The 60,948-nt window shown below is 42.0% G+C and overlaps 1 protein-coding gene across 1 annotated transcript; it reads left to right on the top strand.

The window, feature by feature from the left end:
- Positions 1–855: 855 nt before the first annotated feature.
- LOC132380879 (acidic mammalian chitinase-like) lies at positions 856–56,293 on the top strand. The gene is made up of 12 exons (XM_059949797.1): positions 856–871; positions 2,211–2,341; positions 4,890–5,004; positions 5,784–5,816; positions 6,143–6,347; positions 34,169–34,225; positions 46,108–46,273; positions 47,646–47,770; positions 52,508–52,631; positions 53,547–53,654; positions 54,980–55,285; positions 56,060–56,293. Exons 3-12 carry the CDS (start codon positions 4,980–4,982, stop codon positions 56,291–56,293), a joined length of 1,383 nt encoding a protein of 460 aa, XP_059805780.1. The 5' UTR covers positions 856–871; positions 2,211–2,341; positions 4,890–4,979.
- Positions 56,294–60,948: the final 4,655 nt, after the last annotated feature.

The following is a 60,948-nucleotide window of genomic DNA, read 5'->3' as shown; positions in this document are numbered from 1 at the left end:
CAGGACTCACAGGTTCAGGAACTGTTATTGCCCCTCAATCATAAGGCTCCTGAACTCGCCCCTTCACTGAACTGTTCCCACAGCCTATGCACTCTTCATGTCATATTCTTGATATTTATTGCTTATTTGTTTATATTCTTCCTTCTTTTTGTATTGCTGTTGGTTGTCTTTTGCAAACTGGTTGTACTCCCAGTCGGTGCAGTCTTTCATTAATTCTATTATGGTTATTGGATTTGAGTATGGCCGTAAGAAAATGAAGCTTGGGGTTGTATATGGTGATATATCTACTTTGATAATAAATTTACTTTGAATTTTGAAACGCACGCCACATCTGCAGCAAGGTAGATGAACTAACAGTCCAATTTGCAGCCATTATAGACATGCTTGCGGGGTGACCAAAGTTGTATTATACATGCTTCTGAGAAGGGTGTCATAAAGGGCGCTGTTAGTGAGAGGTAACATCTGTACAACAGTCACAGAGGTTAATGAGGCGGCACTGTGAGCGAGGGGTGGCATCTGTCCAATAGTTAGAGAAGGTAAAGAGGTGAGGTGCCACTCTCAGTGAGGGGGTGACACCTACAGAATGAGAGAGGGACTATGCACAGAACCGCCATCAGCAGCCATGGAGCTTCGCCAAAGGCTCTCGGGAAACTGGACATCTAAAAGGAAGGGAGCCCGAAAGAGCATCACAACCACACTGTTTTCTCCTGCCCCGCTGTAGCTCCCGGTCCCGGAAGGCAGGAGGGCGGCATGACAACCCGCAACGCCGGTGCAGCCCTCGCCCTGATTGGCCGCGATGCGGTCACGTGTCCGTGCTCTCGGCACTGCGCAGGCGCTATGTTTTGGCGGGAGGTGGTTGTCCGCTCACTGGGTGGGTGCTCGTTAGTGGCTGGCGTAGAGTGAGTTGCGAAAGCGCCCGGGAGGCTTGCTGTATCTAGCAGATTAAATAGTGATATTCATTAGAAAACCCAAATTTTCACATCACGGAGCCAAAGGGGCAGGGGTTAGGATCGGCGAAAAGCCACCGCGTGATGCTGGGCCTGTGTCGTTGCTTCAGTTCTAAAAGATGTCAGGCAGTGATGAGTCCTCTCCCAGGAGTCGCATGGGTTGTTGGAGGTTCTCGACCTGTAAATGTACCGCAGAACCAAGGGTCCAAAACAATTGTGAAAATATAAGGCAAACACGAGGAAATCTGCAAATTCTGAAAATTCAAACAACACACACACAAAATGCTGGTGGAACACAGGCCAGGCAGCATCTCAAAGGAGAAGCACTGTCGACGTTTTGGGCCGAGACCCTTCGTCAGGATCCTTATAGATGCTGCCTGGCCTGCTGTGTTCCACCAGCATTTTGTGTGTGTTGTGGAAATAAAAGGACATAGTTTGTCAAGAAACAGCCTTAGTGTCGTTAGCGAGCCTGAAGACTGACGAAACCTTTATTCTAAATTAGAAGCAGTTTTATTATAATTGACACACGACGTGCAATTTCTTGTTTTGCGGTATCGGTACAATACAAATACATACATTACCATGAGTTGGAATTTTTTTTTAAAATAGTGAGGTATTGTATATCTGATGGGGGAGGGGAAGAAATGCTTTTTAAAACATTTGAGTTTCAAATGTGGGTCTTCAGGCTCCTGTACCTTCTCCCTGATGGTAGTAATGAGAAGAGGGCATAGCCCAGATGGTGAAGGTCTTTGGTGATGTGATGCATCAAAAATGGTCACCCTCTTGGAGAAGGTTCAAGATGGCAGGAGGGTGATGATTGCATTAGAGAGGAAAATTAAGAGAGGCATGTTTCTGTGGAGCAGGAACAATATGTAAAATTAGCTTTATATGTCACATAGTAATAACAAAACACACAGCGAACTGCAGTGTTTGTATCAATGACCAACACAGTCCCAGGGTGTGCTGGGGGCAGCCGGCAAATGTCATGCATCTGGTGCCAATCACAACTTAGAAATCCTAGCCATTGTCTTTGGGAGGAAACCCACTTGATCACAGGGAGAATGTACAAACTCCTTACAGACAGTGGTGGGAATTGAACCCCGATCATTGGCATAAATCACACCCTACTTGCAATGCAACATACTATTGCAATGTGCTGTCGTAATGATCTGTATGAATGGTATGTGTGAGTTTTCCACTTGGCACATGTGACAGTGATAAACCAATGTACCTATTTCTTTTTGGGTATTTATTTATCTTTAGGCATTTTGGAAAGCCAAATCAAGATAGAATTTTCACATTGAATGGTTGGACCCTGGAGAGGTTTGTAGAACCAACGGACCTTTGGAGTTCAGATACCTGGTTTCATGAAAGTGCAGTCACAGGTAAAATTGGTGAGTAAGGCTTTTGGCATGCTGGCTTTCAGTGTTAAGGGTATAAAGTATAAAACTTGCGATGTTGTGTTCTACAAGATGTTGATGAGGCTGCACTTGGAGTATTCAAAATTAACCCTGGACAGTGACCCCAGTAACAAATGCAAGGCCATCATCTCCTGCACTGTTGCAGTTCTCAGGAGAGATCTCCCCTCCATAGCCTCCTGTCTGATAAGAGCCTCAATCCCACACTTTCCACTTACCCAAGGTCCACAACAGGGCTGTTCTGGTTAGGCCCATTGTTTCCGCCTGCTCTTGCCCTACTAAATTGGTCTTCTCATACCTCAACTCTATCCTGCCAGCCTGCCTCTCCTTGTCCAGTCCCTTCCCTCTTCCACATATGCCATATGACCAGCTGGGTTCCCCAGCATGCTCTTATAGGAAAGATGTTATTAAACTGGAAAGAGTGTAGAAAAGATTTTCAAGGTTGTTGGCAGAACTCAAAAGGACTGAAATATTGTCAGAGGTTGAACAGGCTAGAGCAGGGGTTCCCAACCTTTTTTATACCATGGACCAATACCAATATCAAGCAAAGGGTCTGTGGACTCCAGGTTAGGAACCCCTGGGATAAAACACTTTTCCTTTGGAATGTAGAAAACTTAAGCAATCTTACATAAGTGTATAATAATCCCATGGGGGGCATAGATAGGGTTTATATGCTTGGGGAATTAAAGTGAGAGGGGAGAGAATTAATAGGAAATTGCGGGGGTTTTTTACACAGTGGGTGGTCCATATGTGGAATGAGCTTCCCAAGGAAGATGCTGAAGGAGCTTTAATAATTTTAAAATACAGTTAGACAGGTATGTGGATAGGAAAGGTTTTGAAAGTTAGAGGCCAAATGTTGGTAAATGGGATTAGATTGGATAGGCATCTTGGTTGGCAATGGACAATTGACCCAAAAGGTCTTTTTCGTTGCTGTATGAATCTGGCCTGATAATGGGCATCCCAGAGCTATGAAAGACACAAGAGACTGCAGAGAGAGAGTCAAAGAGCAGTGCAGCATGGAATTAGATCTTTTAATCCAACTCATCCATGTCATTCAAGTTATCCATTTAATCTAGTCCTGTTTGGCCTAAATCCCTTTAAGCCTTTCCTGTATATGTACCTGTCAAACTATTAAATATTGTTATACAAATTAACAAATTAAATATTGTTGTTATACCTGCTTCAACCACTTCCTCTGGGAGCTCATTCCATACATGCATCACTCTGTACATGAGGAAATTACTCCTTGGGTCACTTTTAAATCTTTCACTTTTCAGCTTTATCCTATGCTCTCTAGTTTTTGATTCTCTTCTCTGGGAAAAGACTGCCCCTGATAATTTTAATGCTTTCTATAAAACCACCCGCTGGATTTCTTCATTCCAAGGAATAAAGTCCTAACCTGCCCAACTTGTTCCTGTAACTCAGTAGCTTGTTTACCTCAAAAAGTGTGACCTAAATTCTTGCAGCCACTGTAAAGGATCAGTGCACATGAATAACATCCTAATTATGCCTGATGCAAATATGTTTCATTTGCACAAGGGATACATGATTGGCAGTCACCTATTCAATATTTGAGGTGCAATTTGATCAGGAAATCATAGTGACTGTGTCATCCTCGAATCCTAGGGTTCCTACGTGTGCTATTGGAAAATAATAGTCAACAAATTTCTTAACTTCGGCCCTTTTTAAACCAGGTGTTTAATATCTAGTTCAATGTTTCATTAAATGATCTGAATTAATAACCTGATTGGAGCTTGGATCACTTGGCATATTTTGAGGAGGCTTTTTGTTTAGACATAATGCTGGAAATTGAAGACATTCCCTGAAACAAGAGAGTGCACTAGGATTTTCACATTGGATCTTTAGAGAGCCGATGCATAGAGTTTGATTGTTAAACAGCAGGACGTTGAGTTAGTAAGGAGCAGTAAAATAGTTGAGAGATATGTAGAACAGGGTAACGTGAGCAGAAGGAAACTGAATGCAATCAGATGTTCAGAAGGGGAGCTGCTAAGAATTCAAAACTTAATGTATAGAGATAAAATTTTAATAGTTATTATTGGTTCTGATTATATACAAGTGCTGCAAATATCAATTACAAGCAGCTAATCTTATAACCATACCATTTTTAAATTTTATAACAATTGTGGTTATGCTTTATTAGTGCTGGAAGCGTGGTGACACTCAAGGGCCACTGAGCACAATTGATGCAACACATTTCACTATGCTTTGATGTACGTGTGACAAATCACACATATAAACATATCATTTTGGGTATTTTAATAACATTTCATTTGTGACTTTTCACTTTTCTTCTGTGATAAATTTATATCTGTTCCTAGATATTTGAATCAATTATTACTGGTCAGATAAGGTTAATTGAGAATAGGCTTCACTTTAAAGTAAAACACCAAGCAGTTATGCAAAGGATTTAAACAAACTAATAATACTCCCTGCACCTTGACTATGGGAAATAAAACACAGAGTTCTTATATGAAACTAATAAGCATATCACTATATATTGTAGGTAATGTGGAAGCATTGCAAAGTTCCATCAGCACTACAAAAACACCCTCAATTACTTGAAGCATAAAGCTACAGAGACACTAAACAAAGTATGGAAATGATACTTAAACTTTTTGGTAAGTATAAGTTTTAACAATTTATTCAAAAACTGTTCAACAATACATAGGCAGACTGTCTGAACAAATCCATAAAGCATCTGTGTAAGAAGTAATTAATGTTTTAGAACCAGGACCCTTCAAAATTGACAAATAGAGAAAAATCTAGATTTCATTTGTAGAGTAGACTGGGGAGAGATTTGTAAAACTGATAAATTAGCATCCAATCTTTTGGAAATCCATAGAGATTTCTAAAACCAATAATCTTTATGATTCCTTTTACTAAAAGTAATTTTGTTTTCAAGATTGTTTTAAGTAAACTCCCACAGTAAGATTAGAACTCAAATTCTGTTCATTATTAGTCAAGGCCTCTAGAAGCTCGTCCAGTTACATATCCATATAGGCTTAATGTTATTCTACAAAATAGTCGGATGCCTGGGCCCCTTCCTACAGCTATTTAGCCTTCCATTTTTGACAGAATTTTATGTACATTTATCTTGACCATAATTTATTTTTGTGTTTGACTTTGCTATAAGTATCCATTTACTTTTCTGTATTTGTCTCAATTATTATTTATCAGAATGGATTGACTGTACGAATCATTATGCTTTAAGATCAAAGATAAGAACAACAGTGTGTGATTTATAGAAGAACTCTCAACTATTTTTCTTTACTGGATAGAATATAGTCTTGGAAAATGGTGCATTTATGAAATATTAAAGGCAATGTACAAATAAGATGCATGTCTAATATTAGAAGAAGTCAAAACAATAAAATAAGTGTTTGACTTTTTTTCCCAGCAGGGATCTTTATATTGTCCCAACTGCAGTTGGGTAAGTCACATTATTGTTAAATGCAAAAGCAACAGCTAGTTATCATATCTCAGCAATCTTTTTGTTAATGATAACTTATTAAACAAATAGCATAATAGAAACTATGCTGTAAGTATGTTTGTAGATTTCTTGAAATTGAATATTTTAACTACTTCAAAAATGTTAATTTCGATGACAAACATAAGTGGTATTTAGTAAAGTTTTAATTCATTGCTGCTATAAAATGTATATCACTTTTAGTAAAACAGAAAGGATTACATTTAATCATTAAATATTACATCAATTACTTGTTTTATTATAAGATGCTTTATTTTTTTATTTTATAGGTAGTACTTACATACTTTCGTGTTATTTCACAAACTGGGCACAATACAGATCTGGATTTGCTCGGTATTTACCGGAGGATATTAATCCTTTTGCGTGCACCCATTTGATTTATGCATTTGCTGCCATTGATGAAGAAAATAAAGTTGTTGCTACTGAGAAGAATGATGTAGATTTTTATAAAACTTTTAACGGTCACAAGAAAAGGTACAAAAAAGTGGGGATATGTTCATCAGCAGTTCAGTACTTTCTTAATCTATAGTCATTTACTGACTATAGTGTTTTCATTTGCATAAATCCTTGGAAGCAGCTGGATTTGTTGAGAGAGCCATGAGTGAACCCTATGGAACCCTAGACTTGTATAAGTAAAAATGTAGTATGAAAGCGGAAGGGATACAATTTTCTTAGGCCTTTGACTATCCACCATGGAATATTACTCCCAGTATTGATCACCACAGTTTAGAAAGAAATATGTATGTCCAAAAGAGTGTTTCAAAAATCACCATATTATTATGATAAAATTAAAATAGTTTTACTAAAAGAAAATCATATTTAAACTAAGAAAAGTTATAGAACTATACAGCACAGACATAGGCCCTTCGGCCAAACCGATCTGTGCTGACCAAATTGACTAATTGATGTAGTTCCATATGTCTATGTGTGGGTCATATCCCTCCAGACCTTTCCAATTCATGTAACTGTCTAAATGCCTTTTAAAGGGTTCTGGAGAAGTTTTCTTTGAGTTCGGTAGACACTGGAAAACTAGTGAGTGTAATGTATTTAGACTAATTATAGTCTGTATTAAGACGAAGGGACAAGTATTTCTATGGAAATTTGCTAACAATAAAACGTAAAGAAAAGAGAGGGTTGATAAAATCCTGTAAATCTACTTTCTATTAGTTGCCTCTGAGGTGTCTTCCTTTTTCCTGAGCTGTGGCTTACTCTGTACTGTAGTTGTCTGAACCCATGACTATTACCAACACCTGTCTCTTATCATAAGACATAGGAACAGAATTTGGCCATTTGGCTCATCGAGTGTTCCTTTTGGACAGAACAAAATTGGATTTTTCCCTGGTGTTCACCTTCTACCTCACCAGACTCCACAATCATCCTGTACAATTTCAGCCACCCTTAACAAGATTCAACCAGTAGACACATCTTTCCTATCTCTTCCTTTTCAACAGTTTGAAAGAACCATTTATAACAGGTCCTATCAACTACTCCCTTTCTTGCAGCTCTTTCCCATGGACTGCAAGAGATTCAACATTGGTCTTTTTTACTTTTGTCCTTCCCATCATCAAGAACTGAAACGTTCCTTATGAGTAAAGCAGAGATGCATTCCTTCAGCCTAGTTTTGTGTATTTGGTATTCAGAATGTGATTTCCTCGATGTTGGAGAAACGATGTGTAGAGAGACTTTGAGAATCCTGTTGCCTGCAAGTTTATCTGTCCATCCTGCTCCGACCCTGACCAACTGTCTGTGACTATATAACTAAACCAACTACAGGCTTAAGAAGCAGCACCTCAACTGGTCACATTTCAACCTCATAAACTCCGTACCAAATACTACAACTTCAGCTTTTTTCTTTATATCGGTATCAAAATTCTTGTTTATGTAGGAGGTATTTTTTTCTCTTATCAATAACATTTACCATGTCCAATATCCCTGCATTTTGAACATTTGAAGCTTTTTTTATGTTTTAGTACTCACTCAGCTCCCCTATTAACTCATCAGCCTCATCTAATCCTAAAGCAATCCTGGTTTCATCCTACCACAGATATTTCCTTTGGTACATTTGTCCTTTACCAAAATACTTGGCAACTTAAATCTTTTCTTGGTTTTCTCTCTTTCTCAGTTCTGATGAAGAATCTTTGACTTCAAATGTTCACTTTTCCTGCACTGATACTGCCTCTGCTGCTGAATGTTTCCAGCATTTTCTGTTTTTTTATATAATATTTTCAGCATCTGTAGCTCTTTGATTTTCATATAGGTTGGAAAGAAAGCTGTGATAGAGGGTGTACAATGTGAAGAAATTATACCCATATTGATAAGAATGAAACACCAAAACATAATTGTTTGAGTTTATTAAATGCTTGTGTATTTATGCAAGAAACGAAATTACAGTGCAGCTATAACAAGTATGTAGGAAGGCAAAATTAAGAGTTTCATCCTGAAATGTCAATTATTTACTCTTTTCTAATAATATTGCCTGGCCTGCTGAATTCCTCCAGCATTTCGTGTGTGTTGCAAAAGAAAGGCCTTTTCACCACATCGTGCAGGATGCTAATGAGGCCACACCTATGCAGGTTGGACTGCCAAATTTAAGGGATATATTTGCCTTGGAGGCAGGACAAAAAAGATACCTGCATTAATTCCTGAATGACACGATTATTTTATGAAGAAATATTAAACAGATTGTGTGTTGATCTCTTGAGGTTTTGTTTTAAAATGAAATGATGTATTGGAAACATATAAAGAAAATTACAAACATGAGGAAATCTGCAGATGCTGGAAATTGAAGCAACACGCACAAAATGCTGGTGGAACACAGCAGGCCAGACAGCATCTATAAGGAGAAGCACTGTCGACACTTTGGGCCTGATGCACCATCAATAACTCACTCTGAGACGTAAAGGCGAGATATCGGCTTTTATTGACTGGAAAAAGGAACAAGCAGTGAGTGACCACCATACTACATCCTGGAGACTGAGGGGCTGGGCTCAGGCCTCAATCGCCTTTATACAGGGGTCTGTGGGAGGAGCCACAGGAGCAGTCAGCAGGGGGCGTGTCCAGACAGGTATATGTAGTTCACCACAGGGCCGAGACCCTTCGTCAGGACTAACTGAAATAAAAGATAGTAAGAGATAAAAGATCTATCTTTAAGAGATTTTAAGAGAATTATTCCTAACGAAGGGTCTCGGCCCGAAACGTCAACAGTGCTTCTTCCTATAGATGCTGCCTGGCCTGCTGCGTTCCACCAGCATTTTGTGTGTGTTGCGTAAAGAAAACTACAGAGGCTTTGCAGAGGGGGCAGAGGAAATTTACTAAAATAACGACTGGGCAGAAAAATGGTTCAGCACAACTGTTTCTATGCTGTAATGTTCTATAGTTCTAACTCCATATAGTTGTGAATAGAACAGGGAATTGAGGATTTTTCTTGAAGCAAGAGGTTGTGAGGGGATATGAGAGAGGTATTTAAAATCATACACGTTGTAGGTAGAGATTATTGCTGAAGGTGTAAAGAATTGCAAGTCATTAAATGTGATGGACAACAGAAAACTTAAGATGAGGAAAATATTTGCAACAAGTCACTAGGATTTGTAATGCACTGTCAGTGAAAGTAGTGGAGCAGAATCAACTGTGGTTTTCAGAGAATTGAATAGGTACCTGTAAGGAGTGAATGTGCAACAAAATGGGAGATGTGAGAATAGGAGGACTCATCTTACCTACAGCTGGAAATTGGTGTTGGATCTTGATGCTTTTGCGATCCGAAGGTTCTTCCGTAAGTCAAAAATGAGGCTTAAAACTTGTTGCTGCTTATGACTGTTTTATTAAGTGTTACAGGAGCAAAGATGAGGGAGGAAGGAAGAAAAAAACATGGTGAGAGATAAAGAGAGACTAGAGTAAAGTTGTCTTCTCATACCAGACTACTGATTACAGAAAATTTATTGATAACTATTAACCAAGATGATAGCCAGATTCAAGTAATGTAACACTCGCCACTGAAACTAAGAATTTCCCAGAAAAATACTGAGGCAACGGCTCCGTAATTTTGCGAGAAATTTCTGTGAGCAATTACATGTGATGTATGTAAAAACAAAAACATGCATAAGAAAGTTAAATTACAAGAATGATAACACTGTGCAAAGCATTCTGCAATCGTGAGGGGGCTTGACAGGTAGATGTTGAGAGAATGTTTCTAATAGTGTGGAAATAGAAAACCAGGAGGGATCTTCTCAAGATAAGTGGTAACACATTTCAGTCTGATGTGAGTAAGAATTTCTTCCTTCAGATAGTGAATCTTTAGATTTCTCTCATCCAGATGGAATCCTGTGTCTAATATCAGCAAAAATTTATTTCTGTGATAGTAGGATAATGACTGCTAAAAAAAAACTAAATTGGAGCAAGAACAGACTCCAAGGGAAGTCTTTTGAGTATTTGCTGAAAGTATTTGCCTGTGGCTCAAATGTTGAGTACTCAGAATTCTCAGAATGGTGTACCTGATGACTATGATAGAAATGTCTTTATTAATGTAAAGATTGTTATTAAAGAAAGTGTCAATAGACAATAGGTGCAGAAGTAGACCATTCGGCCCCTCGAGTCTGCACCGCCATTCTGAGATCATGGCTGATCATTCACTATCAATACCCAGTCCCTGCCTTGTCCCCATATCCCTTGATTCCCCTATCCATCAGATATCTATCTAGCTCCTTCTTGAAAGCATCCAGAGGATTGGCCTCCACCGTCTTCCAAGGCAGTGCATTCCACACCTCCACAACTCTCTGGGAGAAGAAGCTCTTCCTCAACTCTGTTTTAAATAACTGACCTCTTATTCTCAATCCATGCCTTCTGGTACTGGACTCTCCCAACATCTGGAACATATTTCCTGCCTCAATCCTATCAAATCCTTTAATTATCTTAAACGTTTCAATCAGATCCCCTCTCAATCTCCTCAATTCCAGCGTGTACAAGACCAATCTCTCCAATCTCTCTGCGTAAGACAGCCCTGCCATCCCAGGAATCAACCTAGTGAATCTACGCTGCACTTCCTCAATTGCCAGATTGTCTTTCCTTAAACCTGGAGACCAAAACTGTACACAATATTCCAGGTGTGGTCTCACCAGGGCCCTGTACAAATGCAAAAGGACATCCTTGCTCTTGTACTTAATTCCCCTTGTAACAAAGGCCAACATTCCATTTGCCCTCTTCACTGCCTGTTGCACTTGCTCATTCACCTTCATTGACTGGTGAACTAGGACTCCTAGGTCTCTTTGCATTTCTCCCTTACCTAACTCTACACCGTTCAGACAATACTCCGCCCTCTTGTTCCTGCTTCCAAAGTGGATAACTTCACATTTATTCACATTGAATGACATCTGCCAAGTATCTGCCCACTCACCCAGCCTATCCAAGTCTCCCTGTATTCTCCTAACGTCCTCTTCGCATGTCACACTGCCACCCAGATTAGTATCGTCAGCAAACTTGCTGATATAGTTTTCAATGCCCTCATCTAAATCGTTGACATAAATTGTAAAGAGCTGTGGTCCCAATACAGAGCCCTGTGGTATCCCACTAGTCACCTCCAGCCAGTCCGAGAAACACCCATTCACTGCTACCCTTTGCTTTCTATCTGCCAACCAGTTTTCTATCCATGTTGAAACCCTGCCCCCAATGCCATGAGCTCTGATTTTACTCACCAATCTCCTATGATCCTATGATCCTATCTCCTATGAAGTTACTACGTCATAACTTTGGGATTACTGCTTCAGAGTAGTTATTCTCCCAGATTTTCAATTATCTTGCTGTAGCAATGAAAACAAAGGTTAACAGACAGATCAGACATCTGCAACTCTGTTGATTCATTGTCTTACTATCTGGGTCACTAGCTTCTTTGAAATAACAAGGACAATGGTAGTGACAGAACATAATACAGCACAGTACAGGCCCTTTGGTCCACAGTGTTGTGTTGACCTTTTAACCTAATCTACAATCAATCTTGTCCTTCCCTTCTACATAACCCTCTATTTTTGTTTCTTCCACCTGCCTACCTAAGAGTCTCTCCAATGTCCCTAATGTACCTTTACCTCCATCAGTGCATTCCAGGAACTTGCACTCCCTGTGTTTTAACTGACATTTCTCCTAAACTCATCTTAAAAGAATGTTCTCTCGCCATCACCATTACCATCCTGGGGAGAGGTATCTGGCTGTCCACTCTATGCCTCAAATCATCTTGTATACCTCTATCAAGTTGCCTCTCATTCTTCTTTGCTCCAGAAAGAAAAGCCCTAGTTCACACAACCTTTCCTCATAAGACATGCTCTCTAATCTAGGCAGTATCCTAGTAAGTCTCCTTTGCACCTTCTCTAAAGCTTCCACATCTTTCATGTAATAAATTTGGATGCAGTTTGGAATGAGTTGGTTTGTTGCTGGGGTTATGGCACTAAAAGAGTAAAGAACATTCCTTCATTGTGGCATTGCAGAACAGTTTTGTAACCTGGTTTGGTCCTGCTAGCATTGCTTGAAAACACCCTGTAACCTGACATTCAACATGACCCTATACTATAGTTTTCTGTTGCTCCTGTGGCGACCCACTTTCTGCGCAGGCGAACCGGCTCACAAGTAGCCAGCGCGTGGGGGGAGACTTTGGTAATGCTCCTCTGACGTAATTTCTGCCCGGAGAGGGTGGGCACTAGGGATTAAATGCCAGCACCGCGAAGTTTGAATAAACTTGTCTCGAAATGACTTACTGACTGCGTGTCGTTATTTCAGCGCTGTGTGTAGCACATCGCTACACTCCCTTCATTTGCAGATCAATAAAATGGTCATTGAGGCACAGTTTTGATATCATTGATTTCACGGTGCATAAGCCATTACATTTATTTTTACTGAAAGTTTTATTGAACTTTTAGTTTGGATTTTCTCATGCACAGCTGAAGGTCAAAGGAATTAATATTTTTTTCTGCTCAGAGGAATGCTTCTTTCATCACAGGAAAGGGAGTAGATTTTTTATTATAGGATTTCAACTCATGGATCCAAATGTTCCAACCATAAGGTGTTCAATTTTGAGTATTAAGGTCAAAATTTATTGTCATGTGCACAGATACAGTGAGATACAACTAAAGTGAAAAACTTGCTTGTACAGTCGGCCCTCCTTATCGGCGAGTTCTGCATGTGCAAATTCAACCAACCGTGAATTGAGAAAACCCAGAAGTGCTCTTTCAGCACTTGAACAAGCTTTATTCGCCTCACTTCTCGTTCATGCGCTACTTTGTTCCTGTGGAAAAAAATAGATCCTAAAAAGCAATTAGGTGGTCAAACCAATTCCCCAGAGACTAAGAGGGAGCGTAAAGTGCTATCTGTCGCCGAGAAAGTAGAAATATTAGATCTTTTGAAAAGTGGCATGTCACATTCCGAAGTGGGAGGTAAGGTCGGTAAGAATGAATCTTGTACTTGCACAATAAAGCAGAAAGGGGGGGACATCACGTGATGACGTAGGGAATCCAGCTCCCTCGTAAAAAGTAATGAAATAGGGGAGTAGAGACATTAATTATTTGTTTTTTTTTTCTTCACTAATTTTTTTTTTTTTGCGGGGGAGCTGGAGGAGCTCCTGATCGATGGCTGCGAGTTTCACGTGTACAATCATGGCGATTGCCATGACCTGTAAAATGGGGGGGGGGGTAATGTTGTGTTCTTTTTATTCGCAACATTAGTGGGGGGGTATTTTGGTTTTTTTTTCTTATATATTAGTTATCTTTCTTCTATTTTTCTTCTTTTTTGCCTGGATGGTTGGGGAGAGACTCATAGCAACATGGAGAATTTTAAAGAATTCCCAAGGTACTATGAATGATTAATTTATTTAATTTATTAAGTCTTAATGTTAATGGAATTAATGGACCTGTGAAAAGAAAAAGAGTTTTAACATATATTAAGAAATTGAAAGGAGATATAGCTTTTTTTACAAGAAACAAATTTAACAGAAACAGAACATAAGAAATTAAAGAGAGATTGGGTTGGAAATGTTATTGCAGCTTCATTTAATTCAAAATTGAGAGGAGTTGCAATTTTGGTTAATGAATCTTTACCAATCAAAATACAAAATGTAAATTGATTCTGGGGGGAGATATGTGATTATACATTGTCAAATTTTTTCAGAATTATGGACTTTTATGAACATTTATGCACCAAATGAAACTGATGCAAAATTCATACAAGGTTTTTTTGAAATTGGCTGATGCACATGATAAAATATTAATAGGTGGAGATTTTAATTTTTGTTTAGATCCAGTTTTGGATAGGTCAACTAAAGTTGCTACAAAATCAAAAGTAACAAAACTAACTTTATCATTAATGAAAGATTTAAACCTGATTGATATATGGAGAAAAATTAATCCAAGAGAAAGAGATTATTCATTTTATTCAAATAGACATAAAACTTACTCAAGGATTGACTTTTTTTTATTATCAAAAAATATTCAAGATAGAGTGAAAAGTGTGGAATATAAAGCAAGAATACTGTCAGATCATTCCCCTTGATAATGACAATGATAATGATGGATAAGGAGGAATCGATCTATAGATGGAGATTTAATTCAATTCTATTAAAACATTAAGATTTTTGTGATTTTATGAAAAAACAAATTCATTTTTTTTGGATATAAATCTACATTCAGTTGAGGATAAAATTGTATTATAGGAGGCGATGAAAGCATATTTAAGGGGTCAGATTATAAGTTATACATCTAAAATTAAGAAGGAATACGCAGCAGAAATAGATCAATTGGAAAAAGATATAAAGTTAGAAAAAGAATCTCAAAGATATATGACAGAAGAAAAACGGACAACTTGTTAATAAAAAACTACAATATAATACACTCCAGACATATTGTACAGAAAAAGTAATTATGAGAACTAAACAGAAATATTACGAATTAGGTGAAAGATCACATAAAATTCTTGCTTGGCAGTTGAAAACAGGTTTCTAAAACAATAAATGCAATTAGAACAAGTGTAAATAAGGTTACTTATAAGCCTTTAGAAATTAATGAAACTTTAAAAAAAATTTACACTGAACTATATCAATCAGAATCAAAAAATAAGATTGCTGAGATAGATAAATTTTTATCACAAATAACTTCCGAAATTAAATTTGGAAGAACAGAAAGGATTAGATATGCATTTTATATTAAAAGAGGTTGAAGAAGCTTTAGGATCACTTTAGAGTAATAAATCTCCAGGAGAAGATGGTTTTCCTCCTGAGTTTTATAAAGAATTTAAAGATTTATTAATTCCTCCTTTATGGAATTAATACACCAAGTGGAAAGAATGCATAAACACCCACAATCTTTTTTAACAGCGATCATAACTGTATTGCCAAAAAAAGATAGAGATCCTTTAAAACCAACATCATATAGGCCTATTTCTTTGTTGAATACAGATTATAAAATACTAGCAAAAAAATTATCTAATAGAATATCTAAATATTTACCAAAATTAATACATATGGATCAAACAGGTTTTATAAAAAATAGACAATCAATAGATAATATAACCCGGTTACTTAGTATAATTCATTTGGCACAAAAAAGAGAGGCAATGAGTGTGGCAGCTGCTTTGGATGCAGAAAAAGCATTTGATAGATAGGAATGGGATTTTTTTATTTAAGGTATTGGAAAAATATGAGTTAGGAAAATCTTTTATACAATGGATTAAAATTTTAAATACTAATCCTCAAGCTAAAGTAGTTACAAATGGTCAGATTTCAACACCATTTTGCTTAACGAGGTCAACTAGACAAGGCTGCCCATTATCGCCTGCTTTATTTGTATTGGCAATAGAACCATTAGCTGAATTAATTAGAACAGATTCAGATATTGGGGGCTTTAGAGTTAATCAAGAAGAATATAAGATTAATTTATTTGCTGATGATGTTTTGATTTACTTAACAAACCCATTGCAACCTTTGCAAAGATTATCTTTTAGATTGGAAGAATATAAGGTAAATTGGGATAAAAGTGAAATTTTACCCCTCACCAAAGGAAATTACAATCAATGTCGATTAGCAACTCAATTTAGATGGTCAATAAACGGGATAAAATATTTAGGTATTAGAGTTGATAATGATGTAAAAAATTTATATAAACAAAATTATTTGCCATTATTAGAAAAAAATAAAAGAGGATCTTGATAAATGGATGATGTTACCAATAACATTAATAGGTAGAGTTAATGCTGTAAAAATGAATATATTTCCTAGATTGCAATATTTATTTCAGACTTTACCAATACAATTACCTCAGAAGTTTTTTCAAGAACTGAATAAATATGTAAGGAAATTTCTTTGGAAAGGAAAGATGTCAAGAATATCATTGGAAAAATTGACATGTAAATTTGATTTAGGAGGGTTACAACTTCCAAATTTTAAGAATTATTATAAAGCAAATCAACTTAGATTTATTGCATCTTTTTTTGATGAAGTAAAACCAGCTTGAATTAGATAAGACAGGAGAAAATATACCAGAAGATTTTTATATATAAATTGGAATCCAAATGGATATGGGAAAAAAAAGAATCTCCTATATTAAGACACTTGATTGATTTATGGAATAAGGTAAATATGGATGATGAGATAAAGAAATCTTTATTAGCAAAAAGAACTTTAATTCAAAATAGGCTTATCACTTTTACAATGGATAATAGACTTTTACATAATTGGTTCCAAAAGGGGATTAAATATATAGGTGATTGTTTTGAAGGAGGTATATTGATGTTGTTTCATCAATTAAAAAATAAATATAAAATATCAAATAACACTCTTTTCTGTTATTTTAAATTAAAAGCCTATATACAAGAAAAGTTGGGACAAACAATGTTGATGCCAAAACCTAGTGAAATAGAAATATTAATCCAGAAAGGAAAAATTAAAAATTTACATCTTGTATGTATAATTTGATTCAAAAGTAGACAATTAAATTAGGAATTCATAAATCAAAACAAAAATGGGAATCTGAGTTGAATGTTAAAATTGATGGAAAAAACTGGTCAAGATTATGTTCTAATAGTATGAGAAATACAATAAATGTTCGACTTAGATTAATACAAAATAATTTTTTACATCAATTATATATAACACCACAGAAAATAAATAGATTAAATTCAAATATGTCTGACCAATGTTTTCGATGTAATCAAGAAATTGGTACTTTTTTATATTCTACTTGGTCTTGTTTTAAAATTCAGCCATTTTGGATAAAGTTAAGACTTTTATTGGAACAAATTATTGGAGTACAACTCCCACATAGTCCATTATTATTTTTATTAGGAGATATTGAAGGGACAATAACAAAACTTAAATTGAATAAGTATCAGAAAAAATTTATAAAAATTGCATTAGCAGTAGCCAAAAAAGTTATCGCAGTTACTTGGAAATCTGATCTATATTTAACTATGGATCGTTGGAATAATGAAATACATAGTTGTATTCCACTTGAAAATATTCTAAGAAATGAAAATGATATATTTTTGAAAATTTGGTTCCCATACTTACAAAAAATAGGATTAAATACATAGGTCCTTTGAAGATAAAATTATAGTAATTGGGGAAAGTAAAAATAAATATCAATATTATTTTGAATTCCATGGAGCATGTGGGGATCCTCCGATATCCAGGCAATCTTTCTCTTCTTTCCTTTTTTTTCTTTCTTTAGATAAGGGTTAAGGGGGGAGGGTTAAGGGGAGGGGGAGGGTCAATATTACTTTTCTTACTATTTTATTACCACATTTATTCTTTGTAATGTCTAAAATTTAATAAATAAATAATATTAAAAAAATAAAGCAGAAAGAAGCTGAAATTCTTGGAAGTGTAATTGCTGCCCCTACAACGGCAAAAATGGTCTCTCTGGTTTGTGATAAAGTGCTTGTGAAGACTGAGTAATCATTAAATGTGTGGCTAGAGGACATGTCACAGAAGCATATCCCTGTCAATGGCCAAATTATATGTGAAAAAGCTCTTAGTTTCTATAAGCACTACTGTGATGGGGTTGAGGAGAGCGAGAGAAAAGAGTTTAAGGCTAGTAAGGGATGGCTGGCTGGCTATGTAAAGCGCTACAGCCTCAAGAACGTAAAGATCATGGGAGAATCTGCATCAGCTAAAGCCGAAGCCACAGCAGCATTCCCAGAGGAGCTTAAGAAACTCGTAGAAGAGAAAGGCTATCTTCGAGAGCAAGTCTTCAATTGTGATGAAACGGGCTTGTTCTGGAAGAAGATGCCCAATCGTACCTACATCCATAAGAGTGCCCAGCAGGCCCTGGAGTTCAAGGCCTGGAAAGATCACCCTACTCTGGTGCTGTGTGGCAACACAGCCAGTCACATGATCAAGCCAGGACTCGTTTACTGAGCAAACAACCCCGGGCCCTTAAGAACAAAAGCAAAAATTGCCTACTGGCAACACAAGAAGGCTTGGATGATGGTGATCTTGTTCTTGGAATGGTTCCTCCAGTGCTTCATTCCTGAGGTCAAGAAATACCTCAAAGAGATGGGGCTGCCATTCAGGGCTCTCCTCATAATTGACAATGCTCCTGGCTATCCCCAATCTCTCTGCTTCGCTGACGATAATGTGGAAGTGATATCCCTGCCGCCTAACACTACGTCACTGCTTCAGCCACTTGATCAAGGCATTATCTAGTGTATTAATGCAACTTACACCCGCCTCACCTTCGGGAGGATTCATGCTGCCCTTGATTCTAACCCTGACTGCAGCATCATGGATTTATGGAAGAAATTCACAATTGCAGATGCAATTGTGCTTATTGCAGAGGCTGTAGATGCCATAAAGCCCGAGACAGTCAATGCATGTTGGAACCCACTATGGAGTGAGACAGTCAGTGATTTCAGGGGCTTCCCCACTTTTGATGCAGAAATCAGGGATATTCTGAATGTTGCAAGGGAAGTTGGTGGGGAAGGCTTCTCTGACATGATCGAGGACGACGTTGAGGAACACATAGAAGAGCACAGACAAACCCTTACCAATGAGGAACTCATAGATCTGCTGAAAGCCTCTACAGAAGATGATGACGAAGATTTAGAGGAGGCGGAGCCATCAATTTGGATAGTTGAAAAATTTGCAGCAGGTTTTCAACAGGCTCAAGTGTTAAAGGATACAATCCTCGACTATGATCCTTTGATGAAACGAAGCCTCCGTGTCAACCGAGAGATAACAACATGCCTGCAACCACTGCAAGATTTGTTTGATGGTGCAAAGAAGAAGAAGACAGCTTCCTATAACAATGTTTCTAACTAAAGTATCTGCAATTCTGAAGTCTTGACGTTCAACACTTGAAGATCCTCAGCCCTCAACCTCCACAGTTTCTGACTTTAATATTATTGAGCCTCCTCCAAAGCGTCCTTATTCCAAAAACAAGACAGTGTAACAACTACTGTACAGGTATTATAAGTTTTACTCATTGTTCGATCATTGTTCACCTCGCATCTCATTTGTTCGCTGCTTGTGTTGTGAGCAAGAGGAACATGGACAATCTTTTTTTCTTGTCAATAAGACAGTGTAACAACTATTTACATTGCATTTCCATTGTATTAGGTGTTATAAGTTCTGTAATGTAGAGATGATTACAAGTTTTATTCGTTGTTTGATCGTTGTTTGCCTCACATCTCATTTGCTCGCTGCTTGTGTTGTGAGTGAGAGGAACACATACAGTAGTTTTTTTTATTGGCAACATTCCCTAAACATTACAGTATAACATCTATTTATATTGTACTAGGTATTATAAGTAATCTAGAGATGAATAAAAGTATATGGGAGGATGTGTGTAGGTTATATGCAAATACTACGCCATTTTATATAATGGACTTGAGCATCTGCAAATTTTGGTATTCGCTTGGGGGTGGGGGGGGGGGGGGGGTCCCTGAACCAATCCTCACAGGTAAGGAGGACTGAATGTAGTAGCATCATAGACATGAAGATTCAGGCAACACAAAAGATATAAGACAGTGGAGAGGGAAAAAAGACTGTGCAAAACAAGACATTTGTGCAAAAAAAAGACACAATCAGAGATGTTAATAGTAATGAGAGGTAGTCTGTACTGTTCCATTACTGAGGTAGGAATGAGGTTGTGGAAGTAGGTTCATGAACCTTAAGGATGTAGGAAAGTAGTTGTTCCTGAACCTGGTGGTGTGACTTAAAGCTTCTGTACCTCTCCCTGACAATAATAATGAGAAAAGGGCGCCGGGTTACTTGATTATATATGCTGCCCTTTTGAGGTATCACTTCTGTCAATGGCAGGGAGGGCTGTGCCTGTGAAGGACTGGGCCCACTGCTTTTTGCAATCTCTGATGTTCTTTTTGCGTTGCAATTGCCATACTTTATAAAGTGCATCTGTAGAAGTTTGTCAATAGTATTTGGTGGTACTTAATCTCCTATGAAAGTTGAAGCTTTGACTACCACCTTTGCAATTGCATCTATTTATAAGTTTCTTTGTATGCATTTATGGGAGATTAAATATTGACAGTAGTCGTGCACAATGCGCAACTAAAGAAACACACAGAGGCAAAGAGAGCTGAACTCAGAATGCCTTTACTGATTCAAAACCTCACGCTTAAATCTCCCCTCTCATGGACTCCTGCGACCCGCGGGGCAGACACGATGTCAGACTGTCCCCGAGAGGTCCACCCCGAGTGAGTAGTTCCAAACACACTACCATGTGTCTGCCCGTGGCTCCCAATGGCGGTTCGAGTCCCATGTGTACGGGCCGCCACACCAACCCCCCCCCCCACCAGAAACGTCCATCGAGGGAGTAGATCCCCCGGTCTGTGTGGCTTGCCTGGGTGGCCAGCCTCGCTGGTGTGGTGCAGGTACCCTCACTGGTTGCTCAATGTCCAAGTGTGCCGGTTTGAGGTGGTCCACTGTAAAAGTCTCCTCCTGGCCACCCACCTCCACAACACACGGGGTTCCATTGTGCCGGATCACCTTGAAGGGTCCCTCGTACAGCCACTGTAGAGGTGACCTGTGCATGCCTCTGCAAACAAAAACATACTCACAGTCTTAGAGGTCTTTAGGGGTGAAGGATGGCATGGGACAATGCCTGGAGTTCGGGACCGGCGCCAGGGTCCCTACCTTGTCCCACAGCCTCATTAGCACCACTGCTGGAGTTTCTTCCGAACCTCGGGCCTCTGGTACGGACTCACCTGGGACTGTTGGGGGGGGGGCGCCATAGACCAATTCCGCCAAGGAGATGCCCAGGTCCTCTTTGGGGGCTGTGCGGATGCCCAGTAGGACCCAAGGAAGCTCAGTTGTCCAGTTGAGGCGTGCCATCAGGGCCGACTTGAGATGCTGGTGGAATCGCTCCACCAAACCGTTGGACTGGGGATGGTATATTGTGGTGTGATGCAGCTGGGCGCCCAGGAGCTGCGCCAGTGCTGTCCACAAACCAGACATGAACTGCACCCCTCTGTCGGAGGTGATGTCCATTGGGAGGCCAAACCTAAAGATCCAGTTTGCAATGAGCATCCTGGCACAGGACTCAGTGGACGTGTCTGCGAGCGGTACGGCTTCCGGCCATCTGATGAACCTGTCTACCATGGTAAAGATATACCTGGCACCCTGGGAGACTGGCAGGGGGCCGACAACGTCCACGTAGATGTGTTGGAACCTCCTGTGCGTCGGCTGGAACTGCTGGAGGGTAGCCTTCACGTGTCGCTGGACCTTGGCGGTCTGGCAGTTTACGCAGGTCCTGGCCCAGTGTCCGACCTGTTTGCGCAAACCATGCCAGAAGAATCTGTCCACTACCAGCTTGATGGACGGGTGGGCCAGGTCGTGCAGCGTGTCAAAGACCCGGCACCTCCACGCTGCTGGTACCACGGGTCTGGGTTTGCCAGTAGACACGTCACACAGGAGTCGATCCGCTGCCGGGCCAATGGAGATGTCCTCCAACTGGAGCCCCGAAACGGCGGTGCGGTAAGCTGGGAGCTCGGTGTCCGACTGTTGTGCTTCTGCCAGTCTGTTCCTAAGGACGATATGCCTACTGAGTAGAGGCAGGGGCGAGACAGTGTGTCGGTGATGACGTTGTTCTTCCCTGCGATGTGGCGGACGTCCATGGTGAATTCTGAAATAAAGGACAGATGCCTCTGCTGCCGAGCTGACTATGGGTCCGATACCTTGGCCAGTGCGAAGGTGAGGGGCTTGCGGTCCATATACACGGTGAACTCCCTTCCCTCAAGGAAGTACCAGAAATGCCGGACAGCCAGGTAGAGCGCTAGCAACTCTCTGTCGAAGGCGCTGTACTTCACCTCTGGTGGCCGTAGGTGCCGCTGAAAAAAGCGAGTGGTCGCCACTGGTCTTCGAAGAGCTGCTCCAGGACTCCACTGACTGCCATGTCAGAAGCATTGACTGTGAGTACCGTGGGTACATCGACTCTCGGGTGCACTAGGGGGCCGCCTTTGCCTGGGCCTCCTTGGCCTGCTCGAATGCCTCCGTGGACTCTGCGTCCCATGCCACTTCTTTGGCCTTGCTGAAGTGAACAAGGGTCTCATGATGCGTGCCGCCGCCGGCACAAACTGATGATAAAAGTTGACCATCCCTACGAACTCCTGCAGGCCCTTGACCATGCTGGGCTTGGGGAACTGGCAGATGGCCTGGATCTTGTCCAGTAGGGGAATTGTGCCATGTCGGTTGACTCTGTGGCCTAAGAAGTTGATCTCCGTCAGCCCGAACTGGCTCTTCGCTGGATTGATTGCCAGTCCGTGGTCGCTCAGGCGTTGGCAGAGCTGGCGCAAATGTGCCACGTGCTCTTGGTGCAAACTGCTGTCCACCAGGATATCATCCAAGTAAATGAAAACGAAATCCAGGCCGCGTCCCACCGAGTCCATGAGCCTTTGGAAAGATTGGGCTGCATTCTTGAGACTGAAAGGCATCCTCAGGAATTTGAACAAGCAGAACGGGGTGATGAGGGCTGTCTTGGGCATGTCATCGGGGTGCACTGGGATCTGATGGTATCCCCTGACCAGGTCAATTTTTGAGAAGATGGTCGCTTCATGCAGGTTTGCCGTGAAGTCCTGGATGTGGGGTACTGGGTATCTGTCGGCGGCTGTGGCGTCATTGAGCCTTCTGTAGTCTCCGCAGGCCCTCCATCCTTTGCAGATTTGGGCACGATGTGCAGCAGGGTTGCCAACGAGCTGTCTGAGTGGCGTACGATTCCCATCTTACGCAACTCCTCCTTGGCGAGGTGGAGCTTGTCGGGTGGGAGCCTGCGAGCTCAGGTATGCAGCGGCGGTCCTTGCGTGGGGGTGTGGTGCTGCACACCATGCTTGGGATCAGCCGTGGAGAACTGCAGGGTGACTATGGAGGGGAATTCCGCCAACACCCGGGCGAATTTGTTACCCGAGAGGGTCACGGAATCCAGGTAGAGGGCCAGTAGCTTGGCTTCTCCGAGCTGGAAAGTCTGGAACATCTCAGCGTGGACCAAATGCCGGCCTTTTAGGTCGACCAGGAGGCAGTTGGCTCATAGGAAATCTGCCCCTAGTAGTGGTTGTGACACTTGCCAACGTGAAAGTCCAAGTGAAATGGCTGGACCTGAAATGCAGTGTGATAGTCCACGGGCCGTACGTCCAAATACTGGTGCCATTTGCAGCGGTGAGTTCGGGGCCTGGGACCGCATTATGAATGTCCATGTTCGGGGGGGGCGTACGCTGACTTTGGCCCTGGTGTCTACCAGGAAGCGCCGCCCGGAGTGTCGGTCCCAGAGGTATAGGAGGCTGTCTTGGTGGCCAGCTGTTGTAGCCATTAGCGACAGCTGGCTCCAGCGTTTCCCAGAAAATCACATGATGGACAGCAGCAGCGCACGCCTGAGCCCCATCTTTGGTGATAGAATCACCATTGTTCCGAACTTTCGTCTTTTTTCCCCGTGGGTCTTGACGGCTTCAGTTGCGGGACCTGGGCTTTGGGGCGTGCGATCATGGCTAGGCCAATGGAGGCTGCTCCACGTTGCTTGCTCTGCCAAAGGACATCTGCTTTAGCTGCTACCCTGCATGGGTCACTGAAATCCTCACTCACGAGGGGGAGGCAAATATCCTCTGGCATTTGCTCGAGGAACAACTGTTCGAATTAAAGGTACAGCTTATGGCCGTCCATGAGCGCCAGCATATCGTTTATGAGCTCAGATGGCATGCAGTCGCCCAGGCCGTCCATGTGTAGGAGCCGCGCGGCCTGTTCGCGGCAGGAGAGTCCGAAGGTACGGATCAGGAATGCCTTAAGCTTAGTGTACCTGTCCTCCGTTGGTGGCTGGTGTAGGAAGTTGATAAACCGGCCTGCCGTCTCCTGGTTGAGTGTGTTGACCACGCAGTAGTACTGCGTGGTGTCGGCTGTAATGTCTCTGATATTGAACTGGGCCTCAGCCTGCTCGAACCAAACGAGGGGCTGAGTGGCGCAGAAAGTCGGGAGTTTCAGAGAGACCGCGCTGTGCGAGTTGCTCGAACTCGTGGCTGGTCACTGAGTCACCAGCTCCAGATGCCGTCTGGAACGTTGGGGTCACCAATGTAGTCATGCGCAATGCGCTACTAAAGAAACACACGGAGGCAGAGAGCTGAACTCAGAATCTCAGAATGCCTTTACTGATTCAAAACTGTACGCTTAAATCTCCCCCCCCCCCCCATAGGCCCCTGCGACCCGCGGGGCGGACGCGACGTCAGACGGTCCCCGGAAGGTCTGCCCCGAGAGGGTAGTTCCAAACGTGCTACTGTGTGTCTGCCCACGGCTCCTGATGGCGGTTCGAGTCCCACGTGTGCAGGCCGCCACAAGTACAACTTTAATCCAACATGCACATAGAAGCCAATCTACAATTACTTCCTACATCTCATTAAGTGCAATATAAGTTTACATTTAGGATGTTATTGTGAAGTAATTTATGCATGATCAATGATGGTACATAGACTTGGCTTCATTTAAATTCAGATGAGTTTTTGCCTCCATTCATGTACACAATTCAAGATTCTGTCACAATTCACAATTCACAATTCAGATTAGATGTTCAGAGGATCTTTACCCTAATATGAAAGACTAGAATTTGGAAAATAGCCTCAGTTTAAGGCATCAGCCATTTAGGAATAAGATACAAAAAATTCTGAACTCATCTTTTGAAATTTACTCCTTTGCCAGCTAGGCAAACTTGTTTAATAGTTCGAAGCTTATCTCATGACATTCTTGAAGGATGTGATAATCAGGCAGGAAAGTGAGCTTGAACCACAGGATCATTACTGAATGGTGGAGAAAATCTGATGAAACATGGGGTCTAGTCCTTGTCTTACTTTAAATAAGCAGGTCATATTATTGATGAAAAACCATATTGGTTTATAAACAGAGGTGTAGAAGGTGAAAGGAAGATCATAGTATTTTATAAATTATTAGCTAGGGCTCATCTCGTGTTGTGAGTAATCTAGACAGTTCTTTTCAGGATATCTGTTAAAGCCTGAGAATTGGTAAATTGTTAAAGAATGGGTTTGATAAGAAATGACTAAGAATTTGAGAAAATTTTGATTTGTTCAACTTGGAACAGAGAAGATTAAATACTATTCCATCTGGCAAGTGAGTCAATAGATCACTGAAAAAATCTCTGAAGGGGAAATGAAGATATTTTTAGGAAGAGTACTGTTGGAATCTGGAACACTCCATCTGAAATGATGTTGAAAGCTATTCTATAATAATTTTTTAAAGAAGTTGGACAGGTGTGTGACACGGAGCGATTTAAGACAGACAGACAGACATACTTTATTGATCCCAAGAGAAATTGGGTTTCATTACAGTCGCACCAACCAAGAACAGTGTAGAAATATAGCAATATAAAACCATAAATAATTAAATAATAATAAGTTAATCATGCCAAGTAAAATAAGTCCAGGACCAGCCTATTGTCTCAGGGTGTCTGACACTCCGAGGGAGGAGTTGTAAAGTTTGATGGCCACAGGCAGGAATGGGACTCCCTATGACACTCAGTGTTGCATCTGGAAATAGGATAGATAAAAAAGCATGACTGTGGCAATAAACTCCCTTAAACTAACAGGTACAAAAAAAATTCAAAAGGTCCCCTTAGATGTGAAACATATCAGGTCAAGTCAAGTCAAGTCAAGTCACTTTTATTGTCATTTCGACCATAACTGCTGGTACGGTACGTAGTAAAAATGAGACAACATTTTTCAGGACCATGGTGTTACATGACACAGTACAAAAACTAGACTGAACTACGTAAAAAAAAAACAACATAGAGAAAGCTACACTAGACTACAGACCTACACAGAACTACATAAGGTGCACAAAAACAGTGCAGGCATTACAATAAATAATAAACAGGACAATAGGGTATATGTTCCAAAATTAGATTCTAGATGTTCTAAGTTTGTAGTTTGTTGTCATATACCCAGTACAATGAAATTCCTTGCCCATGTGAAGTCTGGAGATTTTAACCACGCTAACCTTAAGTCAGTTCTCCCCAAATTCCATCAGTATGTGGACTTTGCAACGAGGGCGGAGAATGCATTGGACCTGGTTTACACAAACATCCCCAACACGTACCAGGCGGAGCCCTGCCCTCACCTTGGTTACTCAGACCACATCTCTGTTATGCTAATTCTAGCATACAGACCGCTCGTCAGGCGCTCCAGACCAGTTCAGAAGCAGGTGAAAACCTGGCCAGCAGGAGCCATCTCTGCTCTTCAAGACTGCTTTGAGAGCACTGACTGGCACATGTTCAGGGAGGCTCAAACTGATGGTGACTCTACCAACTTAGAGGAGTACACGGCATCAGTGACTAGCTACATCAGCAAGTACATTGACGACGTCACTGTGTCCAAGACCATCACTACACGTGCTAACCAGAAGCCATGGATGACCATAGAGGTGCATGCGCTGCTGAGGACCCGTGACTCTGCCTTCAGAACAGGTGACAAGGCAGCTCTAACAGCAACAAGGGCCAAACTGTCCTGGGCGTCTTCCTGTCATTACAGACATTTACATTACACACTGCATCCGCAAAGCAAACAGCATTATGAAGGACACCACGTACCCCTCATACAAACTCTTCTCCCTCCTGCCATCTGGGAAAAGGCACCGAAGCATTCAGGCTCTCACAACCAGACTATGTAACAGCTTCCTCCCCCAAGCATCAAACTCCTCAATACCAAGAGCCTGCACTGACTGGCCTCTTACTGGCCTCTACCATGCCTATTGTCTTGTTTATTATTTATTGTAATGCCTGCACTGTTTTCTGCACTTAATGCAGTCCTGGGTAGGTCTGTAGTCTAGTTTTTTTTCTGTGTTGTTTTTACATAGTTCAGTATAGTTTTTGTACTGTTTCATGTAGCACTATGCTCCTGAAAAATGTCTCGTTTTTACTACGTACTGTACCAGCAGTTATGGTCGAAATGACAATAAAAAGTGACTTGGCTTGACTTGTAATGATAAATGCAATGACAAGCATGAGAACTATTGCAAGTAACATTAGCACAAATTGAAAAAAGTGCAAATAGAAATTTTAAAGTGACAATAACAGGTAGAATTATTGATTCAAGAACATGGTAGCGCCACTGAATAGGAGATGTGAAAGAGGTGATTGGTTCAGAAATCTGTCCTCAAGCTCCTTTATCTTCGAAAAGATATTGGAGAGAAAAGGGAGTGATCAGGGTATGCCTTAATCCTTGACAATGCGGTTAACCTTACTGATGCAATACACCATGAAGGTGTGGATGGAATGTTGTGATGAGACTGGACAGTGTATCATTGTCTGCAAGTTCTGAGGCTGAAATGCAAACTGTTAGAGTACTTTAGATAGCATATCCGTAGAAGTTTGAGAAGTTGGAGCTTAATAAAATAGAGGGCTATGGGTAAGCCTAGGTAGTTCTAAGGTCAGGACATGTTCAGCACAGCTTTGTGGGCCGAAGGGCCTGTATTGTGCTGTAGGGTTTCTATGTTTCTAATCCTCAAGGACAAGGTGAGCTTCTTAGATGCTTAATATAATATGCTGATGCGCTTTCTGATCATTACATCACCATGAAAGCAAAGGGATAACCAAAATTTCAAGTCAAGATCCTACCTGACTCCAACTACTATCATGTCTTCACTATTCCACTCACACAACCCCCCTGATGCTGAACAATCTCCACGCAGCAGATACTTCACCTTTGTGTCCTTGCACCTATATCTCATCACGTTCCAGGCCTGTCATGATGTTGAGCCATTACTCACTCCATTGTTTCCACCTCTTTGGAAAGGGATCTTTACCTCTCCATGTACTTTTTCCTTCTCCAAAACTTCTCTTCCTCTTGGACACCCCATATCTCAACCTTTACATTTCCAATAGCTGAAAGTTCAAAGTAAAATTTTCTTATCAGAGTACATACATGTCACCACAAACAACCCTGAGATTCTTTTTCTGCAGGCACTTTTCTGAATTGACATGAACTGTCTTAACTTCTCCACACTACTTGTCCATTCCAGCCTTATCCCTCCATATGCACACTGTGCACCAATCCCTTCTTCGTCATCTTGGTTTTTGATAGTTTTTGTTGGAGGTAACTCATCTCAGAAGATTTTCAGTAGTGTGAGGCCCAACCATTTTAAGTAGCTTTGTTAGTGCCCTGTTGTAAGCTCAGTGGGAATGCCTGCTCAATTCCACTTGCAACTCTCAGAAAGTGAAGCAGCTATGTTTGTATGGTGTAATTGCAGGACAACTTTCAGGCATGAGCTTGATAACTAGCAAGTAATATTCATACCAAATATGTGTTATGCATTGCCTTTTTTTAAATTAATTTATGGGATGTAGGGGTCACCAGCTAACCAAGCATTTATTGCCCATCCTTATTTGCCCTTGAGAAGGTGGCGATGAGCTGCCTTTTTGAACTGTGGCAGTCCAAGGAGTAGAGACACCCATAGTGCTGTTAGGGAGGGAATTCCAGTGACAATGAAGAGACGGCTATATGTTTCCAAGTCAGGATGGTGAGTGACTTGGAGGGGGATTTCCAAGTGATGCTGCTTTCATCCTTCTAGATGTTAGAGGTCATGGGTCTAGAAGGTGCTGCCTTAGGAACTTTGGTGTGTTCTTGCAGTGCATCTTGTAGCTAGTACACCCTTCTGCAACTGTTTGTTGATGGTGGAGGGATTGGATGTTTGTGGAAGGGGTACCAGTCTAGTTGGCTGCCTTGTACTGGATGATGTCAAGCTTCTTGAGTGTTGATGGAACTGCACTCATCTAGGCGAATGGTGAGTATTCCATTACTCTCCTGACCTGAGCCTTGTAGATGGTGGACAAGCTTTGGGGAGTTGGGAGATGAGTTACACGCCACAGGATTCTTAGCCTTTGACCTGCACTGGTAGCCACTGTGCTTATATGGCTAGACCAGTTCAGTTTCCTGTCAATGGTAACCCCCAGGATGTTGACAGTAGGGGATTCAGTGACGGTGATGCCACTGAATGTCAAGGGGACGATGGTTAGAGCCTTTCTTGTTGGAGATGGTCATTGCCTGGCACTTGCGTGGCTTGAATTTTACTTGTGTTACGTACCCCATAACTGGGTGTCTTACCAGCAAAGATAGAAGTGTCCGTTGGAGTCTGGTGGTACTATTTTCAACAGTGTTTATTAGTAAAAATATACAAAACAATATTAATGCAAATATATAGATAATATACATTAGCAATACTAAACCTAAAGGTGTGGGTATAATAATAATCAATAATAAACAAGCTCTATCGTTGTCTAGGGGATAATGAATTGTCACATGGAAATATAAAGTTCAGTTCAGTCCATGAAGGTTGAGGTAGTTGTTGGTCGAGAGAGAGAGAGAGAGAGAAGCTGTTGTCTTGCAAACCTTCCTTTACGATCTTGATCCATCGATGTGTTGTTGCTGTGTCGATTCAAGTATGACCCCTCCGTCCTTTAGCTAGACCGTTCTTCCGTGGTGGACTCATCACTCAGGCAAGGGTGGACACACACACAAGCCCCCACTGGCCTCGCTATAAACACTGTGAGTTAAAATTTACTGATCCTTCGTTCGGTCTCCGATGCCGCACACTTTCTCGTGGGTGCCTGATGCTCACTCGTGTGTCTCCTGGTGCGTCTAGACCCCAGACCTCACTTTTATCCCCACTCACGGGGTCTCAAGTGTCAATCAGTTTTGAATGGCTTAGCTCATCAAACCAACCCACTCCAGCTGTCCACTGAGGAATTTCAATGAATAGAATAGTATCAAGTAAACAATCCTTCTCCAAAAGACAATAACAGTAAATCAAAGGCTCCTCTCCTCTCTTATCAATAGCAGATGTTCCAACTTGTTTACCTCTTATCTGTGTCTCTCTCATTCTCTCTCATGAGCTGTTATCAGTAACAGCTGTCCTGGCATGTTTTCTTTTGTCTCTCTTACTTCCTTGTTAGCAGCATCGAAATAGTAACGGTTTGCAATTCTCCAAAAGGGGGGGGGCATGGGCAACTCTGCACCCTTCTGCCCATCAGAGTTGTTCATCCTTCGTAACACTTGCCAATTGTCAGCCCAAGTCTGGATATTGTCTAGTCCTGCTGCATTTGGGAATGAACTGCTTCGCTATCTGAGGAATCACAAATGGTGCAGAACATTATGTAGTCATCTGCGAACATCCCCACTTCTTAACATGACGGACGGAAGATCATTGATGAAGCAGCTGAAGATGGTTGGTCCTAGGACACTTCCCTGAGGAACTCCTGCAGTGATGTCTTGAAGATGAGATGATTGACCTCCAACCACCACAACCATATTCCTTTGTGTCTGGTATGATTCTAACCAGCAGAAGGTTTTCCCCTTAATTCCCATTGACTCTATTTTAGCTAGGGCACCTTGAAACCATACTCAGTCAAATGCTACTTTGAAGTCAAGTCTATCACTCTCACCTCACCTCTGGAATTTAGCTCTTTGGTCCATGTTAAGTAATAACTACTTCTACTTGCAGGCAAGGAGTCTTGGTATTGTAGCAGTCAATACAAGGCTTTTACAGTGTGGCATTGGGAGTTCAATTTCCACGCTATCTATATGAAATTTGTACATTCTTCCTATGACTGCATTGGTTTTGCCAAGTTGTATTAGTTCGCCTCTAATCTGGGTTGACATTTACCTCTAATCTGGGCAGCACCTAATTAATTAGCTTGTTTATTTCGGCTTTTTTCTTAAAGATATGCTCTGTGCGTTCTGACTACTGCTGCACCACTGCATTCTTTGTGGCAATGTATTGATCCGCAGCCCGGAGGTTGGGGATCGCTGCTGTAGGGGATATAATAGCAGCCTGACAGCACTCTACTGTCTTGTACTGACTGAAGCATTTGTAGCAACATGTTGTGCTACTATTGTTAAAGTGCTATAGACTCAATGTTAGATAAGCAGCATGCACAACATCTTTTATTAATGAAAAGCAAACGTTGAAGGTATTTGGTTGGTTGTATATGTCTTTCAGATGTTTGGGTTGAGGGACTCTCCTTCCAGATCTGGTGCTAACAGGTTGCATTTCTCTTGGGGTTTATTAACAAACTGTGGTGTTTTCACTCTATAGGGTAAGTGGTGCACCTTTGACTATATCCAAATATGGTTCTCCTTTAGTCTTCCTGAAGTGGGTGGTGCCTATTTCTCCAATTTTGTATGCTCTCTGTCATCAAGAATTTGTATAATCTGTGATGTGTGTCTGTAATTCTTCAACTCTGCTTTCTGCCGTGAGAATTAAAAAGCTGTAAGATGTTGGAAATCCAAAATAAAAACGTAGTAGTAGTACACTTAGTTGGTTAGGCATTGTCAGTTGGAAAAACAAATGTTTAATGTTTCAGTTTGAAGCAGGAAAGACAGAACACAAGTTTTAAGTTGCAGGGAAGGTGGGGAGCAAAGGGAATATCTCCAATGAAGGAATATGTCTATGAAAATTCTCAGTCACCCAGGTCATTGTATAGCTCAGGGGTCACTAACGTTTTTCGCACTGCGGACCGGTTTAATATTGACAATATTCTTGCCGACTGGCCGACGGGGGGGGGGGGAGGGGGCAGGGTGTTAATCATGACTGGAATATAGGTGTTAAGTCAACTATAAGTCACTTATAAGTGGCTAATACACTCAATTTCTTTTCTAAAAGGGTTTATCTAATGAATTTAATATTAAACACACAGCGCATATTTTCCTTGCATGAATATAGCGATAATTATAACTCACTTATAAGTCAACAGTATCATAACATTTTAAGTAACGTTTGGATATTAAACACACAGCACATATTTTCCTCCTATGAACATATAAAATTATTGGAACACACCAGTGAGAGGACAAGGTAGGGGCCGGAGGTCTTCGTGCCGGGGCTGTGGTGGTCGCAGTCTGGAGAGAGTGACCGACCGAGCAAGGAGTGCGACAGGGCACGTACTCGCCCTCCTTGTAGGTAGTGCTAAAAGGTGTGCCCATCTGTCCACATTCCAGGCCAGTAGCAACGGCACTTCCAGCCGGCCATGCGAGGCAGCCAGTTACCTGAGGCCAAACTGTGATGTCTGGCGTGAGGGTATTACTGCGTTTAGGCAACTGATGACCTCGCGTAGGTAGTGACTTCATGTGCATGATGACAATAGACAATAGGTACAGGAGTATGCCATTTGGCCCTTCTAGCCAGCACCGCCATTCACTGTGATCATGGCTGATCATACACAATCAGTACCCCGCTATCTAACTCTATCTAACTCTCTCTTGAATGCATCCAGAGACTTGGCCTCCACTGCCTTCTGGGGCAGAGCATTGCACATATCCACCACTCTCTGGGTGAAAAAGTTTTTCCGCATCTCTGTTCTAAATGGCCTAACCTTTATTCTTAAACTGTGGCCTCTAGTTCTGGACTCACCCATCAGCAGGAACATGCTTCCTGCCTCCAGTATGTCCAATCCCTTAATAATCTTATATGTTTCAATCAGATCCCCTCTCATCCTTCTAAATTCCAGTGTATACAAGTTGCACAGTATCCTAATGTGAAACTATATTCAGTAGACAATCCTCTCGTGCCAGGAATTAGCTCAGTGATTCTCCTTTAGCAAGGGGACCAAGACTTTGTGTGATCTTGGTCCCCTGTGGAATTATAACAAATTTTCCATATATATGAACTCCAATCCTTTTCCAGAAATGCCAATATACCATTCACATTCTTGAACTACTTGATGCACCTGTCTGCTACCTTTTTAGTAACTCATCCACAAGAACACCTAGATCCAGTGGTACCCATTTGATGCACCATCAATAACTCACACTGAGACGTAAGGCGAGATATCGGCTTTTATTGACTGGAAGAAGGAACCAGGAGTGAGTGCCTATCATACAATGTCCTGGAGACTGAGGCCGAGTGTCAGGCCTCAGACCTCCTTTATACAGGGGCCTGTGGGAGGAGCCACAGGAGCAGTCAGCAGGGGCGTGTCCCGACAGGCACATAGTTCACCACACCATTAGTCCTCTTTGTCACCTCTTCAAAAAAAAAACCTCAATCAAATTTGTGAGCCACAATTCCCCACACACACAGCACCATGCTGACTATTCCAATAATGACCGTCAGCTTTTAACATTCAGTAGGAATGACCATCTCCAAGTTCTTCCAGTATCCTCATTATGAGATAAAAGGATAAAAGTCATTAACCAGAAACTTAGCTGGACCAACTATGTAAACATGATTATAGGTAAAAAGGTCAGTGCCTGGGTATACTGTATGTGGGAGCTCATCTCAGTACTCTTTCCACCATTCAAGCCAAAGTAGCTGGTTAGATTGGCACATGATCTGCCACCCTAGCATTGACATTCACAAGATGTACTGCAATTATGGGCCTAATCTCCTCTAATTTTCTGAGCATCCAACTGCCGATATCTAGAAATACAACTTAGCTGGAGTGTATGGATGCCATCAAATGTGAATGTTCATCCAAGTTGTACAGTATCCTAATGTGAAACTATATTACCATTCCTAATTGTTGCTGGGGTTAGATGTTAGAACTCTTGGATTAAGGAAAAAGGCACTCTGCTACCTTCTTAAGAACAGTTAGGAAATACAATGAATGGTAACCTTTTCAGCCTCATACGATAATTTTTAAAAGATTTCCTTAAATCAGAAGGTTTTATTTGCAGGCATTTCCCAAGATAATTTAACTAGATACAACTCTCTTGAGGTTATTTCATAAAAATCTCTGTATAGATTTCCTTTAGACTATTGAGACCAATATTTGTTGAAAGCATTCTGAAAGTTTACTTGCATTCATTATTTTTTTAAAAATATGAATTTGCTTTATTTCCTAAAGGAATAAAAATTTGAAGACTCTTCTGGCTATTGGAGGTTGGAATTTTGGTTCAGTGAGGTAAGAACCTATGATAAGAATATCTATATACTACTAAAACTCTCATGCTCTGTTTGTTTGTGACCTCCAATTAGTGCAATGGTGCATTACGGCGGCACTATTTTTGGCTAAATCAACCTAAAATGCACTAACTTACAGAATGCAGGCAAAGTTCAAGGTTATATATTTGTATAAAATTGCTCACTCGCCAAAATCAACAGCCTCGCTTTCACCCAAGAGCCAATGTCAGCCATGATGGAAACAGTGACGCGACACCACAACGCATATGCAATGGCCAGCCTCAGAAATGACTCACGATGCTCACAGCAGTGACACCAACCGGAGCAAAAGGGCAGAGCAACTCTATTTCGAGCGATCACATTCTGCTAATCACCATCAGCCTGTGCAGGATTGGGGCAGATCTAACTGCCACCCATCAATAAGAGATAGTTAAATCTTATTGTAATAATGTACTTTGACACATCCATCAAATCCCTTGCTGCAGTCAAAGGACTGCGGTGACTATATCACGTCCATTTAGGAGAGCACCAACCACATCATCAAGAATAATCAGCATCCTGGAGGCTTTGGTGTTACTGTTTCATATCTTCTATCCAGCATTAGGGTAAAAAAAATATGGTCAGCCTAATTATGCTACGTGGAAAGAGAAGGGGGACATTATGGTCAAGAAATGACACCATACGTCGTCGGGAAGTGGCAAGGAGGAGAGAACAAGAATCGGATGAGTCTAGGGCCGCACAACTTCAGGATCAAAGAGTCAGGACAAAAAAGATGAGAGAAGAAGAGACAGAGGAGGAGAGTCATGCACATCTCCAGAATGACAACACCTGGCATAGGAGGAGGAGAGAGTCTCCAAGACCAGAGACAATAAACAGTAGAAGAGATGAAGAACGGCAGATGAAAGGACTGCACGTCTCCAGAATGACAATGAGAGGCACACACTTGTGCCTTGGCAAATCAACCAGAAATGATGCCATCTAAAGTATCCTTCATTAAACAAGGAGGAGCTATATTTGCCTTTCTGCACATCATTTTTCTTTAATAAACAGAGGTTTTCTTCTTTAATTTCCAAACCAAAGCGATACCAATAGCATTCAGGAAAATGTAATGTTCATTCTGGTCACATCAGACTGTACTACCCTTTTTTCAAAGGGTGTCACAACAGACTCTGTGGTCTAGTAACTTGTAAAATTTGTAAGTGCAACAAATGTCAATTGCCTATCATCTGTCCACAGTATTCCATAAGATATAGGAGCAGAATTAGGCCATTTGGCTCATTGATTCTGTGTCATTTCATCATGGCTGATGCATTTTCCCTCTCAGCCTCAATCTCCTGTCATCCTCCCATATTCCTTCATGCCCTGACTAATCAATAATCTGTCAATCTCTGCCTTAAATACAGTATACCCAATGACTTGGCCATCACAGCCACCTGTGACAGCAACTTCCATGGATTCACCACTCTCTGGCTAAAGAAATCCCCCCTCACCTTGGTTCTAAAAGGACATCCCTCTATTCAGAGGCTATACCCTCGGGTCTTAGACTCCCCCACCATCAGAAACATCCTCTCCACATCCAATCTATCAAGGCCTTTCAGGATTCGAAAAGTTTCAATGAAGTCACAAGTCATTCTGAATTCCAATGAGTGCAGGCCCAGAGCCATCAAATGCTCTTCATATGATAAGCCTTTCAATCTTAGAGTCATTTTCATGGACCTCCTGTTACACAAGTGAGACAGTGGACAAACCCATGCAGATCATGGGCACAGAGGCAGAGTCAGAAGGCATGCTTGACATAATCAATATCTAGGAGCAATGCTAGACTTAAAACTGGCAGTCCTAAGAACCATGAAACAAGGTTACTCACACCAAAGTCAAGTATTGAACTGGCAGCTCCTTGTTGTGATCACAGGGCTTTTATCCTGCATTTGCTGATGGAAAGCAGGTGTGTGTAGTTAGTGGAACCTGAGAACAACTGGAAACTAAACGAGGGGATTGAGGCCCAATTCCTGAGGTAAATAGACGGGTGAGGGATTGCCAGAAGGGGCCATGACAGTACCCTCCCTCAACAGGAGCCTCTTGGCAATCCTCAAGGCTGTCTGGAAGGTCCTGATGAAAATCCTGGATGAGGGAAGGGTCTAGGATGAAAGAGCGGAGGAGCTAGGAACGCTCTTCTGAACTGTACCCTTACCAATCTACCAGGTCTTGATTGATCCATTCTGTCTGCCCGTTCATCTGGGGGTGGAAGCCGGATGACAGGCTTGACCGATGCACCTGAGGCTTGACAGAAGGCCTTACATACCTGTGAGATGAACTGGGCATCACAATCAGAGACGATGTTTGCAGGGATTCCATGGAGGAGGAAGATGTGGCGAACGAGAAGATCTGCGGTTTCATGAGAGGAAGGGAGTTTAAGGGGGCCTACAAAGTGCACCGCCTTGGAGAACCAGTCTACCAAAGTGAGTACGGTGGTGTTCCCATGTGAAGAGGGTAGACCGGTGGCCGATGAGAGGTTTTTCCCCGGGCACAGATGGAACATGCTGAGACATAGGAAGGGGTATCCGCCTCCATGGACGGCCACCAAAAGTGTCTTTTCAGGAACGCTAGAGTCCGATCACTCCTGGGTTGGCAGGCAAACCGAGACATGTGCTCCCATTGTAGAACCTGAGACCTGATGGAAACGGGCACATACAGGCGTTCGCCGGGTCTATTGCCGGGGTCAGAGTCATCCCGTTGGGCATCTTTTACCTTGGACTCAATCTCCTAAGTGAGGGTGGCAACCACGCAGGATGGTGGGAGGATAATCCCTGGGCTGGAAGTGTCCTTCTTGGAGTCTTATTGGCGGGAGAACACGTCTGGCTTCCTGTTCTTGGACTCCGGACAGTATGTGAGGGAAAACTTGAACTGTCCAAAAAATAACGCCCAACGGGCTTGGCAGGAATTCAAATGTTTGGTGGTCTGAATATACCCTTGGTTTTTATGATCAGTCCATACCACAAAAGGTTGTTTTACCCCCTCCAGCCAGTGCCTCCATTCTTCCAATGCTCGTTTGACAGCCAGGAGTTCCTGATCCCCCACGTTATAATTCTGCTTGGCAGGGGACAGTCGGCGAGGATAGAAGGCACAGGGCTGAAGTTTTTTGCCCGAACTTGATTGTTGGGACAGGACTGCACCTATCCCGGAGTCAGAGGCATCCACCTCGACAATAAATTGATGGGCTGGGTCCAGATGGACCAGGTTGGGAGCGGTGGTGAAACATCTCTTCAAGTCGATGAACGCCAAGTCAGCTTCAGAGTTCCAACAGAAGGGGGTAGTAGATGAGGTAAGCCGGGTAAGGGGGCTGCCACTCAACTGTGGTCTCTGATAAATCGGCGGTAGAAATTTGCAAACCCCAGGAATTGTTAAAGTTATTTGTGGGTCGTGGGCCTAGGCTATTCTTCCACTGCCCGGATCTTCTCGGGGTCTGCTCTCACCTGCCCGCTCTTGATGATATAACCCAGAAAGCTGACTGAAAGAATGCGGAACTCACATTTCTCTGCCTTCACAAATAACTGGTTTTCCCACAGTCTCTGGAGGACTTGATGGAAATGGTGAACGTGTTCTTGGGGGGGGGGGGTGCTAGAAAATATCAGGATATCATTGAGGTAAACGAATATGAACCAATTAATAAAGTTCCTCAGTACCTCATTAATGAGAGCTTGAAAAATGGCAGAGCACTGGTGAGGCCAAATGGCATGACCAAATATTTGAAGTGGCCCAAAGGTGTTTTAAAGGCCGTCTTCCACTCATCCCCCTCCCTCATCCTGACTAGATCGTATGTGTTCCGAAGGTCCAGCTTTGAGAAAATGGTGGTTCCATGCAGTGGTTCAAAAGCCGAACTAATGAGGGGTAAATGGTATTTATTCTTAACTATTACACTGTTTAGGCCTCTGTAATCAATACAAGGCTGAAGTGACCCATCCTTCTTTTCTACAAAGAAGAAACCGGCGCCTACCGTGGAAAATGAAGGTCTGATGATGCCCGCCATGAGAGTCTCGCTGATGTACTTCTCCATGGCCTCTCTCTCTGGTCGGGATCTGATGATGCCCGCCGTGAGAGACTCGCTGATGTACTTCTCCATGGCCTCCCTCTCTGGTCAGGATAGGTTAAAAAGGGACTGGTGGGTAGCGAGGCCCTGGGGAGAAGGTCGATGGCACTATCATATGGATGGTGTGGAGGCAAGGAAAGGGCCCGCTGTTTACTGAATACCGGTCCTAGGTCATGGTACTTTGTGGAGTCTCGGGATGAATTGAGGGGTTCCGGGGCAGGCGGATTTGTTGTAGTTTCCTTGGGAGATGGGGCTGACCGCAGACAGTTGGCGTGGCAAGACTGGCTCCATTTGGCTATCCTCCCGGTAGACCAGACGATGTGAGGATTGTGTTAGGTCAGCCATGGATACCCTAGAACTACCAGGGCTTGAGGTGAACGAATTGAGACTGAATCATACCTCCTCCCGATGGTTGGCAGATAGGAGCAAGGTTGGGGTGGTGTACAGTGGGTCACCCGAGCCAGCAGCTTTCCGTCCAGGGCCTGGGCCTCCAGGGGGGTAGTTAGTGGCTTGCGAGGTATTCCAGCCTGGGAGGCTATGTCTTCATCCAGCAGGTTGCCCTCGGCACTGGAATCCACCAGAGCGGATAGGGACGGAGACTGTCGTTGGTAACTTATGGTAGCCGGGATCTGCATCCGGGTCTGGGAGGCTGAAGATAGTATTGTCCGGCTCACCAGGTGCCCTCCTTTTTCTCACTGGTGCCCTCCCTTTTGGCTGCTAGGGCAGGTATCCAGAAATGTCTTGGCTGGCCACAATAGAAATAATCCCCAGCTCTCCACCTTCGAAGTTGATCGGCCGGAGAGAACCAGTTCCACCCCAGCTGCATCGGTTCCTCCCCCAGGGTGGTGGGGACATTCGGAGCAGGAGCTACACTTGGAGTGGCTAGGGAAGGTAGGCTGGCTGGGACTGATGAGGTGGACTGTGGGCTTCCCCGAGGAGCGGGGTGACTGGTTCTTTCTCTCAGCTGCCCTTGAAGTCAATTATCTAATCTAGTGGCTAGCGAGATCAAAGAGTCCAGACAGTCCATGTTGTCCCTCGCTGCCAGTTTGTCCTTTATCTTGTCCGAGAGGCCCTGTCGAAACACCTTCCGTAGGGCCTCATCATTCCACCTTGAGTCTGCGGCTAAGGTTCGGAACTCGATGGAATTCCTTGCTACACTTCGCGAACCCTGACAAAAAGTCAGCAAACATTTAGCAGCATCCTTACTGCGAATGGGTTGTTTGAAGACCTTCCTCATTTCAGCAACAAAGGAGGGGAAAGAGGAACAAATCTCTGGTCAGTTAGGCATCCCCTCGTAAGAGCCCCAAGATGTACGCAATCTTGGATTTATCTGAAGTGTAGGTAAGTGGCTGTAGCTCAAAGACCAGAGACCATTGTAACAGGAAGGCCTGGCACCTCCCTAGGTCCCCAGCATAGGGTTCAGGCTCGGGGATGTATGGCTTTCGAGGGGACTGTGTTGCTGATCCCAGGAGCGATGCCATCCCAAGCAGTACCGTTTGGTAGTCGGGATTCTTGGAGGGGACAGAGGAAGGGAAGCTGAAACTCGGTCCGCCTGCTCACTGACCTTCCATACATTCATGGACAGCGTCCAAAGGTTTTCCGTGACCTCCCTAAGTAGTTGGTCATGGGCACCCAGTAGGTAGCCCCGACTGGCGAGGGCCTGTTGTACAAAATCCATATCCACTGGGTTCATTATGGACAATTTGTTCTGTTACACAAGCAAGGCGGTGGACGAACCCAAGAAAACACACTTACCCCTGACATCTCCTCTGTACCTACTTCCAAGCACCTTAAAACCGTGCCCTCTCCTGTTAGCCATTTCAGCCCTGGGAAAAATCCTCTAACTATCCACACGATCAATGCCTCTCATCATCTTTTACACATCTCTCAGGTCACCTCTCATCCTCCGTCACTCCAAGGAGAAAAGGCTGAGGTCACTCATCCTGTTCTCATAAGGCATGCTCCCCAATCCAGCCAACTAAATTGGTCAACTTTCCTCCATTTCCTTCAAATGAATACATTAATCCTTAAATTAATGAGGAGCGGAAGGAGTCATGAGAAGCTTCATTTACAAAAGTACCCGAAAAGGAAAAAATTGCAGGATTTGAACACCTTAACAGCTTGTTGATTAGCTGGAATGATTCTGAAAGTTTCCATTCCATCCAATCCAATCTTTCCATGCAGCTAAATCAATTTAGCTTATGCATCATGTACTGTGTTTCCTTTTCACACCTCCTCCTAGAGTGTTTCTTATGAACAAAGCTCTTGCCATCTGTGAGCTTTGTATGAATATTGATAAGTCAAGATTTTGGGGGTATTTAAGGGTAGGATTGATAGTTAGCTGGTGAGGGACAAGGATTACAAGGAGAAGGCATGAGAATGAGATGAAAAGAAACAGCCATAATTGAATGGTAGAGCAGAGTCATGGACAAATGGTCTAATTCAAATTTCAAAGTAAAGTTATTATCAAAGTACATATATGCAAATACAAAAGAAAGAAAAATATAATTGATTAATTAATTAATTCACCATAAATATTGAGAACATGTGAATCTATAGGTCATGGCACCAATTTAGAATGGGGCAAATGAAGTTATTTGATTCAAGAGCCTGATGTTTGAGGTGTAATAACTTTCTGAACTTGGCTGTGTGATCCTGTGGCAACAGTAAGAAGAAAACTTGGCCCAGGTGGGTGGGGGTCTTTGATGATGGATGCTGCCTTCTGCATCAATATTCTCTGTAGTTGTGCTCTCTGGTTGGGAAGGGTTTACTCCTGACAAACGGGGCTGTATTTACTACTTTTTATAGTGTTTTCTGTTCAAGGGCATTGGTGTTATCATGCTGTGATGCAGCCAGTCAATATACGTACCCGCCACCGCACATCTATAGAAGTTTGTCAAAATATTAGATGTCATGCCAAAACTTTGCAAACTTCTGAGGAAGTAGAGGCACTGTTGTGTTTTCTTTGTAATTGCTCTTTCCTGCAGAGCCCAATTTAGATCTTCTGAAATGGTAACACCGAGGAATTTAAGTTAGTTGCCCCTCTTCATCTCTGATCCTCCGATAAGGACTGGCTCATGGACCTCCAGGTTCTTCCTTCTAAATGTAATAATTAGCGCCTTGGTCTTGCTGACATTGAGTGAGACGTTGTTGGTGTGTACCACTCAGCCAGATTTTCAGTCTCCCTCCTATATGTTGATTCATTGCAACCTTTGATTCAGCCAACATCAGGATACTTAAATATGGCATTACTCTCCTATATGTTTTAGATTTTACAGAAATAATCATAACTTTATTGGAAACCCGGCTAATGGATGAAAATAAGGTGAATTCCAGTTAATTGTGACAACTATTAAAGAACAAAATTTAATTGAGAAAGTAGCTGAGATTCCCTTCACTTATTTGGGACACTGCGTCACTTAATTGGGGCAACATTTTTTAACGAGTGTCAGGTATGTGCACTTGTGTGACCATTAGACACTACACTGTGCTTAGAGTATACAGCTTTTGAATATTGTCAATTGCATATGCTTGTGTTCTAAAAGCAGTGATTTTTGTCACTAATGATCGGTGAGGAATAAGCAGTAAAGCAATTTAGAACTGTTTCAAGCATTCAGACTTTGTGATGCCCAAAATGGCTGGGAATGAAAATTAAACTACTTCACTACTTCAGGTTAGGCCCTATGAAGAATTAAAAGGTATCAACTATCATCTCAAAAGGTACAATGAAAATGAGGATTTGGAGAATACAGTCATTGATAGCATTGTATGAAAACAATTGATTATCTACATTAGGTATCTGTGGTGATTTTGGTTTATCTACACTTAATGAAATGAATGTGTTAGTGTACGCTGGAGAATTCCTCTGTCAATAACTATTAGGAACTGATACACAGTTTTATAGTACTGTAGTGTTCTAATTTGTTCTGTATTTCATTTAAGTACATAATTAGTTACTCAGTTAAATGATAATTTGTTTTTTATACCTTTTTAGCTATTTCCATGAAAGTTAGGCTAATTGGGGCAGCAGTTTAATTGCACCAAAATGTGATGTGACTGGAATCCACTTATACCGATATTCTAAATCTGGCGCCAACATTTGGAATACAGGTAGTATCATCCATTAGCCAGGACCATCACAGCGATAGTGACTCCGGTTATTATCATCCATTGACCTGCCGGGACTATCACAGTGACTCCTGTCATTTCAGTTACTTCTCCTTGTTTGCATTTGTTCCCTTGTTCCATGCCACTGGTCCCTTATTTAAAATCTTCAATCCCAATTGCCACAGTTCTTTATAACCTTAACTGGTTATGGCCTCTGTACTGAATGACTTCTCATCTTCAGTGAATGTAACTTCCATTTTAGTTTATTGGAACACATTCACCTTTTTCACTACCTATATCAGGAGTCGGCAACCCGCGGCTCCGGAGCCGCATGCGACTCTTTCATCTCTGTGCTGCGGCTCCCCGTGGTTTGTTAGTTTTTGAAATGTAATTCAAAATTTGAAGATTATGGTGATCTTGCACAATCTAAAAACGTTGTGGAGACCCCATTTCCTGGCACATCCGAACCGGCTCACAATTAGCCACCATTCCGGCTAAGGGAGATAGCCTACGGGGGTTTGTGAGTACGTGTCTTCTGGAGCACCGCGCCCACGGGGACGGGTTGAGGGAGGCTTTAAAGCAAGGCTGTTTAGTTTGAATAAAGTTACCTTTGACTGCAGTGTCATTATTTTAGCGCTGCGTGTAGCACACCGCTACAATGTGTTTTTTGTCGCTATTAATATACATCACCACTGCCAATGCCTGACACCCGCCAGTGCGCGCTTTCTTTTAATTCTTCGATCCAAGGTAGGCTAACTATGGAGTAACCTTCAACCCAACGTCATTTTTTCAGAGTTCAAAATGTTTTTGTTGCATACAGAAATGTAATTTTCTTTTCTCTGCAGGAGTTCATCAATTTCATAAATGCAACACATTATAGTTTGTTTATACATAGCATAAAGGCAAAAAAAAAACCGTTGTATGCAGTGTTATTTCATTTTAAATGTCAAACAGGTTTTGTGGTTCCCAGTGTTTTCCTTTCTGTGGGAAATGGGTCCATATTGGCTCTTTCAGTGGTAAACGTTGCCGACCCCTGACCTATATCTTTCCTTTCAAATAAACTTGGTAAATGATATCCAGGGTCACTTCTGACATCTTTCCATTTCCATCTTCTCAATAACAGGATACCTTTGATCACTCACAAAGAAATCTGCAGATGCTGGAAATTCAAACAACAACACAAACAAAATGCTGGTGGAACACAGCAGGCCAGGCAGCATCTATAGGGAGAAATGCTGTCGACCTTTGATCACTTTCTTCTTTTGCTGTCCAGCAAGATTTCATCTTCATTTCATTTTGCATTTATCCTTTGTTTTAATTAATCGATAAATATAATTGACATAATTCAATTTTACCAATTTACCAAATCTAGGTTGTCTGAATAGTACACTATGCAAGGTGACACAAAAATTGGTGAAGTTGTGGATAGCAAGGAAGGTTATCAAAGGATGCAACAGGGTATAAATCAGTTCATAATTTGGTGAGAGAAATTACAGCAAGAGTTTAATGCAGACAATTGTGAGGTGATGTATTTTGTTAGATCAAATGCCAGAGGATATTATGGAGTAATTGAAAGGACCTTCAGAAGAATCTTTGGATGCAAGGCAGAGCTCCCAGAAAGTGGTGATACAACTAACTAGGAAGGTAAAGGCATTTATAATACAAGTGGTATAATTCATCCAAAGAAATAAAAGTTCTTTCCCAATTCCTTGGATCTACTATGTATAAAAAATAAATTCAACTGTTTACTTTATAACGTCCATCACCTGTATTTTTATATGTACTGATCATTTTAATTGGACTCTCTTCCACCTTTGAGAGGTTAGTTTGCACCACCTCTCACCTTAGAAACCCCCCCTATAGCCCACTTAATACAAGTAATGTCTGAAATTATTATATTTTGTTTTCACTGCCAGGCCTGTACTACATGAAGTATTTCTTTCATTTATGACAACTGTTCATTATTTTAAGATTACTCAGAGGTTAACATAAAGTATAATTTTCTTCTTATATGTTGAGTTTCCTCTGAGTGCTCTGGTTTCCTCCCATATTCCAGAAGTATACAGTTACAGTTAGTGAGTTGTGGGCATTTTATATTGTTGCCAGAAGCATGGCAACACTTGCAGGCTGTTGTTGATTTGAACACATTTTACTATATGTTTTAATATATGTTACATGTGACAACTAAATCTATTGATGCAGATTTACCCTCAAACAGCTGCACTCAATCTACCTTTTCCAGTTCCTGCTTAATTTTATTGAATCTGACTGATGTTCCCTCTAATTTGTAAAGACCAGTGTGCACAAAAATCTTGTGTAATTTTTTGCTCGGTGACAATATGTGTGCACTGAATAATTTCTTCAGTAAAACCATATAAGTAAGCCAGTTCTAAAATCTGCAGACAAATTATCAAACTCCATGTTGTCAATACCTTCCGCATCAAAAACCAGAAAAGGAAATGTGATCATATATGATGCTGAAATATACTTAATATGCCAATGAGGTAGGTGATGACAACCTTTTGGAGGCAGTTTAAATTGCTTTGTGCACTAGCAGCAAAAGATGTGTGTTCGCGCAGACACACACACCTTGAAGGGATCATTGTCTAGGATGTGATCCCTGCATTTAGAAAAGTTTAAGATCAACTGATTAATGCTAGCCAACAGACCCTTTTCCATCCATTGGTCGGTGTATTGGTGAGGAAGCATGATTTTAATAGTGGCTACTGAATACAGTCATTTCCCGAAGGAAAGGCCAACTAGAGCTTTACAAATCTGAGACTAAATTATCTGAATGGTGTAAAGTTAGGTAAGGGAGAAATACAAAGAGATCTAGGGGTCCTTGTTCATCAGTCACTGAAGGTGAATGAGCAAGTGCAGCAGGCAGTGAAGAAGGCTAATGGAATGTTGGCCTTTATTACAAAGGGAATTGAGTACAAGAGCAAGGAAATTCTCTTGCATTTGTACAGGGCCCTGGTGAGACCACACCTGGAGTATTGTGTACAGTTTTGGTCTCCAGGGTTAAGGAAGGACACCCTGGCTGTAGAGGAAGTGCAGCGTAGATTCACAAGGTTAATTCCTGGGATGTCAGGACTGTCTTACGCAGAGAGGTTAGAGAGACTGGACTTGTACACGCTGGAATTAAGGAGATTGAGAGGGGATCTGACTGCAACATATAAGATTATTAAGGGATTGCACAAGATAGAGGCAGGAAATATGTTCCAGATGCTGGAAGAGTCCAGTAAGCCCTATAAGGGGTAGGTCATTTAGGACAGATTTAAGGAAAAACTTCTTCTCCCAGAGAGGTGTGGGGGTCTGGAATGCACTGCCTCGGAAGGTAGTGGAGGCCAATTCTCTGGATGCTTTCAAGAAGGAGCTAGATAGGTATCTTATGGATAGGGGAATCAAGGGATATGGGGACAAGGCAGGAAATGAAAATTGATAGTAGATGATCAGCCATGATCTCAAAATGGCGGTGCAGGCTCAAAGGGCTGAATGATCTACTTCTGCACCTATTTTCTATTGTCTATTGTCTAAATATGGAATGTAAATTAAGTTTTCCTTAAATTGATTTCAATTCCTTTGAAATTTAAAATATGGCCATTTATCACTGCATATCCATTTACATTTAAGTGAAAAACAGATTGAAAAAACACACAACCACATTTTGAATTTCCTTACTGTTCTAGCTTTACCAGAATGGTGTCTACTAAAGCAACTAGAAGAACATTCATCAATTCTGTGGTTAACTTCCTGAGGCATCACCACTTTGATGGCTTAGAACTGGCCTGGCAGTACCCTGGTGCTCCAGGAAACCCACCAGAAAACAAAGAACTCTACTCAAGATTGGTTGAAGTGAGAAAGACCACATTTAATTTTATATCTCTGATGTACAATGTTATGAAATTATTGAGTCATGTGGCATTCTCTCAAATCAACTTCTTCCTTGTTTACATTTATTTTCAGCCAAAAATATTCAAACGGAAAATTCTAAGAACATTTTTGTTTGGGTAAATAAAGGTTGATTTGTTTTATAAGATAAGAAATGTCATGTGGTTGTTTTGGTAACAATTTTCTAACACAGGAACAGCAGCCTATATTTTATAGTGCCTCCACAGTACCCAAATGTATCAAAGGGCTTCAAAGGACTTCAAACCACTGAACAAAATTAGACACTGATCAACATGACAGAATATTAGATCAGAAGGTCAAAAGTTTGGTCAAAGAGGTAGGTTTTAAGGCCCAGCTTATTGGAGAAAGGAGAAAGAAATTGCCTAAAAGGTTGGGGAGGAAATTTCAGAGTTAGGGGCGTGGTTACTGATGGCTGAGTCATCATTAAATATGTTCATGGTATAAAGCGCAGATCTGGAGGAGCTCTGATGTTTGTGCATTGGACTGGTAAATGTTATAGATGGTAGTGGGGAGGGGCTGTAGTGGTGGTGTTGGGTGGTGGTTGATGAGGCCATGCAGAAATCTTAAAATATATGAGAATTTTAAGGTCACTTTATTGGATGTCAGTGTGAGTCAGCAAGTTTAGAGTAAAGGTAAATGAAACTTGATGTAGATTAAGAATGTCTCTAGTAATGATGGATTGAGAGAGGCCAGCTAAAAGTGCATTGCAGTATTCAATTCACAGGTAACAACAGCATGGATGAGGACCCCAGCAAAAATGAGTTGACTCAGAAGAGTTAGGTGGGATTATTTCACATGGGTACTTAACGTTCATCATGGGCATAATGAGCCAAAAGACTTTTTTCTACATCTTGTTTCTATATCTTTATAACTTTGGCTGTGGAATATAAAGTTACGAGGTGGACTGAAGATAACAGCTTTGGTCTTCCTAATGCTTAATTGGAGGAGATTTCTGAGCATCCAATGATGTATATTGGAGAAACAATTAGATTTCAGAGCAAATGGTGTATCAGATTGCATCGTAAGACTGTTAGCCGCACCTCCATCTGTGAGGAATGGTGGTACTTCTTACCTGAAATGGCTCTCATTAAAACATGGTTGTCAGAAATGTGCCATGCATTCTCAGCCATTTTGACTTTGGGTAGGCTGGTTGGATTAAAATAAACAATTTTTGCATTTACATTTCTTTGGAAGAAACATGGATTTGATATGTAGTTAAAACACTGTAACCAAAATTATCAATCCTACAAATCTCCATAATCCTCCCTTTGGAACACAACTTCGCAATTATTCTAATGATTTTGCTTACTCCTAGGAACTGAAAGCTGCTTTTAGAATTGAGGCAGAAGAAACAAGAAAACCTACATTGCTGCTTTCAGCTGCAGTGGCTGCTGGTAAACAATACATTGATAATAGTTATGAAGTACCTGTAATTGCAAAGTAAGCATCTTTTTAAATGCATATTGATTTTGTGCCAGAGCTTGCAGAGTAGCTGCTGTTTCCTATAATTGTTTACTGCTGACATTTTATCTTGCTATTTTGGTCTCCAGAGGTGGTGTATTGCCAATTGTAGTTGGACAAAATTTTGATCCTTTTAACTGAGGTTTAAGTACTGAGCGCAAAGAAAATAAGATAAACATAAAAACCCTTCATAAAAGTTGAATCACAAACAAGATGATAAAATTTGCAGATGCTGGAAGCCAAGTAACACACACAAAATGCTGGAGGAACTCAGCAAGTCAGGCAGCATCTATGGAAAAAAGTACAGTTGACGTTTTGGGCCAAGACCCTCCCGCATGACTGGGAAAAGAAAGATGAGTAGATTTAAAAGGTGGGGGGAAGAGAGAGAGAAACACAAGAAGAAAGAAAAGGGGGGAAGAGCACCAGGTGATGGGCAAGCAAGGAGATAAGGTGAGAGAGGGAAAAGGGAATGGAGAAATGGTGAAAGAGAAGGGGGCGTTACCAGAAGTTTGAGAAATTGATGTTCATGCCAGGTTGGAGGATACCCAGATGGAATATAAACAGTTGTTCCTCCAAAGGGAATGGGAAGTGGAATTAAAATGGGTGGCCACCGGGAGATTTTAATTAGAAGAAGCGGAATCTCCCAGTGGCCACCCATTTTAATTCCACTTTCCTTTCCAATCTGTCTATACGTGGCCTCCTCTACTGTCACAATGAGGCCACATTCAGGTTGGAGGACCAACAGCTTCTATTCCGTCTGGATAGTCTCCAACCTGAAGGCATAAGCATTGATTTTCTTGAACTTCTGGTAACACCCTTCTTCCCCCCCCCCCCAACTTCACCATTCCCCTTTTCCCTTCCTCACCTTATCCCCCTTCCTGCCCATTGCCTCCCTCTGGTGCTCCTCTCCCCACCCCCTTCTTTCTTCTATGGTTTTCTGCTAGATTTCTCCTTCTCCAGCACTATCTCTTTCGCCAATCAATTTCCCAGCTCTTTACTTCATCCCTTCCCCTCCTGATTTCACCTATTGCCTTTTGTGCCTCTCCCCTCCCTTTTAAATCTACTCATCTTTTTTTTCTCCAGTCCTGCTGAAGGGTCTCTGCTTGAAGCATTGATTGTACTTTTTTTTTTCCATAAATGCTGCCTGGCCTGCTGAATTCCTCCAGCATTTTGTGTGTGTCACTAAAGTTGAAAAATAGCTGAGGAAAAGTGAATGAAGAAACGATGCTGGGGTAAATCCAAGATGAGTTTTTAAAAGTGTTGATTATGAAAGAAAAACCAAGACTATTTCAACTGTTCCAGAGGATTCTACCACACTGCCATTGAATTATTGATTCTAATTTATAAATTGTCAGGAAGGTTTCTTATTTCTTGATAGCTTCAGTCTTGTTGCTTGCAGTAAGTGTAGAAGTCATACCTAGTATGACAAACAGTTGCACACTTCGAATTCTTCAATGTTCAAATGGTGTTAATATTCATTCAGACCAATACCAGCCAGAATTCAAGAGTTGAGACATTAGGTTGCAGCTTTGTAAGTTCTAGACAGGAGACATCCGGAGTATTGAATTCAGTTCTTGTTGACCCATGATAGGAAAGATATGGAAGCTTTGAAAGGCAGCTGCTTCCATTTTGATCGTTTGCTCTGTGTGGCAAAGGGGAGAGCTTGCAGCTGTACCCAAAGAGTGTTGCCCAGGTATTTTCTTCTTTTTGGATGTGGACTTTGGACTAGACACTTTTTTTCAGTTTTATAGTTTTAATATTTTGTGTTTTTCATTTGATCTTGTTTGTTTTTTTGATGCAGGGAGGGGTATTTGGGGTTGATGTGCCTAATCCATTTTTGTTCCTTTTTTGTGTGGGCAGGTGGAACTTGGGGGTTGATGTTCATGCTGCCTTTCTTTCTTGGTTTCATGGCTACCTGTAAAATTGCAGAGTTGCATAGATAATAAATAAACCTTTGAAGAGGGTGCAGAAGAAGTTTACCAGAATGCTACCTTAAGGAGAGGTTGGACAAATTTAGGTTGTTTTCTCTGGAGTGGCAGAGGCTAAGTGGAGATCTGGTAGAGGTTTATAAGATTATGAGAGGCATAAATAGAGTAAGCAGCCAGAAACTTTTCCCAGGGTTGAAATGTCTAATACCATCAGGTATGCATTTAAGTTAAGCTCTTAGGCGATATAAAGAGCAAGTTTCTTTAAAATAGAGAATGCTGGATGTCTGGAATGTGCTGCCTGAGGATGGTGATTGAAGCCTATACGATAGAGGCATTCAAGAAACTCTTAGATAAACACATGAATGTGCAGGAAGTGGAAGGATATGGTCATTATGTGGGAAGAAGGGTTTAGTTCTGTTGGGTGTTTCATAACTAAATTCACTCGGCACAACATTGTGGGCTGTAGGGTCAAATATGCTGTGTAAGGCTGTCTGTGTTGAATCCTATACATCGGGGGAATAAAGCAGGTCAGACAGTTTGCTTGCCCTATTATAATTTGGTTTAGTGGTAGTGTTGTGGTTAGTTTAATGCTTTACAGTGCCAGTGACTAGGGTTCAATTCTCAACACTATGTGTAAGGAGTTTGATTTCCTCCAGATGCCCTGGTTTCCTCCTGCATGCCAAAGACATACGGGTTAGGGTTAGTAAATTGTGCGCATGCTATGTTGATGCTGGAAATATGGCAACACGTGGGCTGACCCCACCACATACTTGGACTGTGTTGATCATTGATGCAAACGATGCATTTCCCTGTACCTGCGACAGATAAAGCTAATATTTTTAAAAATCTGATAAAACTGAGTCCTACAACACCATTTCAAAGGAGGATTCAGTGACACCCTGTTACTGTTTGTTGAGAGTTGCAAAACAGATAAAGAGTTATGTAGCTTTAAATTCATAATTTACTTTATTATCTGCGTTTCAATTCCTCACCACCCATAGTGGGCATTTGAGGAATTTGTGTTTTTGATCTGCACTCCAAATCTGGCTTTTACATTGGGCCCAGTTGCCCTCTTAATTATAGCTCAATTCAGGGCAGCACACAACAAAAATCTTGTAAATCAATGGTGAGTTTCTTGAATAAGTTGGTTATTTAGGCTGTGCTACAGTATACACTGGGGATACTGAGTGAGAGTCCTAGATAGACCACTGAACCTAAATAAAGCAGTATTTTCTAGTAAATACAAGCGATTCTGAAAATGCTGGAAATGCAGAACAATAGACATAAAATGCTGGAGGAACTCAGTAGATTAGGCAACATCTATGGAGAGGAAAAAATAGTCAACTTTTTGGGCTGAGACTCTTCACGGTCTGGAAAGGAAGTGGGCAGAAGCTAGAATAAGGTGGGGAGAAAAGGAGTACAAGCTAACAGGTGATAAGTAAAGTCAGATTGTGAGGAGGATGGATGGATGGGGGAGGGGGGATGAAGTAAGACACTGAGAGGGGATAGGTGGAAAAGGTAGGGGGCTGAAGAAATAGTAATCTGATAGGAGAGGACAGTGGATCGTGGGAGAAAGGAATGTGGAGCGGTACTGGAGGGAGGTGATGGGCAGATAAGGAGAAGAGAAGGGGTAAGAGGGGAGCCAGAATAGTGAATGGAAAATGAGAGAAGGAAGAAGAAATTATTGGAAGTTAGATAAATTGATGTTCATGCCATTGAGTTGGAGGCTACCCAGACAGAGTATGAGATGTTGCTTCTCCAACCCAAGTGTGACCTCATCATGGTGGTAGGAAAGGCCATGGATGACATGCTGGAATGGGAATTTGGATTGAAATGGGTGGCCATTGGGAAAAGCTGCTTTTTGTGGTGGATAGAGCAAAGGTGCTTGATGAAGCAGTCCCCCAATTTGTATTGGGTGTCACTGATGTAAAAGAGGCTGCACCAGATACAGATAGACTCACAGGTGCATTATCAATTACCTGGAAGGTTTGTTTGGAGCTTTGAATGGTGGTGAGGGAGGAGGTGTAGGGACAAGAGTAGCATTTGTCCTGCTTGCAAGGGTAAGTGCCAGGAGGGGATCAGTGGGAAGAGATGAATGGCCAAGAGACAAGTGGACAAACAGGTTGTAGTATTTACATTATAATAGTTGCATGTGGATTTTATAATTTCAGAATTCACCAGTAACCTATTTTCTTTATATTATTTGATCTTTATCTCTGCTGAAGTTGTCTCTAATTGCCAGATAACCATTTTCTCCATCCTCTGTAATTGATGCTCTAATTTATCATTTTATTTTTCTGTTGTGAATCTGCTTACCTTCTCCTGCATCCCAACCTTTTATGTATTTACTTCTGCTCCAGGAAGCAAAGTCTTGGAATCTAAACATTTCCCTGACCTCATTGCTGTTATATCTCTTCTGAAATCTCCTTTAAAATTAGCTCCATTATTGGCCCATTTTCCTGTCATCCTCTTCCTGTTTGGGTGTCACCTATATTGACAGTATTACAAATGGTCCCAATTTTATGATGTCCAGAGATTCTTCCTTTAGTGCATTAAGTTCATGAGCACTTGATTCTGGATGTATAATCTAATGAGTTATTTTAGTAGTTGTTTTCATTTTGGACTCTAATTTTCTGCATTAAGTAGGTTTCTTACGTTCTCTGAAAGCAACATCAACTTGTTTTTAGCAACAATGGAGAATAATTGAATGAATAACTATTGTTAGATAATATATGGAGCATTGTATAATAATTTATGGATAACATGGATTACATTTTAATTTCTGCAGACATCTGGATTTTATTAGTGTGATGACATTTGATTTCAATGGCCCATGGAACTCCTTTGCAGGACACAACACTCCTTTGCATCGCCGAAAAGATGAAGAGGGTGATTTCGCGCATTTTAATATTGTATGTTTACAAATCCCTATTATGGTTGTATAGGACAAATCTATAGTTAGTAGCCATTTTATTAGGTACAGGAATAGAACCCGGTGTTGTCTTCTGTTGCTGTAGCCCAACCATCCACTTTAGTGTTCTGCATTCAGAAGTGCCTTTCTGCACACCAGTGTTGGTTATTTGAGCTACTGTTGCCTTCCTGACTGCTTGAAGCAGGCTGGCCAGTCTCCTCTGACCTCTATCATTAACAAGGTGTTTTTGCTCACAGAACAGCTGCTCACTGGATTTTTTTTTTTGTTTTGTTTTCACACCATTCTTTATCAATTCTAGAGATTGTGGTGCATGAATCTCCCAGGAGATCAGCAGTTTCTGAGATCCTCAGACCATCCTGTCTGGCACCAACAATCATTATACAGTCAAGGTCACTTAGATTACGTTTCTTGAGCAAACACGAGGAAATCTGCAGATGCTGGAAATTTGAACAACACACACAAAATGCTGGTGGAACACAACAGGCCAGGCAGCATCATTAGGGAGAAGTGCTGTTGACGTTTCGGGCCGAGACCCGACGAAATCCTGATGATGGGTCTTGGCCCGAAACGTCGACAGCGCTTCTCCCTATAGATGCTGCCTGGCTTGCTGTGTTCCACCAGCATTTTGTGTGTGTTGTTAGATTACGTTTCTTCCCTGTTCTGATGTTTCATCTGAACAACAGCTGAACCTCTTGACCATGTCTGCATGCTTTTATACATTGAGTTGCTGCCATATGATTGGCTAGTTAGATGTTTGCATTAATAAGGTATATAGGTGTATTTAATAAAGTGACCACTGATCATATAACCACATTCTTTTTTAATGTTGAATAATTTTCTGAAAAGAGATTTCAAAATGTGCTTAATCTTTCTTGAACCACTGTTTGAATTGCAGGAATTTGTTATGAAATATTTCAGAAATAAAGGTGTCTCGGGAAGAAAACTGCTAGTTGGAATTGCAACTTATGGGCGGAGCTTCAAACTCTCCACTTCAAAGTCCAATGTCGGTGCTCCAATATCTGGTCCTGGACCAGCATCTAAATTCTCAAACACATCGGGCTTAATGGCAAATTTTGAGGTGATAAAAATTGAGAATGTTTAGTTCAGTGAATGTAATCTAAGCTAACTGCTAATTGTATAGTATTTTTATGCTTGTGGTTGCATTCATGATAGAAGCCCAATGCTTCCCTCCATTTTGCAAATCCAGTTAACCTCTTATAGGCCTGAAGCTCTCCACTGAAAGCAAATCTCTACTGGAGTCAGAAGGGTTATAGAATGGAGATATGAGCAACACTGTTATCCTCAAAGTTCAAAGTAAATTTATTATCAAAGTAACCCTGAGGTTAATTTTCTTGCAGGCATATTCAATAAATCCAAAAAGCATAATAGAATCAATGAACGACTGCACCAATGGGGCAGACAACCAATGCACAAAAGACAAGAAACTGCAAATACAAAAAGAAAAAGTAATAAATACTCTAAATAAGCAATAAACATCGAGAACATGAGATGAAGGGTTTTTGAGAGTTAGTCCATATATTGTGGGAACATTTTAGTTTTGGAGTGAGTGATCTTGGGTGAAGTTATTCCTTCTGGTTCAGGAGCCTGATGTTTGAGAGGTAATAACAGTTCCTGAACCTGGAGGTGTGAAACATGAGGCTCCTGTACTTACTTTCTGATGGCAGCAGTGAGAAGAGAGGATTAGCTGGGTGGTGGAAGTCACTGATGATGCATGCTGTTTCTGGTGGCAATGCTCTGTGTAGATGTGCTCAATGATAGGAAGTACTTTACCTATGATGGACAGGGCCATATCCATTACTTTTTGTCAAATTTTCTGTTCAAGGGCATTTGTGTTATCATATCAGGCTGTGATGCAGACAGTCAATATACTCTCCACAATCCATCTATAGAAGTTTGTGAAAGTTTTAAATGTCATGCTGAATCTTTGCAAACCTCTTAAGGAAGTAGAGGTGCTGCCATGTGTTCTTCGAAATTGTACTTGCGTACTGGGCCCAAAACTGGTCTTGTAAGTTAGTAACTATACCATATAACCTACAGTATAATAAGGGACTACTTTATGTTTTGGTAACACATCATTGAATGTGCTATTAGGCATATATTGAGCATGCATTATTAGGCGAGTATGTTCGGGTAGGTTCAAAGTTCGGATTTCTGCCAGTAAAGAACCACAAAGCTTAGCTCCCGTCTCCAGCGTCTTTATTAATAGCATTGTTCTGTAGCCAGGCCACATGCACAACAAATTGGCGACGAGGTTAATGAACCTACGTCGTATTGGAATGCCATGTTTTAATTGATAATGACACTCAGAGGAAGAGTGCAAGGAATGAGCCAAGGAGCGGAAGAAGGAGGCAGAGAGAGGCCGCAAGTCTGAAAGAAAGCGGGAGCACAGTTATCGTGAATCATCAACAACAGACCCTGTCTCGAGCCGCCTTGGTGGATTTTGGTGGCGAGGGCAACCTACTGGACGATGACATAGCCTCCCAGGCCGGAATACCTTGGGAGCCGTTAAATACCCCTCAGGAGGCCTGGGCACTGGACAGAAAACTGCTGGTTCAGGTGACCCACTGTACACCGCCCCTGTCCTTGATTCTATCTGGAAACCATCGGGAGGAGGTAAGATTCAATCTCATCCATTCGCCTCAAGTCCCTGTAGTCCTAGGATACCCATGGCTGAACCACCAAAATCCCCACATCGACTGGTCTACTGGGAGGATAGCCAGCTGGAGCCCGTTTTGCCACGCCAACTGTCTGTGGTTGGCCCCATCTCCCAGGGAGACTACCGTGACGCCACCTGTCTTGGAACCCCTCAACTTGTCCAGAGGCCCTACAGAATACCATGACCTGGGACAGGTATTCAGTAAACAACGGGCCCTTTCCTTGCCTCCACACTGTCCATATGATTGTGCCATCGACCTTCTCCCCGGGACCTTGCTACCCACCAGTTGTCTTTATAACCTATCCCGACCAGAGAGAGAGGCCATAGAGAAATACATTAGCGAGTCCCTTGTGGCGAGGATTATTTGACCTTCATCCTCCACGGTAGGAGCCGGTTTCTTCTTTGTAGAAAAGAAAGATGGGTGGCTTTGTCCTTGTATTGATTACCAAGGCCTAAACAACTTAACAGTTAAAAATAAGTACCCACTACCCCTCATTAATTCAGCATTTGAACTACTTCACAGAGCCACCATCTTCTCAAAGTTGGACCTTTGTAATGACTACATCTAGTCAGGATGAGGGAGGGGGACAAGTGGAAGACGGCCTTTAATACACCTCTTCGAATACTTGGTCATGCCATTTGGCCTTATCAATGATGTGCTGAGGGACTTTATTAATCGCTTTGTATTCGTTTACCTCAATGATAACTTAATATTTTCCAGCAACCCCCAGGAACACATTCACCACATCCGTCTAGTCCTCCAGAGACTGTGGGAAAACCAGTTATTTGTGAAGGCGGAGAAATGTGAATTCCACATTCCTTTGGTCAGCTTCCTGGGCTATATCATTGAGAGTGGGCAAGTGAAAGCAGACCCCAAGAAGATCCAGGCAGTGGAAGAGTGGCCTAGGCCCACGACTCGCAAGCAACTGCAGCAGTTCCTGGGGTTCGCGAACTTCTACTGCTGATTTATCAGGGACTATGGTCGAGTGGTGGCCCCACTTACCTCATCTACCATACCCTTTTGTTGGGACTCCAAAGCTGACTTGGCATTCAGCGGCCTAAAGAGGCATTTCATGACTGCTCCCATCCTGGTCCATTCGGACTCTTCCCGCCAATTCATTGTTGAGGTGGACACCTTTGACTCCGGGACAAGAGTAGTCCTGTCCCAACGATCAAGTTCGGATGAAAAGCTTCACCCTGTGCCTTCTTTTCTTGCCAATTGTCCTCCACCGAACAGAATTACGACACGGGGAATCGGGAACTACTGGCAGTCAAACTAGTATTGGAAGAATAGAGGCACTGGCTGGAGGGGGTGGAACACCCGTTTGTTGTGTGGACTGATCATAAGAACCTGGGTTAATATTCAGACCGCCAAATGTTTGAACTCCCACCAGGCCTGTTGGGCATTATTTTTTGGACGGTTCAAGTTTTCCCTCACATACCGTCCAGGGTCCAAGAACAGGAAGCCGGACGTGTTCTCCCGCCAATACGACTCCAAGAAGGACACTTGCAGCCCAGGGACTATCCTCCCACCATCCTGTATGGTGGCAGCCAAAGTAAAGGAAGCCCAATGCAATGGACTCGACGGTCACCTGTATGTGCCTGATACCGTCAGATCTCAAGTACTCCAGTGGGGGCACACATCTCAGTTTACCGGCCACTCCGGGAGTGATCCCATTCTGGCTCTCCTGAAAAGACACTTTTGATGGCCTTCCATGGAGGCGGATACCCATTCCTATGTCTTGCCATGTTCCGACTGTGCACGTGGAAAAGCCCCTGTTCGGCCACCTGCGGGATTACTTCATCCTCTACCTGTCCCTGGTCATCCCTGGTTGCACCTCGCCTTAGACTTCGTCACCAGTTTACCCCCGTCCCATGGAAACACCACTGTCCTCATTGTGGTAGACTGGTTCTCCAAGATGGTGCACTTTGTAGCCCTCCCTAAACCCCCTTCTGCTCAGGAAACTGCAGACCTTCTCGTCCATTACGTCTTTCACCTCCACAGAATCCCCACAGATATCGTCTCCGATCAAGGTCCCCAATTTGTCTTGCAGGTATGGAAGGCCTTCTGTCGAGCCTTAGGTGCATTGGTCAACCTGTTGTCTGCCTTCCACCCCCAGACGAATGGGCAAACTGAACCAGTCAACCAGGACTTGGAGGTGACGCTACGTTGTGTAACAGCAAACAACCTGTCCACCTGGAGTGACCATCTCCCCTGGGTTGAGTACGCACACAACTCTCTGGTGAGTTCTGCCATTGGAAGGTCTCCTCTGGGTACCAACCCCTGCTTTTCCCCACGCAAGAAGAGGAGATGCAGTGCCATCTGTTTGGGACCATATCGATTAGTGACTTAAGGTTTGGGAGGAGACACTCACAGCCTTACTCAGATCAGCAAATCACAATAAGAAGACTGTCAACTGACACCAGACTCCGGCGCCTGAGTACTGAACTGGGCAGATGGTGTGGCTTTCATTCAAGAACATCCCTCTCAAAAACAAGCATAGGAAACTCGCCCCTCGCTTCCTGGGACCTTTCAACATTGAAAGGGTCATCAATCACACAGCAGTCGGTCTTAAACTGCCAAGATCTATGCACCTCCACACTACCTTTCATGTTTCCCAATTAAAGCCAGTTTCCATCAGCTCCTTGTGTCCTTCAACTGTAACTCCCCCACCTGCCCATATCATCGACAATCATCCGGCATACACTGTCCGATGACTACTGGATGTGTGCCGTCGGAGCAGGGGTTTCCAATACCTGGTAGACTGGAAGAGTACCGTCCAGAAGAGCGTTCCTGGGTTCCCCACTCCTTCATCCTAGACCCTTCCCTCATCCAGGATTTTCATCAGGACCATCCAGACAAGCCTGGAGGCGTCTGTTAAAGGGGGGAGGTGCTGTCATGGTCCCATCAGGTATGCCCCACCTTGCTATTACCTCAGTAATTGGCCTCAATTCCCTCGTCTAATTTCCTATCATTCCCAGTTCCACTAATTACACACACCTGCTTCCCATCAGTAAATACAGGATAAAAACTCTGGAATCACAACAAGGAACTGCCAGTTCGTTGGTCAACTCTTGTATGAGTAACCTCGTTTCACGGTTCTTTAGGACTATCTAAGTTCTGGATCATTTCCTGGATCCTCTATGTGAATCTTGTCTCCGCGTAAAGACTCTCCTGGATACCCATTCCACGCTTGCTATGGTGCTAACGCCTCCTGACTCTGTCTCTGCGCTTGTGTCCTGCATTTGTGTTCATCCCCAGCCATGTCCTTGCAACATTAAGTTACTAAGTAAACAATCGGTAGGTGTTTGTATGTTAAGGCTAAACATATTTATTTAGCATAGTGCCCCAGTAAAAAAAAGTTGATACACTATTAAAATAAAAGGGGAGGAGTATACCGTATCGCCTATAGTATAATAAGGGACTACTTTATATTTTGGTAACAGGTCATTGAATGCGCTATTAGGCACATATTGAGCATGTATTATTAGGTGCGTATTGATCTGTATGTGTGTGTTAAAGTTTGGATTTCTGCCAGTAAAGAACCATGAAACTTAGCTCCCATCTTCAGCGTCTTTATTAATAGCATTGTTGTGTAGTCAGGCCACATACACAACAGTAACACTGAGGAATTTAAAGTTGCTGTCCGTCGCCACCTCTGATTCCCCCTATGAGGACTGGTTCATAGACCTCTGGTTTCTTCCTCCCGAAGTCGATCAGAAGTCGATCTTGCTGACATCAAGTTAGAAGTTGTTATTGTGGCACCGCTCAGCCAGGTTTTCAATCTCTCTCCTATATTCTGATTTGTTACCACCTTTGATTTGGTCTATGAATCTTTGTTGAAAGTTGAAGGTCTTGCTAGTGGCAACACATTGGAAAGCTTGGCCTATTTGAAGCCAGAGGTTCTCCCACTAAAACCATATATGTTAGCTTTGAAGAGGAAAATTATGCCATCTGAAAGTATGCAGTGTGAATGTTGAACAGGGTGTGATTATTGTAACATGTGGTTGGTACTGCTCTCCAGTGGAAGATGAGCTGGATTGTCTGCAGCTGACCCAATGTAAAACATCTAATTTGCCTTCATCTGCTGAAACATTCGAGATGAGGAACTCTGACATACTTGTTCTTGAGGAAAGATGGCTCAAGGATAACATCCCATGCATCATCAGTCTTCAGCCCATGCCACTCAGGGACTTGTTTTTCTTTTTGGTGATTGATTATAACTATATGTGCTGTGTTGTGTGTGACTGTTTTGCACTTTGGCCCCAGAGCAGTGCTGTTCCATTAAAATATGAATGGTTGAATGACAATTAAAGCTGAACTTGAAAGGACCTGAAAGGGTTATTCTGTGGAAATATCACTTCCAATGAGCCTTTCCTATCCAGATCCTGTGGGAAAACACCTGGGTATAGAAGGCATAACCCTCCTTCAACCTAGCTGGAAAAAAATGAAAGTGGCCAAAAGAAAGGTCTTCAGCTGCACATGAAAATATCAACTAGTCCATTGTCACTTAGAGCGGGATGCAATGAAATTCCTTGCTCATATGAAGCTCAAAGTAGCCTGTATCTATGATAATACTAAATACAATGATGTGTGAAACTGCAAAATGAGGCAAAGGTATGCAGTCTGAAATAGTGCAAAAAAAAACTGAAGTGCCAATAACAGAATAAGAAATGTAGAGTTAAGAGTACAATAACATGACAGCACCACCAGGAAGATGTTGTGAAAGAGGTGATTAGCTCAGAAGTCTGATAGCCATGGAGAAGAAGCCTTTCTGAATATCTGAGCTTTCAAGCTCCTGAATGTTTGTTCAGAAACTAGAAGAGAGAAGAGGAAATGATTAAGGCAGCAATAAGTCTTGAGCCTATGATAGGCTGAGAGGGCTATGTTTACCACAGTCTTCAGGTTCAGTCAGTCCAGAGCAGAGCAGTGGCCATGCTAGGCTGCGATGGAACCTGTCAGAATACTTTCTATAGTACATATGAACAGATTTAAAGCAATTATCAGCATGTGCTCTCTTCCCATAGAGCTATACAGTATGGAAACTTTACCCCAGTTCCACCCAGAAAGCACCCATTTATAATTAGTCCAATTGCTCAACTTCACCCCCCCCCCCCCACCTATATCCGACCACTCACCTACACACTCAGAACTATTTAGAGTGGTCTGCCAACCTGCACATCCTTGCGATGTGGGAAGAAACTGGAACATGAATGTGATTTAATCATTGGTTTAATCAGAGTTGCCCCAGCTACACTATCGTGCTGCTGAGAAGGGAATTTCAGGATTTTGTGCCGGGGGCAATGAATGACCAGTTACATATTTTCAAGTCAGGATAAAGTATGACTTGGAGGGATTTCTGCATGTGGCAGTATCCCATGTACCTGTTAGCTTGCCCTTAGTGGTAGAGATTGCAGGTATCAAGTTGCTGTCAAAATAATTCCTCATCAAGTAACCACAGTGGATTTTGGAGCTGGTGCTACTACAAACACTCTGGAGGGAATAAATATTTAGAGAGGTGTATGTTTGGGCTGCTTTGTTCTGAATAATAGAGAGCTTTCTGAGAACTGTTGGTGCGGCATAAATCCAGGCAATTGGGAGGTTCTCCATTACGCTTCT

The sequence above is a fragment of the Hypanus sabinus genome, chromosome 25 (assembly GCF_030144855.1).
Source record: "Hypanus sabinus isolate sHypSab1 chromosome 25, sHypSab1.hap1, whole genome shotgun sequence".
In the NCBI taxonomy this organism is placed as follows: domain Eukaryota; kingdom Metazoa; phylum Chordata; class Chondrichthyes; order Myliobatiformes; family Dasyatidae; genus Hypanus; species Hypanus sabinus.
The sequence above is the reverse complement of the archived record's forward strand: the minus strand, read 5'-3'. Positions and strand labels throughout refer to the sequence as shown.

Coding starts and splice junctions, on each gene's coding strand:
- LOC132380879 (XM_059949797.1), top strand. CDS start 4,980: ATGGAAATGATACTTAAACTTTTTG. Junction 34,226..46,107: donor TGGAATTTTGGTTCAGTGAG/GTAAGAACCTAT, acceptor TTACTGTTCTAG/CTTTACCAGAATGGTGTCTA. Junction 53,655..54,979: donor TCTCCACTTCAAAGTCCAAT/GTCGGTGCTCCA, acceptor AATGACACTCAG/AGGAAGAGTGCAAGGAATGA.